The sequence below is a fragment of the Fringilla coelebs genome (genome assembly GCF_963513975.1).
Source record: "Fringilla coelebs genome assembly, chromosome: Z".
Taxonomy (NCBI): Eukaryota; Metazoa; Chordata; class Aves; order Passeriformes; family Fringillidae; genus Fringilla; species Fringilla coelebs.
Genome location: NC_140031.1, coordinates 65,566,083 through 65,637,350, shown reverse-complemented (window position 1 = coordinate 65,637,350; position 71,268 = coordinate 65,566,083). Strand labels below are relative to the sequence as shown.

At 40.2% G+C, this 71,268-nt stretch overlaps 3 protein-coding genes across 3 annotated transcripts in view; 2 read left to right on the top strand and 1 right to left on the bottom strand.

The window, feature by feature from the left end:
• The window catches only part of FUT10 (fucosyltransferase 10), an 11,521-nt gene extending 10,733 nt beyond the window's left edge, over positions 1–788 (bottom strand). Inside the window, exon 1 of the mRNA XM_084224592.1 lies at positions 678–788. The gene's annotated coding sequence lies outside the window, so the exon portion shown is untranslated. The remainder of the gene's footprint in view (positions 1–677) is intronic.
• A 3,805-nt stretch (positions 789–4,593) lies between these two features.
• On the top strand, positions 4,594–13,372 carry FNTA (farnesyltransferase, CAAX box, subunit alpha). The gene is made up of 9 exons (XM_084225027.1): positions 4,594–4,746; positions 5,439–5,524; positions 6,076–6,190; positions 7,018–7,122; positions 7,818–7,944; positions 8,280–8,428; positions 10,450–10,512; positions 11,014–11,185; positions 12,677–13,372. Exons 1-9 carry the CDS (start codon positions 4,598–4,600, stop codon positions 12,806–12,808), a joined length of 1,098 nt encoding a protein of 365 aa, XP_084081153.1. The 5' UTR covers positions 4,594–4,597; the 3' UTR covers positions 12,809–13,372.
• An 11,495-nt stretch (positions 13,373–24,867) lies between these two features.
• On the top strand, positions 24,868–69,985 carry KCMF1 (potassium channel modulatory factor 1). Its single transcript, XM_084225025.1, has 7 exons — positions 24,868–25,398; positions 47,610–47,777; positions 55,207–55,346; positions 61,895–61,996; positions 65,805–65,979; positions 68,072–68,354; positions 69,286–69,985. Exons 1-7 carry the CDS (start codon positions 25,383–25,385, stop codon positions 69,545–69,547), a joined length of 1,146 nt encoding a protein of 381 aa, XP_084081151.1. The 5' UTR covers positions 24,868–25,382; the 3' UTR covers positions 69,548–69,985.
• The last annotated feature ends 1,283 nt before the right edge of the window (positions 69,986–71,268 follow it).

The window sequence follows — 71,268 nt, the reverse complement described above, 5'->3', positions numbered from 1 at the left end:
TGAATTCTACCCACTGCTGTGTTGGCACACCTGGAGCTGGACAGTATTTTTAACACTGTATATCTTACCAGGCCAGTGCATGGCAAAAAGCAAGATTCTGATGATCCACTGAATACCGGCCTAACCCCCGCCCTGGTAAAAGTAGCAGGAATTGTCATATTTTCAGGTTCTAGAGGGGGAACTGACCACAGCATGGGTGTACTCCACCTATTAACCCAGGGTACCACTGAGCCATGCCTTCATTTTTGCATCTGCGGTGCCCAACATGCAATACTTCTGCCCAGCACTGCGGTGTGTACTTGGACTGGGCCAGACAAGGCTCTGTCCCGTCCCAGCACCACTGGCAAGGATGACCTTCCAACGCTTTCCCACCTCTGTCAGGCTGAGCGGAGGCCCTCAGGACTTGAGGGAAAAGGATAAATCACCACGCCAGGCTGCCCTGCGGGAGCAGCAGCTCCCTGCAAAGCCTTCCAAACTTCCTGCCAGCTCTCCCCGCCGCCTCTCCTTCCAGCCCTGTGTCGCCGCAATTCTATGGGCTCAGCATCCCAGCCGGGGGTTTTCCTGCTCTCCGAAACGCTGCCCCTTCCGTTCCCGAGGCTCTGCGCATCCCGCAGCCCCGGCCCTGCTCCCGCCGTGGGTCGGGCATCCTCCGGCCGGGGGCCCGCCGCCGTACTCACCCCGAGAAACTCGCTCCCGCCTCACCGCCGCCGTCCCCGGGTGGCCGGGTCTGAGGGGGTTTGGGGTGTTTTGCTGCTTTTTTTTAACTTTCAGCTACTGCACCCACTTGGAGCGCGGAGGGGCGGCGGGCGCGGGGCGGGGGCGGTGCGGTGCGGTGCGCGCCTCCCTCCGCCCAGCCGCGGGGGCGGGGAAGGGGTCGGCTCTGCCCCGGGTCCCCGAGGCCTGCACAGGGAACGCGGAGCACTACTCGCCGTGAGAGCGCCATCACTTCCACCCCACCCGACTGGTCTTCTGCAAACCCTCACTGCAAGACCTCACCCAGTTCCCAAAAATAAATCCGCCCCTGACACTGATTCCTATAGCTGTTTGCATAATAGCGCGCTTTGCGGTTTTGTGGTTTTTTTTTTTTTAACAGTGCTGGTGCTATCCTTACGGAGACTTTACCTTGACTGCATGAGGCCAGCGGGCAGTCAGAAAGAGAAATGCGTCACGGCAGCTGGGAAGCCCCGAGGCGCTGGGAGTGCCGGCCCGCGCTCGCAAGGGGACGCGTCCCTAGTCCCCCTGGCGCGGAGCTGCGGCAGGCGTCCCGCAGCTGAGACGCTGCCTTGCTTCCAGCCTTGCCGAGGCATCCCTGCCGGGCCGTGTGTACCAACCAGGGAACGGTCCTGTCTGCCCGCTCGGGGCTTCCTGAAGCTGGAAAACATTTTGTGCACTTCCTACTCTTTGTAGATGTTTACTCCAAAAGCCTGGTTCTGTAAGGTCAGCTCAGTACTTACCCACCAGTTACAGACTTAGGAACCATCCATTCTTGTTTATGTCATTCGTATATTGCATACATACACATTTGTATTAACACAGAAATACCTGATACCTATACGCTTCTCCATAGGTACTTATATTTATACAGAAACACTTGAAAGTATCTCGTTTCTAACCCAGACATGGCAGGACCTGAGGGAGTGGAGGGAGGCAGAATTCCAGAGGAGGCAGAGGGTACACTTGCACCTCAATGAAATGCATGACTGATAAAAACTGTAGAAACGTTATGCACACAGCTCATCTCCTTACTCTGGGTGTGTAATGCTGGCAGCCTTCCTGAGAGGACCAGAAGGGCACCCAGGAGGCAATCTGAATCCAGCTCTCTGCAGCAGTGTCCATGAGACCCTAGCCATGCTGGCTCTGCTCCCTTTCCACTACAGCTATTCTTGCCAGTAGCTCTTTTGGAGCAACACCCACCTCTTATTGCACATACTGCACCAGAGAGCTCTGATTTCTCTCTGAGCTATCAGTCTCCTCCTAAGATGAAAACTAGAAACTGACACTCCAACGCTGGGATATACAGATTTACTTATACTCCAGTCTTTGTTTAGTGATCAATCCCAGCTCTTGTCTCATTTGTTGCTTCCCCCCAAAAGGTTTTAGCTGTTGGAGTCATATTTTTAAGTAGAAGCTTTCAGGCTGGGTTTTAATATTATCTTTGAAGTTGAATATTACCTTGAAGTGTTTACAGATATTCGACCTGAACATGAAGGATCTCAACTCATTTTTAGTCATGAGCAATGCAGCAAGAGTCTCCAAGTATTATTTTGCAAAGCAGATTCACACAAAAGCAGAATCCTGCTTTTGCAGGCCTAATTCAGAGTACCTAGAGCATGTGAGGACTGAGGTTAGCATGGCACAATGAGAGTGTAGTTCAGTAAATTAAATTGAGTGGCTGGAAATGGATCAGAGACCTGGTATGTTTTATGGAAGGGCTTCCTGTGATCCCACTGCATTTTTATCTAGTCCATAATCTTAAGTTACATTCCTGCCTTTCACATTTCTTCAGCTGGCAGACTCCTAAATTGCTCTCATGAGGACAAAACTTAATTGTAAAATGCTTCAGCTTCCTTCAACAAGCTTGACTTTTCTCAGTTACTGTCCCTCAAACCTTTTGAAGCAATCCACAGACGCAATAGCCCCCACTTTCAGACTGAAAATACAGAACTGAGTCCTGAGGACAGTCCTGAGGGATAGCTGTATGATCTGCTGTCCTTTCCATGCCATATGCAAGCTGTTCTCGGACCAGCTCAATCCAGCGGCTGGCATCAGAGAGAATCACTTTTGTTTCTTGTCCTGTTATGCCACTCTGAGGAAATAAGCTCTTATTGCAGGATCTGGTTTGTCTGTAATCCATGTTAAATAGCTGGTAAACACGATACCAGCATAAGTAGTGGCAGGGCCAAATCTCACGTAGGAATTCTGGATGAAAATTACCAAAAAACCACAACTGTTGTTCAAATAGCAGAGCTAATAAATCAGATTTCTTAAGGATCTGCATTTCGTGGTGCCCCCTGTACATGGAGAGCTGTTGGTATCTAACAAACTTGCAATGCAACTTGTCTTTCAACGGGTCAGGAACAACAGCTTTTCTTTCTGCTCTGTCTCTTGCAAACAGGATTTACTGCGTTTGAGGTTTCTCTCATTCATATGTACAAATCTCCTCTGATCTGTTTTTAATACACTTTGTTTCTTCTTATGCCCCTCTTTGTTCTTCCTCTCTTTTTTTTTTCTTATTCTGCACTTTAGAACATTTTTCTTTCTCTTAGGTCCTGCTGGGTATCCTCTCCATCTCTAGATATGCCCATTCCCTTTCTGTTGTACTCATACTCCTGTTATTCAAATTAGACTTTCAGTAGATTTCTCTGGGTTTTATCCTCCATTACATTAGTATAGTCTATATTACTGCAACACCCAGAAGCAGCAACCACACTATGCACTCCAAAGAGTCATTGTACGAACATCCTGGAAGGAACAAATTAAGTCCTCAGAATAAAACAGGGTGGAAGAAAAGGCAGGAAGACAAGGAAAGCACAGAAGTGACTTCCCAAAGGAGACAGAGCTGCTCATTGACACAAGAACCACCTGTGGGCCTGATTCTTCCTTGTCCTGGATCTTGTGTCTGAATTTGCAGCTGTGCATTTATACTCCCTCATTGTCACTGTGGCACCATATTCTTTCCATAAAATCACTGTAAAACACGTGAAACACACAGCAGCTCAAAATTAAAGACTTTAACAATTTCCACCACATATGGAATGACTTCCCACCTCCCTGAGAATGCAGTACAGATGCAGATGTATGCACAGCCCTTGCTACTGCACATGCTCCACCTTTCATTCTCTCCATGCTAATGCATCTCAAAATGCTCCAGATTACAAACCCTACACTGCATCAGCTGCTCTCTCTAATGACTGTCCTCAGCTACTTTGTCCTGCTGACCAACAGCACATCAGGAGATCACAGAAACATTTAGGTTGGAAAAGACCTCTGAGATCATCCATCTTGTCAGCTAGACCATGGCCCAGTCTACCCTGGCTAGTCCTTATCAATGTCTAATCACCTTTTCTGGGAAGAATTCTTCCTGACGTCTGCCCTGAACCTCTCCTGCTTCAGTATGAGACTGTCCTGTCACTGCCTGGGAGAAAAGGCTGATTCCCACCTAGCTACAGCCTCCTTTCAGGTAGTTGAAGAGCGATAAGGTCACCCCTGAGCCTCCTTTTCTCCAGGCTAAACACCCCCAGCTCCTGCTGGGTCTGCTGCCTTCTCCAATTTCTCCTACTCGTCAAAGGCCGTTGTTTCAAAACCTTCTCCAGTTTCACCTTTTGCAGCGGCCAAAATCCTCTGCCTTGTCCTGTCAGATTGTCTGAGCCTAAGATGGCGCCAGGCGCTGTTTTCCCTCCCCGGAGTGAACTCTCCGTCAGGAAGCCCGGCGGGCGCTTCCCTGGCGGACGGAAGGCAGGCAGGCAGGGGGCGGGAGGGCGCCTTCCCGGGACGCGCCACACGCGCCCTCCGCGCCAGGGGCGGCGCTGTCGAGCCGCGCCGCCGCTCTGCCCCCGCCTTTGTGGTGCAGCCGGGTCCCGGAAGCGGCGGTGGAGCGATGGCGGCGGACGGGAGGGCGGCGGCGGTGGAGCTGCAGCCGCAGCCAGAGGGGGACGTGGAGGGCGGCAGTAGCGAGCCGGAGGGTGGCTTCGGGCAGCTGCTGGAGGAGGAGGAGGACGGGGAAGATGCCGGCTACGTGCTGTACAGGTACGGCTGCGGCGGCGGGGGCCGGGCCAAACCGGACCCTCGCGTCGCGTCACGGCACCGGGTGGGTGGCGCGGAGTGGCGGAGCTGGGGCCGGAGGAACGGGGAGCTTCTGGGAGGTGTAGGGACACCTTTCACTAGATCGGGTTGCTCAAGGCTTTATCCAGCATGGCTTTGAACACTGCCAGAGCTAGTGCATACGCAGCGTCTCTGGGCAGCCTGGTCCAGTGTTTCACCACCTTTACAGTAAAAGAATTTCTTCCTAATGTCTAACCTAAATTTTCCCTCTCTCAGTTTGTACCCATTACTCCTTGTCCCATCATGACAGTTTGTGACGGAAAATCCCTCTTCCAGCCTCCTTATAGAGCCGCTTTAGATACTTGAAGGCTGCTCTGAGGTCTTCACATGGCCTTCTCTTCTCTAGGCTGCACAGCCCCAGCTTTTTCAGTTTGTCTTTGTAAGGGTGGTCCAGTCCTCTTTTCAACATCGTAGCCCTGCTCTGCTTCCATGCTCTTCTTATGCTGGGGACACCTTTATGTGCTGGTCTGTGTTACAGACAGTAGTCGTGTAGCTAAAATAGTAGGGACTGTTCAGAGTGAGGATGTGTTACTGGACACAGGTTCGTGCATGTCATGGTTTGAGTAGCATTTTGTGCTTTTTAGAAGCATTGAAAACACAAAAATATGTATTTACAGGGACAGGAAGGAATGGGCTGATATTGAACCTGTTCCTCAAAATGATGGGCCAAATCCTGTTGTTCAGATCATCTACAGTGAAAAATGTAAGTCTTAAATATATTCTACCCTTAACCATTGTTGAAACAGGACTTCATGTTTCGGATAACATTTTCTGTAGTGATACTGTGAAGAATTTAATTCATTGTGTTACGGTGCTTGTGTGTGGCATTTTCACCAAGCATCTTTGAAACTGAATTTTCACCTGAGGTGTTAATAGCCAAGGTTCCCCTTCAGAATCCTATGGCTTAAGAGGTAATACAGCAGACAGTGTGGTTCATGTCACAAGGCATTTCCAGCCCACAAGTGGAAGCAAAACATGAAGTTCTTGCAGCTGGTGAAGTAGTGTAAGTAAGTAGCACAGACCTTTCATGATTGCTCTGACTATTATTCTGATGGTGTGCTTCTAACATACTTGTGCAGCTCTGTGGTGTGCTAATATCCTGCACAGGTCTCAGTGGAAAATGTTTTCAGATCGATAGGTATGATTCGTGTTACAGAAATGTATTTAGAGCACAGAAAATAGGAAGCAATTTCAAAGGATTATTAACCTTACCCCCTATTCAGGCCATTGGCTAAGATGTTATTCTCTATTTAGTCCGAGATGTCTATGATTACTTCCGGGCTGTTCTGCAGCGGGATGAGAGAAGTGAAAGAGCTTTCAAGTTAACAGCAGATGCCATTGAGTTAAATGCTGCAAACTACACAGTATGGTACGTAGTAATCTTGGGATTATTTCTGTGCTCATTCGACTGCCTACCTTTTAAGTCTTTAATGTTTTGTTCATTGAATTAGGGCATGCCTAGTTGAATTTACACAGAGGAGTAGCTTTCCAGTGAGCCTCCAAAGAAAGCCTTTGTTCAGTATTTCCCATGCCTCATTTCGCATCAGTGGTTTTCATTCATTTGGCTCTAAGGATATTATCAGTGAAGGTCAGGGTTAGCCACAAAAAGGACTATGCTGTTTAAAATTGTCCATGGCAAAATGCTGAAGATGCCCTCAGTTGACTTTGAGAAGAGGCATAAAAACATGACAGCAAATAATTTATGTACTTACTACTAATAATAAACTACTAATACTTTGTGTGTTTTAAAACATCTGTCAAGTTAGGTAATAAATAAACAGTGAATTTCTGATATTCAGAGTAGGGCCTTTTACTTACAAGCTAACAAGTACCTCTTGTACATCTTTATTGCACTAATTTCTGTAAAATCAGAAAGTTTGTATTGTTTCAAGCACAGAAGTCTTAGTTTCTGTGACAGAAAACTATCATGGGTACAGGTTAACTTGAATATGATTGTTACAATCTTAGATATTACTGTTGCAACCAGTCATAATCTAGTTCTCTGCTGTTCAATAATTGAATGCCCTTTAACAGAACTAGATATGTGGTTAAGGATTTTGCATTAGTTTTAGCTTTTTGCACTGTTTTTAGCTCAGTATCATTTACAAGAACTGTGAACAGAGGTGATTCCATGTTTTTCTCTGTGAATTTTAGAAAAGTCCTTTTGCAGTGTTCAAATGCTTGACTTTTATATAGGCATTTCCGGAGAGTCCTCCTGCAGTCTTTGGGAAAGGATCTCCATGAGGAACTTAAGTACATTACAGCTATCATTGAAGATCAGCCAAAGAACTACCAAGTCTGGTAAAATCACGCTTTCTTTTCTGTTCTTAATATTTTTGCAGATAATATTTGTTTTGTAAATTGTCCAGTTGTGGTGGTGGAGTTACATGGAGTTGCGTCATGTCAAAGCTCCTTTCAGATATTTGTTCTAAGCATACAATTATGACATGCTAGGCAGGTGTTTTTTTCTTGTTAATTTCAATTTGTAGACTGCTAAAATAAGTCTGACAGGTAAAAAAAAAACAAACAAAACAATCTTGTGAAGAGGCAACCAAGAAGACACATAGAAATTCATATTTTTTCTTTTGTTGTGTTTTGGAGTTTGCCTGTCTGTTGTTGGTTTTTTTTCCAAAATTAATGGAAATAGGCAAAAAAGCAGTATTGTTATTGCTAGAGAAATTATGTAGCAGTAGAAAATTCTACTCTGCTGAAGACTTTGACCATGAGTATGGAACTGTGTTGTTTGACACTATGGTCAAAGAGAACATTACTTGTCTAAAATGAGATGATTGGCCATTGTGTATGTGTGGTTAGTATTTTTTATAATATAAATATGCATCATGCATTTCTCAGAGCCAAGTGAAATGTTCTGGTATGCTTAATTTGAAGTATTTAACTAGTGTTTTTTTTCCTAAGTGGTGCACTTGCTATAAGCTGCTGTTATATGGAACACACACTCACCAAAAAAATTTAGACTTTGTTCCTCTTGTCATTAGGCATCACAGACGAGTGCTGGTTGAGTGGCTGCAGGATCCATCCCGAGAGCTTGAGTTCATAGCTGACATTCTTAACCAAGATGCCAAAAATTACCATGCCTGGCAACACAGACAGTGGGTTATTCAGGTATTGTATCTGCAGGACTCTTGATCCTTTAAATAACCTGCATTTTAAATGTGTGGCAGAGGTTAGCTATAAACTTGCCTTTTAGGAAATGAGTTCAAAGAATTGGATTGTTGTCTACTTACTGCTGTGTGTATGAATTTAATGATGTGCTAATACTGCTGTGTGCCACTGAGTAGTGTAGCATGTTCCTAGTTCACCTGTACTCTTTTTTTAAACTTTGTTGATTTCTTCAAAAAAGGCTCTATGTGATGTTCAGGCAACTTCAGAACAAGAATGTATTTTAAAAAAATTAAAACTTTTGATTGTGATACTCTCTCTTTCTTCCCTTTCTGTAGGAGTTCAAATTATGGGACAATGAACTGGACTACGTGGACCAGCTTTTGAGAGAAGATGTGAGAAACAACTCTGTTTGGAACCAACGGCACTTTGTCATTTTCAACACCACTGGCTATGATGACCCAGCAGTCCTAGACAGAGAAGTCCGGTTAGTAATGCTATTCAGGCTCATATTAAACAGTCCATTACATGAAAGCAAAGGAATACTTTCACAGTCCCCATGGGCTTTGTTCCCTGACTTTTATTAACTTCTGGGACTAACATTCACAGTTGGCAGATCAAGTGTCAGACTGAAGCAAGCTCTGCTTATCCTGGGCAAGTTGCTATCATGATTTGGTTTTCCTGGCCTGCTGTTTATTGTGCAAACAAAACTTTGGGGTTTATGGTGAACTAGTTACAGTAGGACAACCTACAGAAGATCTGTGACCCTGCTGTGCTGTTCATTAGTATTCTACTCCTAGAAAGCTTGTAAAGAAGCACTTTTCAGCTCTGATCCCTGGAGCACCTGCCCTTTTCCTGCTTCCCTGACCTTGGAGTCTGCAACAAATAAGACTGTGCAACCACCTTTGTTTTTTCTCTTAAATATATTACCATGAAGGCGTTACTATAATTGCTAATAGGCCCAGCCTTGGCCAATGGCATAGCCATCCTTGGAGCCACCAGGGACTGGTTCTGATGGATATGGAAGAAGCTTCTGGCAGCTTCTCACAGAAGCCACCCCTGTTCCCAGCCTCCACTACCAAAAAACAGGCCATGCAAACCCAATACAGTAACATGGATTGTAGAAAGGTGAGTTAGTTTTTTTGAGGAATTTGATGGAAAAAGAAAGCTTTCAGGAGTATGTGGTTGGCACAAAGAAAACTGCCTCTGTGAGATGGCTTGTTTCCAGGAAAAACAGTTTTGTGCTCACTGTTTCTAGGTTGCATGTTTGTAACTGAAAACAAACTGGGTTTCTAGAGATATTTTACTACCCATGGTGGTAAGAGAAGTCTCTTCATACAGTTTTCACATCTCAGACTGATGATTAGGGTTGATGGTTATGAGAAGACACTTGTCTTCTCATAAAAGTGAAGAAGCAATTAAGGTACTGCGATTTTTATAGAGTTATTTTTCAGAAGAAAGACTGAATCTCTGAATCCTTTGGTACATTATTCATAGAGGATCCCAGCCCTCACCATCTTCCATGGTTGTCTTTGCAACCTTCTGGAAGTTTTGCTTCTCTTCCAGTTTATGACCTTCCTGTAGATCAGTGAATCTGAACCATTTCCATGACTTAGAATTTGATATCTTCAACTTTTTATCTCCAGAGTTTAGATTGGACATCCTCTCCTGATCTTCTCAAGATAATTGGGTGCCATTTTAAGAACCAGACTGGCTAAGATTAAAATTTCCCAGATGTCATTATAGAACTGCTGGTTGGTTTATAAACTCGTTCTTTGTCATAGTGACTGCAGAATCTTTAAAAACAGTTACAGTTGTGGGTATTTGTTTTAGTACTCCTGATATATCAGATACTCCTCTATCTGCAGCCTCTGAAAATCATCAGAATGCCTGGTTATGCTGGGAAAAGCCAGAAGATAAATCTGCTTTGTGTAGATGAAATGTGACTTTGTGGCTGTATTGGAGGTGCCTTTTATTGCTTTGCTTTTACAGCAGTTGCCTCACTGTTGCTTGCACAGAAATTATGCAGAAGGCTGTGTGAGCTGTCTCAAGCTCTGCCTTTCTGTGGGTTTGCTTGAGTGCAGCCTGATGAAAAAAAGTTATGCAAATAGGTACCAAACATACCACTTATAGCCATATTAACAGAGCTCAGTTACTCTGGCTGTTTTCAGCCCCTTGCCATTTCGGAGCGTCAAGATATAAGTTACTCCTTTAGCATACTAGGAGAGTGTATTATGTTGTTTTCTCTGTGTTTTTGCTAATAATTTTGAGAACTGATTCATTATTATAAATTCCAGCAAATTGAACACTTAAAACAGAGTGTCTGCCTCTTTGAGACTCCTGATGATTATATTGTGAGCGATTTTTTATCTACCCAGGTGAGATGATCTGCAACAAGAGTGACATATAGGCTAGAGATATGCATTTGGAAGTTTCTGAGCACTTTCAGGTAATTTCTAACTGCATTGTTATCAGTTGCATTCATGACCTGTTACTTTTTTCTTGCAGGTACACTCTTGAGATGATCACAGCAGTGCCACATAATGAGAGTGCTTGGAACTACTTAAAAGGGTGAGGTGTATTTCTCCATGAGGCAAAGAATCTTTAGAAGGTGTCTGGTGCCTACTTCTTAATTAAAAAGAATTATTTTCTTTTTGTCCTAATGTAGTGTGCTTAAGCAGGCAGGCAAATACTGTCACAAAGGGTTATTATATTCTAACCTAATTTCTCTGTAACTTTTCACTAAGCTTCTGGCCCTGTAGTTCTTGTGGAAGGACTACAAATACTTCTCATGCTTTTAAAAACTTGACCTGTAATATTACTGTGTTAAAAAGCATAGATAGGAAATAACTAACATGCTTTCAGTCTAATTCCTGTGCAGTTGAACAAAAACTACCAGCTTACTACAACGTGAGGCTATACTGGTGCTGCATGTTGCTTACTTTCTGACTTATTTGAGTTTGCAGCCTGATTTCAAACCTAATCTACAAGTAAAGGAATCATAACAAAAATGCGATTATTCACACCAGATTTCCCATCATTATGTGTCAAGCCTATTAACCTCTCTTCTAGGATTCTACAGGATCGTGGTCTTTCTAAATATCCAAATCTGCTGGAGGAACTATTGAATTTACAGCCCAGTCACAGTTCACCCTATCTGATTGCCTTTCTTGTGGACATATATGAGGATATGCTAGAAAACCAGTGCGATAACAAGGAAGAAACACTGAACAAGGCATTGGAGGTACATTTTGAAAGTTTGGTTTTTCTTCTCAGGGATGCTGCCTATTCCTGTCTGGTTTTATAGCTTGACAAAATGAGATTGATTTTCATAAATAGAACAGATTAGTTGTTAATCATGAGAAGTCCATGAAGAGTTTAGCACAAAAGCCAGACAATCACAAGGATCTCATGAATTTAAATAATAACTAGCCAGTTATTAAATTATTCTTAAATTTTCTTCATGTGGTGGTGAAGGAAGGTCTCTAATACTACCTGCAGAAGAAAGATGTTTGAACAATTGAGGAGTTTTCAATGTTTACTTTTTAGCATTAACTCACTCTCTTCTCTGTAGGTTAATGAATTTTTCTCAGAATATCCATGTCCTAACAACCTCAGTTGAGCTCCCTTGGCTCTTTTTAGCTCTTTCTAAGAAAGCTGACAGAATTAGCTTATGGCCAGCAGGCACTGGGGTAAGAAATGTCAGGCACTGCTTCCTACAGAGCATAAATTACTTCTGGCAATGTTGTGTATCTCCCAGAGTTTCATACTTGGCTATTCTTGGTGCAGTTTGTAGTGTAGTTTTTACGAGAACACTTTTCCATTCACTGTGGGACTGACTGGAACTTGATGTTATTAGATCTGCAGTTTCACCTGGAGTCTTTGTGTTCCAACATTGTTCTTTCTCAGCACTTTTCCATTGTTGTGTTCCAGCACCAGATTGTAACCAAGTGCATTTGACCCCTTTATACTATTTCACTGATTTTGACTTCTCTATTTAGACATCAAAGCTCTTAATTTATTAACTCCATTTCACTGAGTAAGGCAATGTCATCTGCATAATAAAATGGAGTGTACTAAAATATTTGTAGTGTTCAGACTGTGTAAAATTTACATAGCTTGTCCTGTCAGTAGTATTGATTTCTGCTGTGCTGCTTATCCAGATCAAATTTTTTTAAAAAACCCAAACATGTAGAAGTATCTTCACCAACTCTTAATGTTGCATGAGAGAGGGTTACTGACTTGCATGGAGAACCGTTTTAGGACAGTCTGCTAAGGAAAAAAATAGAAATAAAAGATCTCCTGTCAGCCCATCAGGAGTAGTGCAGATTCAAGAGCAGGATGATCTTCAAGTGTTTGGATTTAAATGGTTTATAGCCTGTCGGATGACTAAAAGATGTTTGAGGTTCTCAGGAAGTATAGTGTGCTCTACTACAGGGTGCATTAGGCTGGCATGGATGATGAGTGGTTGGCATGGAAATGAGTCAAAGGGAACTCCTACAACTGAAATGGGCCTGGAGGCCCATTTTTGTGCAGTATCAGATTGGTTGGCTACCAACTGGGGTTGTCATCAGTTTGATGTCATTAAACATGTTACAAATCCCATGAATAAAACAAATGTTGCAGAGGAACATATTTCTAACACTATCTGAAATACATGTTGTATGCATTTTATAATTAAGGATTCTCTAAGCTTTTTGGTTTAATACTCCAGTCTCTCATTTTTCTTTCATAGTTGTGTGAAATTCTGGCTAAAGAAAAAGACACCATCCGAAAAGAGTACTGGAGATACATTGGAAGGTCCCTTAAGAGCAAGCACAGTTCAGGCACTGAGCAGAGCAGCACACTGACGGATAAAGAGCAGTAACTGAAGATGAGAGAAAACAGTGTTAAGCTCTCAAGCTGTTCTAAAGCTATACTAAGTAGGGTCATCAACAAGTTCGAAGTCCATTTGTAAGTATTGCAGTGGAAGGGGAATGCAGACTGCTGTGTAGTCCTGAGTTGCTGCTGCTCCTGTTGATGGCTCTAGCTGCAGTCAAGAAATGTATTAAGGCTTAATTATTGAAATCTACCAGGTAAAGGTTTTAATTCCTAACTAAAAATACATAAACGTATACCTATTACATTGACAGTGCTCAGTTAATAGTGGGCCTTGATCTTAGAGGTTTTTGCAACAAAAGTTACTCCACAACTCTGTGAAGCACTAAAACCATGTCTCATGTCGTGGCTTACTCACTGTCTCATGAGTTTGCTGCAGTAGTGACTGCAGGTAACTTAACTATAGGGGATATAGAGTAACCTGATTAGTGCAAGTAGGCACTTCAGCTGTCGCCTTACGTGGGAGCAGCTGTGTGACACTGTCAGCCTATGCTGTTGTATGCAACTAACACCAAGTGTAATTTTGTAATAAAAATAGATCACTTAGAGCATTTGTCTGGCTTTTTTTAATGTGTTTATTTTGGTCCTTGTAAGTGCATAGTTTGTTTATTTCAGATGCTAATAGAGGTAAAATATCCCCTTGTATAAGTATTGGATTCTATTGCATTGAGATGTCTTCTGCACTGGAGTATTCTTATTCCGGAAACTTTCAGTACACCTGATATATTCAGTGGAGCCCTGAATTCTTCCCTGCACAGACAGGAAAAATGCTTTGAGGATCCTGGAGAAGGTGTATACCTGCACCAGAAAAATGCATCTACCCTGTTTTCAGCAAATGGTTATTGTAAACTGTGTTCTTACAGAGTGTTTGTCTGACATGAAATATTTTATTGGAAATGATCATAGAGGGAAGAAACAAATGCTGATATTTATTCCATAATATGCACTCTTTCTGACACTAAACATTAAAAGGCGTTAACTGTGATTACACAATAGTGGAGATTATTTTTTAACACTTGAAATTCTTTATTTCAATGCACTCTTGGAATTCAAAACAACTCAGGGAGTGGAATTGATATACAAAACTATGTGATTTTGTAGTGGTTTTGCTGCTTTCTCAGCAGTAGAGAGAACATTTTTGTGTTTTCTCAAATGAACATTCAAAACAGACATGGACTTCAAACTTTTGGAGATTGGTTAGCCTGGGGGGTTCTTTTTTTTTCCTTTTTTTTTTTTTTTACATGTTTGGGCGTTTTTTTGCTATATTTGAAACTCCAGTACAAAGCAAAAAGGGTGTTTCTACTTCTATGAGTTGTTCCTAATTGAAACTGTACTAAATATGGAGTACTGAACAGCCAGGGTGTTCAAGGTCTTCAGGACAATGTAATGTATTTGCAACTATGAGTCAAGAAAGCTCAAAAAGATGAAACAGTCAAATACAATCCTTTAAATAAACATCATCAATGAAGCGGGAACAGAATTTTTTCTTTGCATATGGTGTTAAGACCTTCCTGTATCTTTCACAAAATTCAGAGGACCCTTGGAATAAAGCAGAGTATTCTTTATAGACACTAGCATAAATTTCAGCAATAAGTCATCAAAAGGTAAGATTGATGAAGTGTCCACAGGGACAGTGTATTTTGGGATGTGATCTCAGTCACTTGTGGGCTGAGGCACAAGCTTGGATTTAGCCATACAGACTTCCTAGTGGCAAGAGTAGGATTCCTCTGACAAAACCTTTTTGGGGATATGGTCAACCTGTGGCCTTCCATTCTTGAAAATTATGTTTATAAGTGATGAATAAGATTCTAAGAGAGTTGGTAAGGTTTTATACTGGTGTGTTGGGTTGACTATCAGATGCTTTTATCCCCAATAATCATCTGTTCTGTTTATGCTGAATAATAAGTTGTGCACCTTTAAGACTTGTTCCAGAGAGTGAAGGGGGAGAGAAGAAGCACGAAGTTTGTTTTCAGACACTGCCCTCACTCCTCCACATTCCTGCTCCTGGACTGTATTGTCTGCAGATGGACGGACAGCGGGACAGAGCTCTCCTTTGTTTTAGTTAGCGTTAGCTAGCTGAGGCAAAGAAGTTCCCTAGACTGTGGTGTTTTTTCCCTTTTCTTTGGACCTGTTTAAACCTGCTCTGGACTGAACACCCAGCAGAGCACCGGCAGCTCGTGCCTGTGGCCCACCGGGCCAGGCCTGGGCCACGGCATTTCCAGCGCCGGAGGGACTGATAAGAGACTGAGTGAGCTGAGCTGCAACCCGGGGAGGGGACGTTCTGAGTTTGTCATCTCTTTTGGAGCAGCAAGGGGTTTTATTGTTTAATATTGTTTAGGTTTTATTGTTTAATAAATAGTTTTTTCCACTTTTCTCCAAGGAGGTATTTTCTCCCAAATCAATTAGGAAGAGAGGCCAATTGAATCTGCTTTTCTAGAGGAACCCCTTTGGGGGTTCTCTCCCAAATTTGCCCTGAACCAGGACAACTGGTTATGCAAGCGTAGTGGTACATGGAAAGATAATAACACTTCAGAGCTTCATTTACCAATAAATAATCAATACATATTTTTAATGGAAAAAATACCTTGTCTCGTATAGAGCAAACTTGTAACCTAACAAAACATGTGAATCCTAGAGAAAAAAATGTGCTGGACCCTGGAGTTCTGCTTAAACAACAGGAATCAAAAAAAGTCGCTGTTGAAACAGAAGTGTTCCGTCTTTCAAATGTTTATATTTTCTGTCACTTGGATTGCAAGGAAGCTCTCAAATTCTCTTCCAAACACACCTCAGTTTTCTGCTGGTCAACCATACACAAAAATACTGAGCTGTCAGAGCTGGAAAAATTATGGCTGCCCAGCCAGGTTGCAAGTGAAGCCACCAAACCTTGAATTTTAATGCATCCAAGACAAAATGTTTCTGGTGGAAGAAGGAGCTTGACAAAATGTATGACCTGTAGAGAAAAGGGTCTTAAGAGTAGGAGGTTAGAGATGACTTTAACTTGTAGGCATTGGTACTGCTACCTTTGATCAGGGCAAACATCACAGTTATTAGTCCCAGTAGGTTCATCTGTACAAGAAAATTTAATGTTGTGTGTAATTATGTGACTCTTGTGTACAATTTTATTATTGAAGAGCTGTGTCTAAATGGAAAACTAAATGATATAACTCTCCCTTGTAAATCAGTGTAACTGGAACATTTAGTGGAGTATGGAGCATTAGTTAAGTGTGAAGACATATCCTATGCTTGCTTTCATCAGAAGCTGATATTCTTGCCTTGGTGTAGCCCTGTCTTAATAAGCCATTATTGACTTCCACCTTTTTGTCTTTGCAACTTAGATGACAAAACAGTGTGAGAGTCCTTCCTAATGCATTCAGTACAAAACCACTGCTAGCATAAAGTGCTTGTATCAGATGCTGTCTGGTTGTGCTGAGGCAGACTAGGAGTGTGCCTTCTGTAGTGGCAATATTCTTCAATAAGGAAGTAGGGAGGTTTCTAATCACTCCCTCCAAATGAAACACTTTCATCAAAGTGCTAGCTCCCTATGCATACAGTGCCATGGTGATGAGGGACTTACAGAGAGATGGGACACCCAAAACTGAGGGTGCACACACTCATTTAGGTTTCTTTAAGTATGTACCATGATGAGCTACCAGAAGCTTCACCAAATTTAGCTAAAAACCCCACCTCAGGATGCCTTGATGCCTACATCATGTGTCTAATGAAACTGCTTTGGAATAGGACTGTGCTCCACGAGGTGTATCACCTTCACTGTCTCTGAAGAAGCACTGAAAACCTGGAGAGGATTTCAGGGATTAGAATCGTAGCTGTATCCTGTCGCCCCGCCGAGTAGGTGGACACCGGCCACTAGATGACACTGTGACACGCAGCCCCAAGCCCGTCGATGCCGCTGATGTGCAGGAAAAGCAGCGGCTTCACCACCTCCACCGTGCAACATCACTACTTTCACACCTGCTAATTAAACACGGAAGAGCAGCTGCTTGGTAATTCAATACATAGCGCCACGTAAGCATCAAGCACAAGTATTCTGGGAGGGGCTAAACGGTCATCTTCGTGTTGGTGTTAATTGGAGAGGAATGTCTCATTAACAGAAATGATGTTTCCTCTGACACTGGACACCTTGTACAGATTTGGATTCTGTTTAGTCCTGGTGTTCTAAAAATAATGCTGTAACTAAACCCCTCTGCTCAGAACTTGGGGTTTGTGGCCCGTTTACATCTTTTGGAGACATGCCTCCAATCAGACTGCTTCACTCATTCACCTTCACAAGCTGGAAAGTTTTGGTCCCCTAGAGCTGGCCTTGTTGTGATAAATTTCTCTTGTCCCTCTGTAATGAAATGCTGGGCATTGCTGTTGTTTCTGGGAATATAGATTGAAGGACTAGATGACCTACTCCTGCTTCTTGGAACTCAGGGGAGGACTTGGGCCAAGCTGAGGAAGCCAAGCATGTTGTTGCAGATCTTGCAGCGGTTTCTATGCTTTCTGTTAAGCAGGACTGAAAACTTTGCTAAAGAAGGTCAAAGACAGACTTCTCTTTCTCATGCGCTGGTTTGTCGAAGCTGAGTCATATGGGTCGTCACCACAGTGCAGGGATTTTAAGTGAATGAAGAGATGCCCTGTGTCACTTTAGGCAAGCCATCTTGCACACTCAGAGTGTCCCACATGCAGCTGCTTGTTCTGTGTGTATGCACTGAGCTCCCAGGACATGCTACCATTACCCCCTCCCATAGGCATTTTACTAGCTCTGGTACTTCTGTCCACACCTGAAACAGCTGGTGACAGGTGTAATGCTGCCATCGCAGTACTGCTCATGGGCAGTGATCTTACAACTGCAGAATAGATCTTCTTGTGTTTGGGCTTCTCATTCTTTTGGGTTTGGGTTGCTTTGGGTAGGTCTATTTCATTATTTGCTTCTTTGGTTTTCTGATGTGCCCTGACTGCTGTCCAAGCCATCTCTCCAACAGATCCAAAACCAGCTGAGTAAGTGCTTGTGCTACTACAAAGAAGCTTCAGAAGAAGGAAAAGGAAAAAAAAGAACTGCTGTGCTCCCTCTTCTGCCAAAGCCCGCTTACCAGGATAAGAATGTGGCAGGTTTCATTGCAGGAAGAAGAGAAAAATGAGGGATGACTGGAAAAGGGCAAGCCAAAATCACTAGTCATGCATCTCTAACAACAGTTAAGAATATTAGAGCAAATTATTTCAGTACAGGTGCCCGCTGCAGAACCAGACAGAGCCACATGGCACACAGAGCAATTTTGTGTATTTCAAGTAAAAGCAGTCTTTTCCCTCCAGGTTAACAGTATTGAGTTTCTCATTTCTTGTTTTTAAGTGCTAATACACTGTGAGATACATGCTTGTCTGAGCCATGCAGGCTAAAATTTCTAGAGAGAGAAGAAGAAGAGAATGATGAGATATAACATGTTTTACTGCAGGATTGCTACTTAGCAGCTATGGCCAAGACAAAACCCACAAAAACCTGGTTTTTGTATCCCACAATGCCAGCTTTTAGCTGTCACTTTATAGTACAGGCTTTTTCCAGCAGAAATTACATGTCCTCATATGTTTGAAAACTTCTGGTGTACTCAGAGATGCCCCTCATTCCAACAAGTGCTAGCAGTCTTTGACACTGTGGGAGTTTCAACCTGCTTTCTGTTCCTCAGCACTGTGCCTGCAAAGCAGGCACAAGCGGTGCAGACAAATGCCTCCCCAGGCATTGCATTGCCATCCTGCACTTAACCTGGATAGTCCTGGAGCTGATGAGATTTTGCATGGAGTTCTAGAGTGCCCCTTTGCTCACAAGGGTCCTCATGGAAAAGGAGCCAGCCATGAAGGCCTCCTCAAGTCTGAGGCGAGTTTTGGAGACTGGCATTGTATCACCTCATCATAGCATCTCACACATACTATGATTTCAGCAAGTGAGTTGCAAAGTCTAGGCATAAGTAACCAATCTTTAATTATACTAAAACAGAGGTGTACAGATCCAAAGATTAATCACCAAGTTTTGCAAAGAGTAGCTTGTCTCCTGTATGTCAGTATCCAGTGCTTATAAAAATAGGCACAGATCTGCACACAAAAAGGTCAAAGACAATCACTCAATGATTTGAATTCCCTTTGAATAAGGAAATTCCTTATGAATAAGTGCAGGTGTTGATTAGAAAGAGAGAGGGATAGGAAGAAAAGGGCTGAAAAAAACCAGAGGGTAATAAAAAACTTAGCTCATAGCCTGAACCAGTATTGCAGCATGCCTCCCAGAAATACGTGCAAAAAACACATCTGGGCAGCAGAGGAGTTTTTATGGTGATGAGCAGATAATTTTTAATTGCTTCCTCCTGTTCACAGAAAAAAGGCTTTGTAAGTACACAGGATACATCCCTGATATCTCCTCCTTGTGGGAACAGTGTTTGGGACGCTGTGTTTCTCATTCATTCACTCACACGAATGGAGTCAAAATGGCAACATTTTTGGTTATCAAGTAGAGGATTATCGTTTTGTTCAGCGCTAACCTCCAAAGAAACAGCAAAAGTAATTTTGAGAAAGGATAACTTCTTTTTTTCTTTGTCCTCTTCTAGAGCTGGAATCTGGAGAATTTTTAAAAACCATTTCTATTTCCTAGTGTGCTGTGACTTTCAGTCCTGTAAGAACACTGTGCCTTACTGAAGCCATGCCATTACAAGGGTATGTAGTCAGTTTGGAGTATTTTTGTAAGAGGACAGAATGATTTGATGAATTTTCAGTGTTTATTTTGGCTCAAATTCTTCATAAAGATTTGGTCAGAAAAGTCGAAGAGAAGGAGTTAGCTGGAGCACTTTAAACTTTATATCAACATCTGATATCTTAACCAGCATCAAAAATTGACTGCGGAGAAGATGAAAGCTCACAGTAGTGAAGGACCAATCTGGGGTAACCTCTGAATGCAGACTCCAAAATGGAGGAGATAAACAAGGCAATTCCTCATTTTGCTGAAGTCCAGACACGCTTGCTGATAGAAGGAGAAGAGCAGCAGTATATTAGAATTCTATGCAGTGCCTGCACCCATATGTTTGGCTGTGTACAAGTACCCATCAGCTTAACTTCTTAATACCACCTCTCCAACTCGCAAAAGGATTCTGGGATCATGCAAAATTTGTTACAGAGGGCTTGGGAGTGGCAATGATTTCAGGGTATGTGCAGGTGAATATGGGGATACCACTTATCCCATGATGATTTTTTACCTTTTCTTTTATATACCTTTCATGTATCCTCAATGCTCTTAACATGTATACTTGTAATTCCTTAAATCTGATAATTTAACATAGTCCTGGTATTGTTAGGCCAGAACATCCTAGAGGCCTTGGAATTGCAGTCCAGAAAGCCCTACACTATCTTGAGGAGCCAAGGTCCTCTCTAAAATACATCCTGTAAACTAGGTTTAAGCCCATCCAGGAAGAAATTCTTCAGGAAGGGATGATATCATGCTATTCATTCAAAGGAAAGGCTAATTTGACTGGAAAGGCTAATTTGCGAAGTCTATAAAATTGTATACACAATCTATTGGGAGTGTACATTTCTGCTCCATCTTGGTGAAGCGTTGTACCATAAAAATCCTTATTAAATAACGAGATAAAAATCCTTTATCCCTTAACTGCATCTGGCTCTCAATTTTAAGATCAAAAAAACCACATGACCACAGCTCAGGAAAGAAGACAGATGTGACATTTACTCTTGGACTGTATGTCTGAAAAAATGAAACCACTTTTGCAACTGCTGGTTGCCAGTAAATTATGGACATAGCAGCATAGCATTTCCATTGCACATCCTAGAGGTGTCCAGCATTCAAAATAAGTACTTCTAATAAAATTTTAAACTGATAATAAGCATTTTATAGTAGATTTAGTTGTGCTTTGCAAGGTATAGTAGAGATTCCATGTGAGGGGAAAAAAATCTGCTGAAATCTACTCTTGTCCCATGAGATGCTTGTATTCCATTGCAAAATTTCTAAATGGGACTCACTAAGCAAAGCTGTCTGATGTTCCTGATTCCTACCGTTTCACTTGTGCAGTTCCAGTGCTTTGGACACTTCAAGGTGGATCGTGAGACAGCATAAGCCTGGGAACATGAAAAAATTCAGTTCATAAGAACTATTTAGGTAGAAATACCATTTCCTACCTAGAATCCTAGAGTCCAGCCATAGGAATCCCAAGGTCCTTATGTTTTCTAGACCGTTATCATGGCAAACCAGGCATCCTTGGTACAGAAAGTAAAACAGAAAGTAAGAATAAGTTACTTGGAGCTTTACTCATAATTTAGAAAGAAGCAAGACTTTATTTCTCTTAAAATCTTTATTTACATATGCTGAACACAGCTGGTAAGCAACTCTGTGTCATGTGGAACCACTACTGAGCAAAAGGAGGCAGAAAAACAGGAAAAAAGAAATTGCAGTGGAAGGCCCTGACATGTACCAGTGTACAATTTGGTATTTGAGTATGTATGCATCACAGTTCCATATGCATCTACTGATGAGCAAGCAACCACACTTGTACCATTCTCGTGTTTTAGTTCCAAGTGTGAGTCTGAACCACCAAACCTGCAAGGAGCTTGTGTGGCATGCAGTGTGTTGCCCAGTCTTGGTAATGACATGTCCAAGAAAAGTAACACACTCCTCAAATGGATGAAGTCTGTTAGCATAGCAGGCACTGAATATATAGCACTGAAACAAGTTAAAAACACAGTCTAAGCAGGCTTTCAGTAGTTTACATAAGAATGAATATTTCTGAGGACATTAATGGCAATTAACAGCAATGTTATTGTTCAATTCAAAGTTCAGTGACCACTGTTCAGTGGTCAAACTTCTCCTGGTCTATTTCAGACACCCTGTTTACAATGACAGAGAAAGGAACTGCATGAGGCCACACAACCATTTCTTCGCCTATTTCAGAGGAATTTATGACTTTCAGAAACAAATTTTACATAGTATTATTATATGTTGGGAAAATTCATCAATTTTTCTGTTTATCACTGTGGCTTATCCAATGGCCTAATTAGCTATGAGAACTGGGTCGCTAGTCCCTTGTCAGGCTCTGACCTTGAATGACTTTGGGTAAGAAAATTTTTATTTCTCAGCTTGCTTTTATCCATTGGGAAGATACTAATGTTGAATTTTTTTCCTCGTGGCTTTAAAGGAACTCTCACCTATGAATTCTTCTGGTGTATGGGAGAGAAAGAGCAAGAAACCCAATTATAGCAGGCTCCTTCCTTAGAGGCAGAGAGATTAATCCACACCAAAACTTTATAAACCTAACTAAATCCTTTCTTTCTCTTTCTGCTTGCAGAATAACAGCATGTGGGTTTGAGAAACAGTATTGCTCAAAACCAGGACAGTATAGGTTGCTATTTTTTTATTATGATAGAAATAATAGAAGAAAATAATATTTTTACTGGTGGCCATGACCTTGTAAAGGACATTCAAATTCTGTTATGTACCTCTTTGCACATACAGAGTTGCCACATCCTCATCACTGAGAGCCTAGTCATCTTACATTTGCAGTATTTGCTATATTTGCAGAAGAGACAATCAGCGAAATTCCCACTGAAGGATATAATGCAGGTGCTGCATATAATGCTGCACATGCAGGCCTATTCTAACATAACTCCAAAAGCACCAAGGCTTTTATCTATACAGTGTCTTTGGGTATAGATACAGGCCTTAAGGCAAGAAAACAGGAAATAATAACAGGACAACAGTTTTAATTTTGGACTTCAAGTCTACAAAGATGGAGAATATGCCACAGAAGAGGCACCATGTGCACTCAAGGGATATCCATCTGAGAAACACTTAATAGAGGAAAGTTTATTGAACTGATTTTTAACTGAATTGTGGAGAAACAAGATGATTAGACCAAGGCCTTCCAAGATTAAGCACAGAGTCTTCCAGGTCCCACTGAAATACCTGGCATGCAGTCTGTATTTTATCAGATGCATGGGGAGAAGCTCTGGTGGCAGGTCAATCTTGTGTAACAGGATAAAACCCAGCACAGCCAACACAGCATTGTAGTGCTCAGAGAGAGAAAAGTTTTCTTCAGGAGCAGCCTCAGTCTCTCACAAAAATGCAATATCTGTAGCCAGCTGGGTTACTAGCTTGCAAACCAGCTTGCTCTTCTAGGGATTGAAAGGGAGAAACTGGTGGTCTGTAATTTGCATCTGGGTGAAACAATTGCCATTTGCACTTAAAATTGTTGGTGACAAAATAGAGAAACACATTTTACTCACTGCTCCAGTCTGTGCACTGTTGCTGTGAAATGCTGGCAGGATAGGTACAGCTTTATCACCAGAACTAGACTGGTGACAAACACTCCAAAGACATGTTTTCATAGTTTGGTAGTGAGTATTATGACAGCAGCAAGGTGCTCTTCAGGTTCTTGTCATCTATGGTGTACTTCTTGCAACCTTTTTGCATGGTCATTGACTGTCCACCTGTCTTCATAAGCAGTGAAGTCATTGGCTCCCATCAAAATGGTCCTCAAAATTATCTCCATTTTCCCCTACAGCTTATCAAATTCACCGGTATTGCTTGCTGCCACTGAAAATGCCCACAACCCACTGGAATTTTAGACTTTTAAATCCAAGCTATCTTCTCAGTAGGCACTGTTTATGAAACTGCATGTAGATAAAGGAAAGCTGGAAGTGAACCAGGCGCTCAGAAACCAGGAACACCTTTGTACCAGGAACAAAGAGTGCACATGCATGTAAGGATGTATAATGCAACTGGCATGGGAGTGAGGTGGTGCCAGGAATGTGGTTGGCACTTCCTCCTTTCAACACCTTCTGGTTCACTCCTGCCTTTCTGAGCACCTTGATGCTTAAGCTGCACTGGTGTTGGCCCTCATGGTCTTTGAAACAGACTGAGAAGATATTTCACCAACATAAATGCTTTGTAGGGCTGAGGCAGACATATGGGAGCTGTGGTGTAAGAGTGGAGAAGACAGAGGTGTTGGATTGGCAAAAGGGAAAGATGAAGGAATGCCATGAGCACAGTAGGTGGAAAACTTTGAGAAAATGAAAGCAGGTGGGAGAAGGTAAAAAAGATGGTGCTATTATCATGGATTGAATCTAGGGAAAGGCCAGAAAGTTACAGTAAGAAAGGCAAAAACAAAATGCATGAAATATGTGCCCTGTGCATGTGAACCAGAGAAGAAACACGACCCTGTTGCAGGTCTTTCACTTGTTTCAAGACCAGCCTGCTTCCATGAAGTGGCAGGAAGCCAACAATGAAAAGTCCTCATGGTGTGGACAGACTTGTCTGGAGTAGAGGGCCTTGAGGGGAAGCCATATGAGAAGTGGCCAAAGTCCCTTGATCTGTTCAGCCTGGACGAGACTGAGGGGAGACCTCATTGCAGACAACAACTTCCTCTTGAGAGGAAGAGGAGGGGCAGACACTGATCTCTTTATCTATCATGAGAAGTGACAAGAGCTGAAGGCACAGCATGAAGTGTCAGGGGAGGTTTAGGCCGGACATTAAAAAGAGGTTCTTAACCCAGAGGGTGGTTGGGTACTGGAACGGGCTCTCCAGGGAAGTGATCACAACACCAAGCCCGAAAGAATTCAAGAAGCATTGCAAAACGCTCTCTGGCACATGGTGTTATTCATGGGGCTGGTCCTATGCAGGGCCAGGAGTTTGACCTCACGATCCTTTTGAGTCCCTTCCAAGTCAAGCTATTCTGTGATTCTGTGAGTTGAACAACACACGGCACACCGTAGGCATCCTCTTTACAGAGCTGGAGTTTAACTGAAGGACATTTCTGGCAGTCCTCTGCAGGCCTGAAAAAGGCGGAACCCGGAAAAAAAAAAACAAAAAACCAAAACAAAACCAAACACAAAAAAACAACCACGAAGGTAAGACTCCAGCCCTCTGCCTGGAGTCGCAGCTCCCCAAATCTGGCAGAATGAGTAACGCGATCAGTGACGGAACGCCGGCTCAGGGCATGCTGTTCTCTGCTGCTCTTTCTTCGCTCCTTTTACATAAAAAAAGCTGATTAGTGCGTGTCCTTCGGGTCAGGCCGGTGCTGAGTTCCGTTACCTCGATCGCTTCCTTGCCCCGGGCGGAGCCCGCCCTGGCCCGGCAGCCCGCGCGGGAGGGCCGCCGCCCTGCCGGGGAGTTTCCTCTTCCTCCAGCAGCGCGGCCGGGGCGGGAGGAGGAAGGGGAAGGGGCAGGGGCCGGGGCCGGGAAGGCTCCAGCGCGGCCGCCGCCGTCGCTGGTGCGGCAGGGGCGGAGCGGCGCGGGAGGCGGCGCCAGCGGCCGGCGGGGCCCGGAGTCACCGTGTCACGGCGCCCGGGAAGCCGTTGCCGCCGGATCCGCCCCCCGCAGGGCAAGCGAGGAGGCAGGAGGAGGAGGAGAAGGAGGAGGAGGGAGGCCGGCTCCTCGCCGCCTCTTGTGTTTTCGCCCCCTTCCCGGCCCAGCCCCGGCCCCTCTCCTCTCGCACCGGGGCGGCGGCGGGGGGCGAGGCCGCAGCGGCGCCCGAGCTGCCCGCGGGAGCCCCGAGACGGGCCTGGGCCGCCGTCTCTGGACTAGGATGTCCCGACATGAAGGTGAGCGGCGCGGGGCGCCCAGGCCGCTGCCGGCGGCGGCGGTGGGGCCCGGCCCGGCGGCCTTGGGGGCCGATCATCATCATGGCGCCGCCGGGAGCGGGGCCCGGGGCCCGGCGGCGGAAGGAAGGAGAGGCCCGGGCGGGCGGGCCGCGCTCTGCAGTGTCATAGCGGGGGAGGCCGGTACGGCCCGTTCGCCGCGCGGCCTCCGCCGGGCGGGGCCGGGGGGCCGCAGGTACGGGCGGCGGGGGGGGGTGCCCAGCCGCCCCGCTCCTCCGCCCGAAGGACGGGCGGAGCGAGGTGCGGCGTCCCCGGCGGGCCCGGCCGCCGTGGGTGGGCGGTGGCGCGGGGCGGCCCTGCCGACGTGTCGGCCGCGGCCGGTCCCTCCGGGCTCCGCGCTCCAGGCCCCCCCTGGGTGCCGGGGAAGCGAGGCCCTGGGCAGAAGTGTGCGGGCAGCTTGTCTGGCCCTGACTAGGGGTGGCTTGTGTTCTGGCGGCCCCAGGATCTACCCGTTTTCCCTCGGTTTTTCCTTGCGGCCGAGGAGGCCGGTGCTGGTGTAGTAGTGGCATGTTTTGAGGCCGCCGGAGAAACGTGTTCTCTGTGTGCTGCTTGCCTCTGGTCTCGTTGTGTTTACCGCCGTGCAGGAGTTCAGTGGGTAGTCAGAAGGAGCAGGGTGGAGGAAGAGATGGAAGCTAAGAAAGGAATTTCTTCAGGAAGAAGATGGGAGCATGAGGCCAGGAGAGAAAGTTGCTCGGTTTTTCTGCACTTGTTTACCAGTGGGTAAAGTGTTTGAACTAGTATTTTATAAAACCAGGCTATGTCGTCTGAAAAGATAACTTTCTGCCATGTTAGGAACATAATATAGTATTGTCTTCATTTTCTCTTATCTCATTTATCATTTCTCCATTTCATCTAATCTTAAAACATTTTGACAGAAGCATTATAGGAGAATTTGATATTTGTGGCTCGTACTGGTGGCTTCTAGTTAGTAGCTTGATTTTAGGCAGTGTGATTTTAGGCAGGGTTTTTGGTGTGTGTCGCAGTATTTTGCACACTTCTTGTTTGTGCAAGTAGGTGTTCATCTCTATCAAAGAGTTGTCTTCCCTAAATCAACTAACTTTTTTTGGTTGTTTGTTGTTAAAGTTAAAGCTTAGTAAAATTGCTGCTTTTTCTCCCCTTCTCTCCCTGCCTTCATGTTTTCCCTGGAGGGTGGAGATGGATTTTTTTTATTGTTAAAGATGCAGTTTTTAACTGGAATGAAATGATCGTTGATCACAAAGTTGCTGTTGGTGGTGGTGTAGTAGGATTATGCAGCCTGCAAGTATCTGCTGTTATGCATGTGTCCATAATACTTTTATGTACAGTAGTGGACTACAGGCATTCCTAACTTGAACAGGTTAAAATTATGCAAGTTTTATCGTAATGATAAGGATATCATGTGGTGTTCTTTAGTGATTTTCAGTGACAAGTGCATGGACTATTATAAGAAGTGGTGATATGTTAAAAAGACATTCCAGCCCTGTCTTTTTGTTAAAATAGAATTTGAAAGTAGGTTTTCTTGTGTGTTTCTTATAGAGACTATAGCATGAATTTTCCTTTCAGTTGTTAGGTGTTTGTAGCAGGAAAAATTACATTTCCTGTCTTTGATATTTGTTGGTGTTTTAAAAAGGAGTGACTGTGTATGAAATTGGGCTTAATATTCTCTTTCCAAAGCAGATTCATTTAGACACACCTAGTTAGAAAAAAAAAGAGATAATTGCCTAATTAATTACCTAATTGGTAAGCGAGAGTGAGTTTTGGATCGTGGACATGGACTTCTCAGGTGTGTGTGTGAACAAACAATGCATTCCTGAAACCATGAGAACACTGTCAGATTACAAATGACATCTACCGCTGTATCCTTGTGATTTTTTTTTTTTTTTAAAGCTAGCCTGTCTCTTAATTTCTCAATGATTCTCCTCTTACTTCACACTTCAGATATGTTCTTTTGGGCAACTTTTGTTACAGGGATAGAATAACATATATTAGTATGGCAGGTATGGCTTTCCAGCTTTATGGAGAAGAGGTTTGGGGGCTTGATTTTGGTAGAACTCTGGAAATCCATAGAAATTATATACTCAAAAAGAAAGGTGATTCTTGCTTCAGAACTATGCAAGGTTATTCACAGCTGACAGTTTTTGATCCAGTATGACTAGTCTGGAGATGGCTGTCTTGGAAGAGTATGGGAAAAAGCAAGTTTCAATCATGTTTATGTTAATTTTTTCTGTGTATTTTTCTTTTAAATGGACCGTACACAAAGTTACAAACAAGATTTATTGATATTTCTTGACAGAATCAGGATGCTGTACCAGTTTTATGGTGGAAATGTATGCGTATGTATTTGGATGTGTAAATGCTGGGGAAGTTAGAATTCGAAAGGCTTGGGACTTGAAGTAGGCTGTAAAGCATCTGATAGAGATTTACTCTTACTTTCCATTGGGCTTTTTTGATTGCTTCTTTGGCAAAATAATCTGTAGAAAACAATTGTTTGGGGTATTTTGGTTAGTTGGCTTTTTTTGTTGTTTTTTCAAATGTGAGATTTTGTTATCCGTCACAAAAAGTTTCACCACAGCCTGCCTTTTCACTGTGCTCATATTTCACACATCAGGTCCAGACTCCTGTTTCTCCCAAATCCAGGAAAATGGACCCCAACTAGAATTTGAATTGGTGTTGCTTTTTTTAATGTGTTTGTTCAGTGTTCAAGAGACTTCCTTGGTAATGCTGTCAAGAGTTAAGTACTTATCTCTCGGCATTGCTAGGCTCTTCTAATTTTTCAAAACCATTTTTGTTCTGTGATTTGGTGTTAGGAGGCTAGCCTTTGGTTTTGTAGAATGCAACATGAGGTCATTCCCTGGTCTTGGTATTCATGTTGTTCCCCTTTATAGGAGCAATATGCTGTGTTTCTCTGGGTTAGCCCTTCTGTGGAGGAGTAGGTGGTGGTGTAATATTTGGCAGCCTACAAGGAACAGGTAGGTAATTTTCTTTTTTTTTATGCTGTGGAAAGTTTATGAGGAGCTATTTTGCTTATTACAGGTTCTGTCTTTTTGTGAACATGTGGCACTGATTCTCTTATTTGGCAGTAGATGCCACCCAGGACAGTAGAAAAATCGAGAATTGAGACTTCCAAGACTATCATTACAGGATGATTTTTGAAACTTGTTTTGTGGAACTAGGTCGCAACAGCATTAACTGGCCTGGGTTCAAATTCCCTACAGCTGGCATCTCCAGAGGGCTCCCAGTTCCATATCACCTGTATCACTTAGTTCTCCATCTCTCATGCTCTGTTCCTTACTCCCAGACCCAGTTCCATCCTTTTCTGCTTGTTCTCACTAAAGGAGGTAGTCTTTAAGCTTCAAAGAGCTGTCAGCAATGCTGGTTCTGGTTTTTTTTTGCAGGTTCCCATCTGTATTCTTACAAAATCAGTAAAGATCTGTAGGTAATCCTAGTCCCACATGAAATAAATTGTGAATAGATGGTGGTAACACAGTAGGAAGGGAGAGCAGTGACTGTCAGGACCACATGGCCTTTCCAAATATTCTCCTCTGGCTTTGAGATCCTTTTAGTGTAGGGAGCCAATGTTTCTGTGCCCCTTTTCTTTGTGTATACATAAATGTGTTGCTTAGAGATATTGAAATCAAGTGCTTATTTGTAGTGGAAGAGTAAATAAGTAAATTTTTTAAAAGAAATGCATGTAATTTGATCTTTGAAATTCAAGAAATCATAGTTAGAGTTGAATATATACCAACCACTTGAAAACCATTAGTATAAGGGTAATGTTAGTTCCAGTCCTCTGGCTGTACAGTGAAAAGATTGGGAGTCTGGGTTGATGGTGTTTTCTTTAAGGTCACAATACAAAACATAAAACTTAATCTGAAACAAACTTTTTGAAAACATTAGCAAGAGTAATTTCTACCCTTTGTAGTGACGCAATAATTGTGTCATACTTGAGCTGCAGAAGGATACTACAAACTCCAGTGCTCAACCAGTTGATGCATAACTTAATACTTCATATAGTGTCTGTTAGAAAGGTGCCACACAAAATGCAGAATTGATATATTTTTGCATGTAAAATTTCAAATTCACTTAAAAGGCTACATCTTTTTCGTACAAAGTACCCAAGGTACGGTGTTGGTGAAGTATGGCATGTAGTAATGAAATGTGCCTGTGTGAGACCAGTTACAACTTGCTGCTTTCCAGTGCTTACTTTGCTTGCATCTCCTCCAAACAAGGAGTTTGTTGTATTTCACAATACAGAATAAGCATAAATTCTTTCATATGTTCCTGCCACTGAGATCTCTTTTGTAGAATGTAAGTCCAGATTAAGTTGTACATACAACATAAAATGGTTAGGTTTTTTTGAATTTGCAGTAATATTTGAGTCTTCAAAAGCATTTTCTAAATGCATATGCAAAGTGTTTCGTACTTTTGTTAGTTTTACTCTATGGTAGCATATTAATGCATCTAATTACAGATGTAGTGCAGTATCTGAAAATGAGTTTGTGTGACAATTTGACTAGCGACAGCCGTGTTTAGGCACAAAAAATGTCAACATAAAATGTAAACAGCTGCAAATATGATTGGAAATATCTGAATACAGTAATTTGCTTTTTTATTAAACTTGTTTAAGAGAAGTGAATCATTTAATGATAAAAAGAGCTGGAAACAGAATTCATATTTTAACTGGTAAGATACTTACTGGCTTTATGGAGGTTAGGTTTTAATAAAAGGGTTCTGGCTCTGGTTTAGGAAACTGTGTGAACTAAGCTGCTGCTGTTCCTGCAGAGTCTGAACAAGGTCCTCCAAAAATGTTTGTTAAGGGAGCTTTTTCTCTCAGGTCTTTATAAAAAATAATTGCACCATCATAGGAAAAGGGAGAAAAAGATCTGATATAAATTACTGATGTTGAAAGGCTGATAGCCTGTATCTTAAGCAGGAAAACTGGAACAGAACTGTGATACTTTAACATTATTGGGTGGGGGTGAAGAGAGAAAAACGGTGAAAAAGCTCTCTTCCAAATGTTGATTTGAACATGGAACAGATTTGGGGGAAATTTATAGAGCCATGAAAATTGCTTGAGTGGTACTAGACAAATAAAATTCAGACAATTTAATAAAAAGAGGAAAGCTTTTCAAATACTTTTGCATGTTTACATTACTGCTAACATTTGAGGGAGAGTTGTTGGTATCACTGTTCATTGTTGTGTCTTTATTGTTACGTTACTTCTGTTATTGTTAAATACAAAACCAAATCAGTGACTAATACAAAAAGTGTTAATACACTCAAGAAGCTGCTGGACACAGCAGTATATTTGAAGAATGTCACTCAGGAATTGGGAGGTACCAGAGACAGGTTGCAAAGACAGCAATAATTCAACCTTGTTTGAGTATCCTTATTTTGTACACAGCTGCATGTTATCTACTCCACACCACCCTGCATTCTTTAGGGTATGCAGGATGGTTCTCTATGTTAGACCATTGCTCAGTGTTTGGGAGTGTACAGCAGATGAGCAGATAGAGATACCACAGAAAGAAAGGATGGCCAAGGTGTTGACAGTGGAGCTTTGTTGTGGGAAGCTGGATCAGCTGTCCCGTCCTCTGTTGCAGTTCATATGAACTGCTAGGTAAGTTACTTTGCCAAGAATTTATGGGTAGCTGTTAGCTCTTTGTTCCTTATGAAGACCTGGTTTGGGATTATGGGATCTGAATATTCACACCTACAGCTGTATTAACTGAGCAGTGAGCTTTGAAAAAAGCTCACTTAGTCATAGAAAATCAAGAATTCTTAAAAATCCATCCTTTAGCATCTCAGATTGGGTGACTGAATTCAGCAGACTTAGAGTTTTGTTCTTTACATGCTGTGTTTTCCCTCTATTTCAAGAGAAGTGAAATCTTGCTTAGAAGTTGTTGTTGAAGTTAATTCATTGATGTTTGGGCTACACTGAAATGCTGTAGATAAAATGTTTGCAGAGAGAAGGCAGTGAGAAAATTCCTAGTCAGTGCAGATTTCTTTGAACTCTGTGATAACTGAGGGCTCTGGCTGACCAACTCAAACTGGGACTTTTCTCTTTGTTTACTGAACATCGTACACATTGCTGCCCTGAGTAAGGTGGTATTTTTTAAGAAAGGAGTATAATTGTGTTAGATGACAGCTGATAGGTTCTGACCATAGATTGATACTTTGGATCCGTATATTCTAGTGTGAGTAAAGTAGTGAATTTCCATGGTTTTTGTTCCTGGAATCATTTGGGTTAAATCTTCCACATACAATGTGTTCTTCCCCTCTACAGGATTTACAGCAGATGAGCAATTTGGTAGCTGTAGGTTCTGAAAGTGGAGACATAATGGAGAAGGGTATGCAGAACTTTGGCTATAGGCCGAAGCATTGCTTTCTCCTACAGAAACAACGTTATTAACATTATAAGGTACTGTGAGCAGTTCAGAAAACTCAAGCAGCATGCTGTTAGTGACTCAGGAGGTAAGGCTGTGTGAGGGGGAATTATTGCATGGACAGAAATCAAAAAGGTGTTTGCTTCAGAAAGGCATCGCTGCATAAAAGACAATCTGTGATCCCCCTTTTCAAATACAAGAAGAAATTTCATTAATTCAAGGGAAGGAATAAAATGGAACTGCTTTTTCGTACACTGTGTGATAAGATTATGGAGAATTTTTTTATTGATTGTTCTTGAAGCTACTTCACATCCAGATTTAACAGTTAAAGCTTTGAATTTTATCTTAAACTTTCTGCTCTAGTATTTTAACTACTTCTGATTCAAATGTGGCTGTCAAGGATCTTAAATCTTAGCTCTCTTTCCTTTAAGCATCACTTGAGTTTCTGATTTGAACTTGTTCAACAGTTTTCTGTATATCTATTCCTAATGATTATCCACATTTTTTTCTCAGTGTAGCATTTTGACACAGTAAGGTAAGCATTTGGAATTCAGTGTGAGGCATAGAGACAAGCTCATTAGTTTCACTGATTCAGAAAATATGTATAAACCAAACGTTTCAGTTCAGATCTACTTGAAAAGTTTCGTGTGGCTTATCGTCATATACTAAGTTTAGAAGTTAGATCTGTGCCAAGTAAAAATTGTGAGGCAGCATCACAGAAGACTTGGAGATGTGTATCAGAGATGTGTGCAGGTAATGGCTTTATTTCTACTACTTCAAGTTATAGTTACTTGTTATAGTTTGGAATTAATTTTTAAGTATGACTAGAAGTCACTAGAGCCTCTGACATTTTACAAAGAAATTACTCCGCCCCACCTGCCAGAGAATGAAATTTGAATAAGTTGATAGGGGGAGGATGAATGGATTCACTTGATGGAATTTTTATTTTCTTTGGTTTTTAATGTTTAAATATTTGTAAAAAAATTTAGGCGTAGTCTACGGTCTGCTTTTTAAGAGCGTTCCTTTTTATTGCTCATTTGTCACCCTGCAGTGAATTTCATGTTTGTGTTAGTTCTTTCTGTTGTGATTGCTTTATTTGGAGCTTCTAGGAGACTGTCTCTGTAAGTCACCCCATTCTCAGTTGGAGACCTGAGTGCAACTTTTTTGTTGCAATAAACTTGGAACCTGCACACAAGAGACTGTGATGTTTCTCCCATGTCCACATGGGATATCAGGTGTAGATTTTATCTTGCCAACAGGTAGTAGGCAGTCAGGCAGTCAGGTAGAAATTAGTGGTCTTGTACTCTGTTGCAGTGAGTTTTATACATGTAAGTCCATTCTTCCAAATTTTTTACTCATTGGGACATTTCACTATCATATATTGTTGGCAGCTGTCACTTCATATTATGCCCCCACATTACTTAAAATTTGTCTTTAATTTCTCATTTTTATCAAAATACTGCTGATCGTGTTCCACATTTGATTTGTATCATCCCACTGTCATAACTGACAAAAATACAGATGAAGAAAAATATTAATTAAAAAAATGTTTTTAAAAAATATGCTGCAAAAGTAAGATGAAACAACAAATTTCTAAAAAAAAATATATAACTGCATTTCTTTTTCTCACCTCAGGTCAGATTGGTCTTTCCCCCTTCTGCCACTTCCTGGTGCCAGATTCTTTTTGGGAGGCAATGTTTCTTGTCTTGTCTGACAAGAGGTGCTGTCTCTGGTAGGATAAATTATCTTTGCTTTCTTTCTTTTTGTCTTTGATCTCTTATCCTTTACCCTCTTATTTTGTTGTCGCTATTCTTTCTTCCCCTTGCTGTGCTCTCCCTCTCCTACTTTCCTCCTTTGAGTGCTCTGGGGTGGGATTTTCAACAACCCCTTGGGAAGATGTAGACCCCTGTTGAGTGCCAGTGCAATAGAAATTTAATGCCTGCCTGTGTAAGCCGCTTTGAAAAGCAGAGCTCTGGTGCACAACTTGCCCTCACTTATTTCAGAAAAAAAAGCTGTTGCTGGAAGGGTTTTTAAGCAGCCAGATACAGAGATGGATTTGTGTTTTGGTTTTGTTGGTTGGCTGATGTGATGAGGTGCTTTTATAGTGAAAGCTTTACTAGGTTATGACTGATGTATTCTTAAATTATTTCTTGAGCAAAGTCATTGTTTACAAAACTCTTCAGTAACAGCTGATTCCTAGTGTAAATGCTATTTACTAAAGCTCATTGATACAAAAGCAGCTAGTATTCTTAACTGGAGGTTATTTCTACTGGCTCTTTCTATGTATTTACTATAAAAATTTGAAGGGATGAAGTGAAATCTATGTATAGACAGTGTAGAAATCAGCATAAATTATTGTGACAGATAAAAATATCAATATCCATATTAGGGTTGTAATTTTAAACAAATTTCCGGACCAGTTTTCAGACCAACAGAGTTGTTTCTGGATGCTTGATGGTATGGGAGGAACTTCATGGCAGCTTCTAGAAATAAACACCTGCTTGTGTGCCTAGAACAATATGAGAATAACTTAGCAGATGAATAGCGGTGTCCTGGAGGTGCCTGGTGGGAGAGCAGTGCTGTGAGCTGTTAAACAGGTGATACTCTGGGTACTTGATAGGTATCTCAAGTATCCTAGCTCCGGCAGCAATAGATCATACATGATTTTCAAGGTCACAAATGCATTAGTATGTAGTCATGTAAGGACCTCTTGTATGATCATCAATAACTTCTGTCTTTATCTCCAAATAAATGATTCTGGTAAGAACCGACATTCAGTTTTACTGGAAATATATTTTTGCATATTTATGTGTGTGTGTGCATGTGTGTGTATTAGCTGTGCATGCTGAGAAATTGTTGTTCACCTGGAATGAATTTTAAACTGCTGTGAGTTTTGATTATAAACCCTTGTCTGAAAGAAAGTTGGATTTTCTTTCATGACAGAATGAAGTTAACTTTGAAGAAATCTGTGGTTTGGGTACAAAGGCTTTTCTGTGCTCAAGATACCATCACATCACTTCTGCTCAACAAGCAAATGTTTGAATTATTGCATATTTGCATATGCTTTTAATGTAGGCAGGCATGCTGAGATGGTGTTTAGCTGTTACGTGTATTTCAGCATGCAAGCTGAGGTGGGTTATCTCTGCTAGTGGAAAATCTCTGTAGTGAGAAGCAGCTTATGATCAACCGATGAAGTGAGAGCAACTTTACCAAGAGTAATAGTGCTGGAACGAAGGTCACATCTGGACAGACATAATTGTGCCTCTGAAGCTTCCTCTGTCTTTACTTCCTGAGAGTAAATAAGGCCACTAACTTCACCCCCTGAATTATTGCTGGTATACTTTTCACATGTCTAAAGTAGACTCTTTGAAAATAGTTGTGGAAAAGGAGGTATGTTTGGGAAAGTGATTTCAGGAATGCCCTTGAAGAAAGATATCTAAGCTTCACAAAACTGTAGAAAATTCAGAGCTTTATATGTAATGACTAAGCTTTTTTCAGTCTAGATGTGCATAAAGTAACTCAGATTATTTTAATTCCATACCTGTTTCCTGCTATCATTTGTACTGTTCTGGTAAGATGAAGATGTCAGTAAGTATAGTTTGATCTATGTCTGTGCAGATGAAAGTCAGTTATTTCTGCTGTTAACCGTGACCTGTTGATTATATTAATTAGATACCTCACAGGTTTAAGAAGATGAAGTAGAAACTGCAGAATGTCTTGACTTAGGAGTAGGTCAGAAACGTTTTCCAGCTCTGTTCTCCCTTGGTTATCTTCAATTTTAGAAAATTCCAAAGACAAATAAAAGCCTATTTGCCATCCTGAATTCAGAAAGAACGCATACTGTGATCTGCAGGTATTTTTTCCAAGGTTGTTTGTCATAAGGCCTGTGAAATGCCATGCAGGATCTGACAACATATGTGTTCCTTATTCTGAAAGATATTTGTGATGAGCAGAGAAAACAGGTAGAGATTTTGCGGTAGAAGAATGGCTTTGTAAATCAAGATGCACAAGTAAAGATCAATTAGAATATAAACTTGTCTGTATAGTGTAGATAATGGAATAATTTACTGTTATTGGTGAAATTTGTACTGGTCGAGGTTGCTGCTGATAATGTGCTGTGGCAGATTGCTGTCTGAAGTTTATTTAGAAGCAAAGAATCTGCAAGATACAAACTCAATTTTAACTCATGTCACATTAAAAAAAAATAAGGTATAAATGGCGGATGTTAATAAGTTTTGGGATATCTCGTAGTTTGTTAGAATATTACCCAGCTTTTATGTATTGGAGCCAGTTACTGTGAGGTATCATTCTTATTGTGCCTGAAAGCTCAGTTAATGATGTTAATATGGAATTAAAGGGAAATGACCAGAAAGTGAAGGAATGGATTGTTGGGAATTACATTCCAAATACATTTATTTAGCCAAGACTGAAGAACGTCAAGGTGATAGTTGAATGAGGTGCAGGATTCCAGGCTCAAACCTTTAGAAGTATTGTGATGTATCTCTTCAAGGGAAGTATTTCAAGTCATCTGCTGATGAACACTCTTGTCATGCTTGCATTAAATGTTGTGTTGAGCTTCTTCCAAACCTATTATTCCTTCCTTCTAAATGTCCTTCGTCCAAAATTATCGCTTTCCAAGAAAGCAGACACTTTCCTAGTTTGTGCAATAGGGCATGGCATTAAATGTCCCTAATCAGTAGGATGACATTGCCTGCATGTTCTTTCACAGGGCTGAGCATTTGGAGATCTTGGCAGTGTATAGCAAATTTAAAAGTCTACACTGTAGTTTGTTCTAGTTAATTGAAAAACTCTAGAGAAGCTGCTGGACTCAGGGATATCTCAGAAATTAGAAACTGCTGAGGAAATCTGATAGCCTATATTCAGGATTGAGCGAGCCTTAGGGTTAAAGAAGATGAAACAAGTTGTGTGTAAATAATTGGGTCCTTTAGTTTTCCTCGTGCAATAATCATAGGCATCCTGTAATTGTACCCAAGAAAAATGGACTCACTATTGACTGTGCCATAGGCTCTAAGTTACAACATTTGGGTCTGTTACTGTACTGAAAAATGCCTGCAAATCAAAAAACCCTTACAAACCTATTAGCTGTATAATATGTTTTATGTGTACGGCCTTTCAGGTGCACTGGTATACCTCCTTCATCCTGAAAAAGCTTATAGTTCTGACAGAGCCATAAGCTTTGTGAAGGTAAGAAGTGCTGAGTTGCTGCTGAGTTTAACTGCTCTGCTTAAATGTATGTCAGTGAAGTAAGGTAGCTGGCAACTCTAGCACATGCAGAAGAACCTGGAAGGAAAGGAACTAATGTTTACTGTCTTGTGATAGCTGGTGTGTTGCAACAGTCAGTGGAGAGCTCAGAAAATCTGTTAAAATAACAGCTGTCTTGAAGCTGTACCAGGATTGTAGACATCCTGTTCAGCTGAATGAGCTGAAGGTGTCTCTTCATCCCTACATCCCAGTGACATCAACTGGAAGACTGTAAGGGAAATTGAAGGGATATCAGCCCTTCATACCCAGCCATAGTTTACAGTTATGTGTGGACTAGCAGAGTTGCTATGTTTGTGGTTGCATGTTGGACACATAATCGAACTTTAGAGTCCAACACAGTGTGCAATGAGGCAGTCTTAAAAACCAGTGTACATGTACAGTAATTGCAGAAGATACAAGTTTGAGGATGAGTGATTTTGCTCATCATCAGCATTTGAGAACTTGAAGAAGCTCAGCTGTTCAGTGGGTGAAAACCACCTTTCTGTGTGGAATTCAAGCAGTGGGCAGTGGAGAATAGAGCTTCTAAGTTAGTCTGAAAATGTAAAGGAAAACCTTGTGCTTTCAAGAGGCAGATATTGAGGTAAAACAGTTAAAATATCTCTCATATGTCCACCCTCCCCTGCTTCATTATCTAGGTTTTCCTCACTAATATCTTTGTATTACAGGTTTTTTCCCCTAATAGATTGTTTAAAAGCTTTTCAATGGAGATCTGTCAGATTTGTTTGTTACACTTAATTTTTTTTTATCCTTAAAATACTGTTTCATGCATGTTGTAGCTGTGGCATGGCAGCTGAGCCTGTAGTAAGTAGTAAGACGTAGAGGGTATTTGACCATTCCTCTCCTTTTTTCTTAAATCATGAAGTGAGGTATGTTTTATCTGTTTTGATAAAATGCTTTATTATTGACACCTGGTTTATCTTGTAGTTCATCAAATAAAGTAAAACATCTGAGTCTTGTTTTAGAAGATGAGCTAATTACATTAAAAATACTTAAATACAGAAGACTTTTGAGCTATGGTCTACAAATTAATGATGGATTTTAGTGTTCAGGGATAGACTGGAAGCTCTTTAGAAAAATTGTGACATATTGTTTTCAAATAGTGTGGTTGGTAAATTATTCTTAAAAGTAAGTTGGATACATATGAGATGGTCAGGACTATCACGGAAGCATTCCAGGACATAATACTTTGGTTGTATTTGGTTCTTTATGCATGTACAGTTTAAGGTGACAAGAAAAATGAAACTATAGGTAATAAAGCTCAGTGAACCTCATGAGAAGAACGAGAGGAAAGGTAAGGCATTTGTTATGGCTGACAAATGGTTGTGTTGCCAATACAGGGACCATATGAAAAACATAAAAGGAGCCCTGCTGAGAAGAACTTGAGGATGCTGGTGGTTGAGAGGCTGGACATGATCTGAGAGCCCAGAAAGGCAGATGTGTCCTGGGCTGCATCCAAAGCAAGGGGAGGGAGGGGATTGTGTCCCTCTGCTTCCCTCTGGTGAGACCCCACCTGGAACCCTGCATCCAGCTCTGGGTCCCAGGGAGGACATGGAACTAACTGTTGGAGTGAGTTTAGAGGATGCCACCAGGTTGATTAGGTGGTTGGAACACCTCTCCTGTGAGGAAAGGCTGAGAGAACTGGAATTGTTCAGCCTGGAAAAGAGAAAGCTTTAGGGATACCCTAAATGTGGCCTTCCAGTACCTGAAGGGAGCCTACAAGAAAGCTGGGGAGGGACTTTTTACCGGGGAGAATGGTTTCAAACTGAAAGAGGATGGGTTTAGATTAGATGTTAAAAAAAAATTCTTTTGAATATGATGAGGCACTAGAACAGGTCCCCCAGAGAAGCTATGGATGTCCAATCCCTGGAATTGTTTAATGTCAGTTTAGATGGGGCTTGGAGCAACTTGGTTTAGGTGAAAGCACTGATGTTGGATCTAGGTGATCTTTAAGGCCCCTTCCTATGCTGACCATTCTGTGGTTGTTGGAATGAGGAAAGAAGTCTGCTGTGAAAAATTGGAAGGAAGAAGAGGGAGGAACAGGAACAAACTCAAAGCCTGATGGAAGTAGATATGAATAATTTTTGCTTTATGTTACTCTATTTCCCACAGTGCACTTCTGGTATAGCCTTCCTATCATAAGCAATTGTAGTTTCTGGAGACATGTCATCAACCTGAGAAGCAGTTCTGTGTAATGGAGTGTAGGAAGAAAAGTTGCCAAGGCACTCTGTTTATGTTCAGAGTAAGAAAAATGCTTTGAGAAAGCCCAGGATAGAATATTGAAACTACTTAAATGAAGACATTGTAGGGCTTTAACTTCCTACTTCCCCTCTGTGTTGTGAGAGACAATTATTTTGACAAGGTACTAGACCTCTTGTGGTGTTAAGGAAAGATAAATTCCTTTTATGACAATGTGATGCCATTCAAAATGGTGATTTTTGAAGATAGTCTTTAAGTTTGAAGGTGTTTTTATGCTCCTTTCTATGGCCTGAGTTTGTTGGGAGGAATCTAGGTGTGACTACTTTGTAGTAGGAATTACTGCTTTCTTTAATGATGAGAAGAACCACTTCCCTCTTCCAGCTGCTTTCTATATGTGTTTTCATGATCTGAAAAGTATGTATTTCCAGACCATTTGCTGCAAGTCTTTTTAAGTCTGAGTTTTTACAAGACGTGCAATCACAAAGCATTATTACTAAAGCTGGAGCACTTGCTGCATGCAGACTTCTTCTGTCTTTCACTTCCAGCTCTTTGGTTTCCCAGCCAGTATTGTCTACTTTCTGCACTGTTACCTGTGATAAATCTTGCCTTTTCCTCATTCCGCAGGGTTGGAAAAGGTTGCCATGTTTGCCTATTTGGATGATGTTTAAAATGATCAGGAGTGAGTTTAATAGTGCAAAAGGACTAAAGTTGAGTGTGTATTCCTTACGCCAGAGCTATGTCTAAGGTGTACCTAAATAGTTAATTTTGGCTAAGCTTCTCTTTGCCTCTACCAGGTGTTGTGGGCTTTGTGCTTTTTTCTTATCTGCCTGGAACAGTGGCTCATAGAAAAAGCATTCTTCAAGTATGTTTACTTTTCTCTCTTTAACTGGTCTGTATTACTTAGTTGTCTCCCAAGCCTGATGGGACATGTGTCTTATTATCCTTGTGTGTTTTTCCCTTTTTATGCCACTCTTCCTAAATAATAGCAGTCCAGAATGCAGAAAGGTTTATTTTTGGAGAACACTGTATCTTAATTTTTTTAGGAGACTACAGAGAAGTATCAGTTATTTTATTTAATTTCTTTTTAGGATTTTAGTTTTCTTCATGTCTCTTACACCTGTAAAACTCATTTGCGTGTGATATACTTTCTCTTGCCCCAATTCTCTTTTAGCTGGTGCTTGCCTGAGCTGTGTATTTCTGTTGTCTCATCCTGAAACAAACTCAGAACATGGTCCTGTCCTATTGAGTGAGAAACTTTGCCATTGATTTTACTAGATAGAGGATGTAGCTTAGTGCTTTTACTGTTATTTTCTTGCCCTGCAGCTCTTGGTAGCTTTCTCAGTGTAAGTATTTTTCTGCTAATAGAGTTCACATGCTCTTAGCCATCTTCCAGATTAACAGAGCTGTTACATGAAATCATGTCTGGTGCCAGTTCCTTTGCTGCCCCACTACAAACTTCTGTGCTGTATTGCAATCTGTTTATTTTTAATGTATTTACAGTACTTCAGCAGGTTTTTGTGTTGTGATGGTTTTGATGGCCAAATTAAATTATATTGAGTGATAAGAGACATGTGAGATGGTATTAAATATTAAATTGGAAATCCAGATTGGCTTGACCAGAAATTCTGCATGATTCCTGCATGGAGTTGAGCATGTTCCAGAAGTGCTTGCTAATCACTTGTTCTTGATCCCCAAGATGACTGAAATTGTTGTGTGTTTAACTTCCACAACCTGGGATGTGAAAGCAAAAATGGAAAAACTTCTTTTTGCAGCAGGCTGGCTGATGTTCATGGATTAAGGCTGAAACTTGCTGGGCTGGCTGTACTGTTAGATTCTTTGTTTTTACACCAGGGAAATGGTTGTCCCCCTGTCCTCAGCACTGCTGAGGCCATGCCTCGAGTACTGTGTTCATTTGTCTTTTCACTTTAAAAAGGACATTGAGGTGCTGGGATGTGTCCAGAGGAGGGCCATAAGGCTTTGAAAAGTCCAGAAAAATTGAATCGCTAAAGGAACTGGGTTTGTTTAGTCTTGAGGAAGCTCAGGGGGACCTCGTCACTCTCTACAATTACCTGAAAGGATGTTGTAGTGAGATGGGGGTCTGTCTCTTCCAGAGACATGCAGTGAGAGGACAAGAGGAAATGGACTGCTGCTGAAACAGGGAAGATTTGGACTAGATATTAGAAAAAAAATAATATGATAGTCAAGAATTGGAATTGTTTGCTCAGGGGGTAGGGGAGCCAGATATCCAAGATGCATCTGGATCTGATGCTGCACGATACGGTTTAGTTGTTATGGGATTACAGTGGTATTGCTGGGCAGACAGTTGGATTTTGTGACTGTAAAGGTCTTTTCTAAACCTGATGATTCAGTGATTCTAAGTATCAGGCACTATGCAAGTGGGCTTCATGAAGATTGTTGAAAACAGAGAGGTGAGCAGATTCAGGCATCTGTTTCTACTCCAGACTCCAGAGAAGGAGTGCGGTGAAGGCCCACTTCCCTCCCTTTCCTCTCCCTTTTTTTTCCCCATTTCCAAGTCAACAGCATCTCTGCCTGCAACTTTGGTCCTACATGTTCTTTTTAGTCTGGTTGCTTCTTCCACTTTGCTGTAAGAAGATCCTGCGCATTCAGCCATGTTGCACACAGGCTATGTGAGGGAACAGAGAGTTTTTGATTATTTCAGGGGTATCATGTGTGAATTTTCTGTTCAGTACTTGTAGCTGCAATGGTGATGAAGTAGGTCCTATGTTGTAAGTGTCTTTAATGTTTCTTTTCACAGTTTGCTTTAGTAAACATGAGGAAAGGTAAACAAAAATGAACATTCTATTTGGTTGATTTTTCTAGTGAAATGCTCACAGTAGTAGTTCTTAGATTTTGACCTCTCAAACTAGGCAGTAGTCTGCATTGAGAAATTAATCTATTAAAGTAAGAAACAATTGGCTTTTTTTTAAATTAAGTATCGAATGGCATATATTTTCCTTTCTTCAGTCTTGGAAACGAATTTCTTGAGTAGAATATCTTAAGGTTTGGACTTTTTGTGTGTCATGTAGACTGCAGATGAGATAGTTAATCTCAAACAAATTTATTTAAAACTGAACAAACTCAGAGCAATCCTTTAAAAGGACACCTTGCACTAAAGCATATCAGATGCATTTTAAAAGTAGTGTTATGTATGATCTTTTTAATATATAAATAAAATGCAGTATACAGATTGCCGACTTTTGTACCACAAAAGCGGCAGCACAACTTTTCAATTTTCACTTGCATGCTTAAGTTGGTGCTTCTAAAAGGTAGAAACCTTAACATTTGTCTAGTCCCTTGAAACTGAGTGGTACTCTTCCATGTAATACTTTTAGTCTTTAGAAGGGTGAACCCTTCAGTACTTCATGTAAGTAGTAGCTGGCATTTTCTTTCTGGAGAAGAAACCCTTGATTGCCTAATTTTGTATTTGTGTTGTACATTAAAGAAATACAGTGATTCTCACTCTGAGCACTGATGAACAAAAACCAGATTAATTTGGAAGGTTGGGTTTTGGATATTCAGCTGCTGACAGGAATGCTAGATACTGATAACTACCCATGAAACTAGTGTCTTCTTGTGTATTTGCTAAGAGAGAGGAATTTAATTCTCAGGAACAGCAGAATGACTAAATATTCTTATCTGGAGCTAATTGTTGTTTTCATGGTTTGAATACTTCAGATGCTGGCTTTATATGTGTTTAAAATGTTTCCTAATGACTGGTATTTTCTTGGAAATTTCTAAAAATTTAACAATACATTCAAAATATTGATAAAGTTGAAGGCCTCATGTTGAGGCTGGAACTTATTTCAGTATCTCTGTATTACTCGTCTTTGACCATACACTCTTTACAAGAAAAAAAGTGATGAGTTTTCTACAATTTCTCAAGTAACTTTTTGTCTGGGTCTAATTATTGGGCTTTAAATGTCATTGTTATTATTTTGACTGCCCTTAGTTCTCAAGGACACTAAGTGGGGGGAAAACCTTTGCTTTTTTTACAAATGTGTGTCTATCCAAGGCAGTAATGGCTTGTGACATTACAAGACACTTTCACTGATGTTACCTTATAGCTTTGCTTGTAATTGTAAATACAAATTGATCCTGGTGTGTATAGTACTTGAACCATATTTTCTCCATTATGAAAATAACAATTATGTGCTCTCTTTGGTATATCTAAACCTAGGACCAATTATATTAATTTTAGGTAATTTCTAGTAAAAACAGTTCTGTGTCATAAGATCAAAGTATGTTTGGCTGTTGGGATTAAAATATGAAAGGTGTTGGGAAAGAACAGTTTTGTTTACCTTTTTTTTTCCTAGAATCACTCAACAAACCATTCAACATGTAAAAAGTAATTGACCTGGATGAAAAGAAGATGTGGGCTTCATAAAAATGTAGTAAGACTTCTGTAGTGAAGGGTTAGAGCATACTTTATTGATGGGACTGTTAGGTATGTCTGGACTCACTTCACTCAGAGTCAAACTAGAGAGACTGAGAGTTGATATTGCAAGGGAATACTTCTGAAGGAACTTTTAGAATCTGATGCTTGATAGTTAAAGGTGAATCAAAGTTCCTTAGATTTTTAGCACAATGCTGTCCTCTGCTGGAACAGTGTTGCATTAAAAGAGCATTTTTATGCTGATCAGAAAGGTTTTAATTAGATGTGAACTGTTGTGCAGTGTCTATTGGTACTTGTATAGTAGTAACAAAGTAGAACAAAATTTGAGGATGCCTCCAATATCATGTATGATGTAATGTAATCTTTAACTTAAATGGATATTTCTTACTCTTACCATTCCAAGCCAATATTTTCCATAAGGTGAATCAGAAGTTCTCATTGAACAGCAAGTTTTTTGGAGTCAATAGGATTTCATTCTCTGAGTCTTTTGAAGTCAGTAGTAACTGTTCTTGCAAGTCAGAAGTGTATCTTATTACTTTCCACAGAGTATTCATGCTTTTCCTTAGGGTGCTTCTTTGCTCTTGTTCCCTGCTTTAAAGTGAACTTCTTCAGAATGTGGGGGTGGGGGGATTTCACAAAACCCATGACCAATGTGGATGCATCCTGTTTAATCTCACAGTCTTGAATCTGTTACATACCTTGGAAACGTAAGGTAAATGCAGGGAAATGTTGGATAGACACATACTGCTGAAAGACATGCTATGCTAAATAAATTGTTATCTTTGGGGGTTTGAGGTTTGAGGTGGAATGAACTTTTGGAATTTAAGTTGATATAAAGATGAAAGTTAAAAAATTAAAATCAAAAGCTTTTGTTATAGTAGAAAGAATAAGGTGGGAGGAAATTATTTGGTTATTTCAGTTTCTGGATCACATGTTGGGTAGGTAGTCAAGATTTTGGCAGCCAAGAAATAGGCCTAAAAAGGAACAGGAAGAACTGTCAGGCCTGACTTTGCTGACTATTATATAAAGGGAAAAATAAGTAATATAATTTCTAGAAAAGAGATTCTGCTGGATTTGAGAAGAGGTCTGGGGATTTAAACATGTATTTACCTCATATGTTTACCTTATTTCAATTTCATAATTTTCCCTTTTGCCATTTTCATTCTCTGCTACAGATAAGAATATAAGCGTAACTTGGTACGCTTGCTGCCAGCCTGTTCCTCAGAGCAGAAGATGTGGTGATTGTTGTAAAATACCAACTTTGAGAGATGTAGAAATAATGCTGTCTCTAGACCATTGCAATTCTCTTGGTCTGACTTCACCAGCCATAGGGATGTGTTATGTTAATATTAGTTTTTCTCTTTGCAACAGATTATAGATGTTCTAATAATTGATGATAAGTCACAAAGTTAATCTGTTATTTGAAGACCCAGTAGATTCTCACTGCAAATGTTCTAAAGTTTTAAATACAAACATTACGTAGTTTACGTTTATGGCTGAATTTCCCTGAAGTTAGTATCACATCATATATGGAGACTGCAGTTTGGAATAATGTGGAGGTGTGGTATTCACATTCTCTGAAGGGAGAGATATCATTCTTTCCCCCAGGATTTTTCCTGGGGAAGGCAGTGAGAAGCACAGCGAAGAAGAAAAAGCAATTTTTATCTCTACTTGCTGCTCCTGTTGTTTGGCACTTATGGAATGTGTTATGGAGATTGTTTACCGAAAGTGATTTGTTAGTTGGACTCTGGTGATGGTTGTTTGGATTGATTGGCCATTTAGGTCAAAGCTGTGTCGTGACTGTCTGATAAGAGTCACAGGTTTTTCTTTAGTATCTCTTTAGTATACTTATAATATAGTATTAGTGTAATATAGTATAGCTTAATAAAGCATTTGTTCAGCCTTCTGAAGTCATGGAGTCAGAGCACATTATTCCCTACACTGGCGTCATCCTGCATCGATAGAAAAGTATTGATGTGAAGAAAACCTGTAAATGAGAGCTTCTTAAAAATGTCTGTCTTAAGTAGGAATGATGTAAATGCTTGAGAGAATACATGACAGGAGTTTGTTGCAAAGAGGTTTACATCTGCATTAAATCAGTTGTTCCAAGCTTAAATGAAAAGAGTGGGAGAAATGCTACTTTCTGGAGAAGCATGGGTTAGTACATCAGTTGGAAAACTGTTAGGGTCTGACAAAAACTCTAGGTTAAACTAGTCTGCTTATTTCAATGGGACGTCTAACTTGCTGATCAACTGTTTTCTAGAAAGTTTAGTAGGCAACAAAGAGACTCACAGTGCTGCCAGTAGCTGCTAAGTGTTGTATGTACAGCATCCATTGTTGGGGGCATCTGTGTGCTGCATAGGTAGAATTTTGTGGGTCTCTGTGTGAGAGGAAAAAAAGCAAACAAACCAACTGAAGCAGTGAAATTCAGACTACAAATTTAGCAAGCAAGTGCTCCCAGAAACTAGCCTGCTGTCAATGTCCAAATCATCAGATTGTTAAAAATCCTTCAGAGTTGATAGATGAAAGTTCAGGGGGAAGGACCTTTTTTCTTCTTTTTTAAGCCAACCAAACCAACTTTGAAGATGGTAATATGCCATCCTCAAAACATAGTTCAGCTATTAACAAAGATTCTGAAGATACTTTCTTTTAACATGTTATTCCATGTAGAGTGATGCTTGCAGAATATATAAGCAGTGAGATAAAAAAAATTAGATTCAGTATTCACGTAAGCACCATGCTTAGACATTAGAAGCGATTAGTGCCTGAAGCTGTCCTGGTAGGCGGAAAAACTAAAGGCAAAAGTGATAAAATAATTTTGCTCACTGCTCCTCTGAATGTCATATTGCAATTGTTTAAACAAGTTGGGGAGATTCAAAAGAAATTGCTTATTAATGTGTTTCTGAATTACTTGTGGTAAAGCTTATATTAGATGCTACCTCGGGGAGTAGTAGAAACAAAGGCAAAAAAAAATTCTGTAACTCGCACCAGTCCTCTGACAACTAGCCTAAAATAAAAAAGGGATATGGCTAATGTGACTGTTTTGTTCTGGCATTTTGCTCTTAAATTGTCTGTGCTTTTGCCAAACTGTGAAGAAGAAGTCTTAAGTGATGCTGAAAGAGGGTGTTGATCCAAATCCTGCCTTGGTTGTACACAGTAGTTTGTTTTGTGAAGGCCCTTAATTTGCTGCTGCAGTTGAAAGACATTTGTGCTAGCCTTTTGCAGGTTACAAGATGATGCCACTTCTGAACTGAAACCATACAGAGAGAAATGAAAACTTCTTGAAGCTATAAAACCTTTCTCAGATACACGCAAGTGTGACAACTTTACATTGCAAAGAATGAGTTTAAGGGAGAAATAGAATGGAGAGAACTGATGCAGCCTAAATTAAAAGAACGTGGGAAAAGGTCCTTATTTCTACACCACATGAAATGTCTATTCAGAACTAAAATATTAGGAAGTGTTGAATTAAAAGTTGAAAAACTAGTAAGTTTTTAGCAGTGATTGATTTAGTTGTTGTTTTTCTTTCCTCTCGGTCAGTCATTATACAATTTGGCTTTTAAAAGGGGCACAATTCCTGACTGAACATTCAAAATACCAATTGAAATTATGAGGTAAAGGTGTGTGTAGGAAGATGTAGCCAAAGAGCTTTTATAACTTAACCTGTTATTCTTTCAGTGCTTGAGTGTGCTTTACTTCAAGAATTCAAGATCCTAATTTTGGGAGAATGGTGTCTTTCAAAGATACAAATACATTTAAAAATTTGAGTCTTGTGTCAGCTGCACATGTCAGACATGTTGGTTCTTATTAGTTATTGAGAGGCAGTAGCAACAAATCTTTCTCATGAAAAATAAATGCCTTTGTTGTTGTCTTAAAGCAATTTTATTTGTTTACAGGTGTCAGCTGTGATGCATGTTTAAAAGGAAATTTTCGAGGCCGCCGGTACAAGTGTTTAATTTGCTACGATTACGATCTGTGTGCAACTTGTTATGAAAGTGGTGCAACGACAACAAGGCATACAACTGACCATCCAATGCAGTGCATACTAACAAGAGTAGATTTTGGTAAGTGATCATTTTAAACTCCAGTAATTTGTTGCTGTATTGTGTCCATAAACATTATGCTGATTTTCCTGTTTCTAACTATTAATCACTTCCCCCGTTAGTGCACTAAAAATATGGGCTAAGTTCTTCAGTTCCAATAGGCAGGCATGTTTTCTTTGATAGAAGAACTACATTTTTTTTTTTTAACTGCTGAATATGTATATCTGATTTTTTTTATTTTGGTCTGATTACAGCAGATTATGAGACTAATAAATACAATTAATAACAGTGACTACTGTTAAAAGTGCCACAATCTAAAAGTAGAAAAAAAATTCTGGTGAGATTTTTGTAGGAAGGTAGTTCATTTGTGGTTTTTGTGAGACTGTAAGTATAGGAAAGCTGTAGTGATGGGCTGCAATGAGTATGAGAGATTAGTGGTAAGGACTAGAATGTAGTCTTTTTGGAATTCCTTTGTTGATCTCCTAATCCAAGAATTATTTCTAACTATAAAGCCTTGTCAGTATTTAAAATAAACAATAATTGTTCTTGTGTCTTTGAGAAATGACCGCTCACTTTAAAGATTTCAAAGGTTTACTAAACCTTAACAAAATACAGCAAAGGACTGAATAAGGGAAAAGGACAGTGCTGGGGGCATGGAACTAGACTGCCATGTGCTCACCCACAAAATGGCTGCTCCTGGCCCCTCCCAAAGGCTGTCAGTCAACTCTACTTCACTTTCCTGCAAGGTGATTGGAGGTCAGGTGTTGTCATGCAGCGCGCCCCTACCAGCAGGCCATGCAAGGGGCACATGTACATGCCTTCTCTCCACATGTCCTGGACAGCCCAGGCTGTCTGGGCAGCCACACAGAGCGGGGCAACGGTGGGCATCAAAACAACAAACCACAATAACATCAATCAAACTTCTCTGAACATACACACAATATTCATCCCCTAATTCCTGGAGCCAATTATCATTGTACCTATCTCTCTTATGTCTTATCCAGTTTGTTGTTTGTGTTGCATTGTAGTTGAAATAAGTTGTAACTTGTGAGAAATTTTTTGTGACAGTCCACCGCTCCATGATGTTGCTGATGCTGGACGTGTATTTTCTTTGGATGTCCAACACATGGGACTAGCATTTCAGTATTTTTTCCTAGCGCTTGCAGCTGTAATCTTCATTTTTTGAATCCATTAAATATGATGGCTTCTCAAAAGTCCTAGCTTCTTTGCCTTTTTGATTAGAACTGAGGTAAAATTTATACTTTATTGGTCTCAAGTTTTGAGAATAGCTACATATAGAAACATGCAGTTTCTTAAAACAACCTTTATATGAAGCTGTCTTCAGTTTTCTTTTATTTCTCAGGTCTCCTCTTGCCCTGAGATTGCCTGGTCATGACTTCAGAAGTCCAGATCATGGGAGTCGGTAGTTCGAAAGGAAATAATTTATTGCATTATCAAAAATACATGCCCCTATTTTAACATAAATATTTCTTGTCTGGCTTTTCTTTTTTCCTCTCTGTACAGTATTAGCAATTGAGGTCACTGTTTCAAATGCACAGTTGAAACTTCTTAACTTTGTTAGCAGCAGTTATTTTTGGATATTAGTAAGTACTAAATACTAATCACGGCAGTAAGAAGACTGAAACATACTAACAGTAAATATCTCAGATTTCAGTGTGCTGCAATGAGAGCTTGTTCTAAACTATACTTTTTTCAAAAAATGCCTCTAATGAGAATGACTAAGAATTATGTTTTGTTTCTTGCAACTTGAGTACTTCTCTTTCAGTAGTTTTTGATAAATGTACTTTTGACTTAATGCCTTTTATGTGTGTGCATTGTACAGACAGAGAGGGGTTATTTTTTACTATTTAAGTATGCATAAAGAAGGTTCACGGTGAAGTATTGAGATGGGTAATAGGATTTGAAGGGCAACTTCTATTTGGCTTGGTGTTTATGCTGTTTATTCTCTAAATGAGAATAAGAAAACATGGTCTATAAATTTTATATGGCTAGATTTCCAAGCCTTGCTCCCATAGAACTAGTATCAGAAAAGAAAATACTGCAGCTCAGCTCTAGTAAGACTTCTGGTTTGATTAACTCTGCAGAACAATTAATATCACCAGATTGTGAGCCACAGCAAAGTCTGATGGCGTAGAATTACTACCAACCTTATAAGCTTATAGAATGAAGAATTAATTGGAAAAATTGATAAATGACATATTCCTTAGAGTTCAGAAAGATCTGTGACATCATTCAGAAAATGTTTTGATTTTAGAGTTCTAGAATACTCTAGATTAGAATAGAATATACCTAAAGGTGTGTACATTACAGTATTGTACAGATGCTTAAAGAAACTGGTGACTTTTCAAAGGGCCTTGTGTTTGAGGAGGTCATGTGACTTTGAGGAACATGCCAAAAATTAGGCACTAAGAAATGTTAAATATAATCGGAAAATCAATAGTAACTGGTAGAAGTAATCTAAAATTATCTGATTTGGGGTTGTTAGGATAGTTGTATTAGTGGATATTAAAAATCACGAAGGTTAGATATTAATGTCTGCGAAGAAAATAATCTCAAGGGTGAAATTGGCAACTAAGTGGTTTATTCCCAGCCAGCAGCAAAGCCCCACACAGCTACTTGCTCATTCTCCACCAGCAAAATCAGATAGAGAATTGGAAGGGTAAAAGCTGAAAAGTCTTGTCTTGAGCCAGACAGTTTTAATAGGGAAAGAAGAAATGGTGCACGTAAGCAAAGCAAAACAAGGAATTTATTCAGTACTTCCCCCAGGCAGGCAGGTAGTCAGAAATCTAGAGAACAGGGTCCCATCATGCCTCATGGTGACTTGGGAGGACGAACAACATCACTTCAAGTATGGTCCTCTTCCTCCTTCTTCCCCCCTTCATATACTTTATATCCTGAGCATTGGTGTCATTATGGTCCAGAATCTCCCTTTGGTCAGTTGCGGTTACCTGTCCTGACTGACCTGTCTCCTCCCAGTCTCCCATGCATCCCAGCTTCCTCATTATTGTAGCAGTGCAAAAAGCAGAAAAAGCCCTGGCTCTGTGTAAGCCCTGCTCAGCAGTAACAAAAACATCTTGATTTATCAGCCCTGTGTTCAACACAAATCCAGAAGATAGCCCCATACTTCACGCTGTGAAGAAAAATAACTCTATCCCAGCTGAAACCAGCACAAGCACAAAACTAATAAAGTGTTTCGTAGTTTCCCGTGATGTGGGAAGTCAAATGAAAGGAGGGTGTTTGTAATGATGACAGTTATGAGTAGGGAATGTTCTTAAGTAAGGAAGATGTTACTAGAAACACAAACTGGAAGGCTGTTAGTGTAACTGGGTGTGTGAATTGTAGTTCACTTGGCTATTGACAAACTTCAATACTGTTATCTGTAGACAGGTTTGCTTCAATATGAAAATACTTTAATAGCAGTAAACTTACAGTTTTTGCTTATGATATGCAGGAAGGTGGACAGCTAGTGGAAAAGGAGTATTTTATCAAGGGAAAGGAAGCAGAATGGGGAATCCTTCTGTTGCAAAACTGATGCAACGACTTCAGAGGAGGTCACTGTTATTCTTCTGATTTTAGAAGTGCACATGGATCTCAGTGAGTCATTTGCCCAACATCCATCTGCTGTGATGCTAAGGCCCCTGTACCATTAAATCCCACCACCACTCTGGGCAGCACTGTCTAGGTGCAGGTATTGGTGGAGTTCACTAAAGTACTCTGCCTGAAGCTGCAACCAAATTGTTTGTGGTGGACAGCTGACAGCATGGATGATCCTTTCAGCGTAGAAAAAGTCACATACTGTTTACCTCTGTGAAAGTTGAGATCAGTTCTTTGAGTTCATAGGTACTGTAATAATGTTGCAGAATATACTGCAAGAAGATGGACTTCTTCAGGTATGCTGAAAGAGCTTTTGTTTTCAGCTTGACAAATTTTGATTTTTTTTCTCTGAGATTCAGACTATTCTAGGAGCCAGTATGAGAACACTGAAAACAATTTAAAAACTCTAGTGTTTTCTGTGCATGTTCACTCTTGCACCATCTGGTTGCTGTAATTATCTTTCAGGAGTCAGTATATAACCTATATATATTCATTTTTAAGCAAGATGGGATCCAGAAAATGGCAATGCTGTTGTTCCTCAGCCCCCTCAAGAGATACTGGAAAAAATTATACGCTGAATGATACGCTGCTGTAAGAGGGACAGAGCTTAAAATAAAGTATCAAGTCTAATATTTAATGAGAAGTAGCCTTTAAAGCACAAATCCAGTTAGTTTATTTCAGAGTGGTCAAAGAGTAGAATTGTAATAGGCCTGTGTAAAGAACAGGCATGTGCTTACCAGGCAGACACAGTACTTCTATGGTCTTCTTAGGTCAATTTTTCAGGACAATGGAAAAGTTCACAGCAAATTTCCTAGTTTCCTTTTTCCTAAAAAAACATTTTAACATGTTAGAATGCTTTAGGGTCTAAGCATGTGGCTTGCCCATTACCACATCATATTAAAGTGGCTATACTGACAAGCAAAGTAATACAAATTGTTAGTAGGATTCTCTGACAGTCATATTGTGTTATTTCATCTAAGTACAGAACCTACCATGGTTCAGAAGTGCCTTCACTTGTCAGCTAAGGGGCATGTGTGTCAGAAGATCCTGCCACCTTTTGTTCCCTAGGCAGAGGGAACTGATTAAATAATGGGCACCATAATAATGTGTAGTGTGGGATTGACTGGATTCTCCAGAAGTCAGCTTGAGACTTTTGTGGGTTTTTTGGTTTGGGTTTTTTTTTCACACACTGAAACAAGGTAATTTGTGCTAAATGTGTATCATGCTAAGTCTGAGCGTTGTAGTTTGTTTGCAACAAGACTGAAGCAGCTTTGAGGGTAATACGGCTGCTTGATAAATGATACAAGAACATACATACTTTGTTTTGTCAGGTGGTGTGTTGCCACCATTTGGTTTCTTCAAATTTTGAAGAAGATTAAATAAGTACGCTATACTTGTGTCATACCAGCATTTTTATCTATATGTATATATCACATTGAAATTACATTACTTATATGAAGAAAGCTGAAACTATAATTCCATACTGCTGTGTAGTCTTGTAAAGAGTTGTCTTAACCAAAAATACGAGCTGTTAGAAAATGTAATCCTGAATCAGATGTCTCTTTGAAAGATTAACTTTTATCTAAGGGATTCTGTGAGACTGTTTTTTTCACTAACCTCCTACCAATTTTATGAATGTGCTTGTTAGATTTTAATATTAAGTATACATTTAACTTTTGTAGCTATAGATCGATAGAAAAGCAAAACTGCTGATATTTTTGGTTGTATTTTCACCTTTAATTCAGGTTGTTTCTTGGAGTTTTTTCCCCACCAAGGAAAAGCTATAATGTCTAAACACTGCTGTGCTTGAAAACTGACTTCATAAACTATTATTGGGTCCTCAACAGACAGTGTTGTGATCCTTATACTCCTTTGTGTTCTTCCCCTAATTGATGAGGAATATGGGTCATGAATCTTAGCCTAGAGGGATGCGACTGAATCTGATTTTACTTCTTTGCTAAATACTTTTACTTGTCTTCCTAGACATCTTGAACAGAGGGCTTTAGAGGTCTAGAGGAGTTTGAAGAATTATGGACTCCTGCTTTTATCTTTGAAATGAACTAAAATTTCGGAATCTGAAAGATTTCTTTGTGGTCAAAAGAAACAATTCTTCAATCATGGAGACATTGCATTCTAAACTGATAGATTTGTGAATGAAAAATGGTAACACAGTTGTAGGTTGCTTCATTTCTGCAGCCAGGGAGGCATGGTGTTTCTGTTTCTTCCCATATTGCCTCTAATTCTTAGTTAACTTCATTAGCAAAGGACCTCTTGGTAGTCAGGGACATGACTGTTCGTAATTGTAGGATTTTTTATGTGCTTGTAGAAACAAAACATATGGAGAAATACCCATTCAGTGCTAAAAATCAGACACCATCATGAGACCACTTGATAACCAACCTTATTTTTTTTTAACTTAGATTTTAATTTAAAGGAAAATTTATCTGGTGATCTCTATTTCACATTAGAAAAGAGATTTTGGTTGTAAGAGAGATTAAAGTTGAAGAGGAAAAAAGAAGGGAGGTGTATACTTAAAAGGAAAAATAGCTAGATTTGCCAGCTTTAACTTCAACACACTTCTTAATATTTCTTTTTCCAGACAAAGTCACATTTGTTTGGCATTCTCATGTATGTTTGATGTATATTACAAGAAGGATGTGGAAGGAGGTATGAGTGGGAGTACATGCCAGAGGTATAATCAGGAGACTGCAAAGTACTCGGGTTTTTATTTTGTTAGTGAATAAATGGGGTTTTTTTTGTAATCTTTGAAAACAAGGAACAACACAGGCTTTGACAGTCTTGTCAGACCTCCCCCCTCTGTGATAGAACTGTGTGTACTGCTAAAATTTTTGATATCTGGATTGAGCTAACAGTGTATTCAAGGAAAAGATACCTCTATGTGCACGCTCATCTATTTACAACTCTCTCCAGATGGGTTGTGGCCCTGGGCCTTTTGCTCAGCTGTGAAGCTGGAGTTGGTACCATTGCCTTACTTGAAAATACATTTATTCATTCTCAGTGAGTTTCATAGGTAGAGGTCTTTTGATATTTAAGAGATTTTCTTGTTTGGTTGGTTTTTTTAGGATTTGTTTTTCATATTGATGTGAATGAGAAGCTTGTTATTCATGTTTCCTCTAAAATATAAAATATTTTAATACCCTGCAGAGGGTGAGAGAGAATAATGTTCTCTTCTTGCATGCTTTAATAAAATTTCATCTGAAGTTTGGGGAACTTCTGTGTTAGCAACTTAAAAGTGCCTACTTTTCATCAGTAATGTACAAGTGCTCACATTCAGTGCATGTAAAAGTTGAAGCCAGTGTGTAACAGATACTAAGATTCCTTTTCCACTGTCAAACTTCCATGTTATATATTTGAGACATTTCTGAAACTACTTACTGCAAAGTAGTCGTTCAACTATGGCATAAATGGTGTCACTGAGACCTTCTAAATTTTGATCTGAATTGAGGTTTTGTCAAGAAATCAGCTTCTAAAATTTCATCATTAAAAATATCATACCATCGTTGACCCTGTGTGTGGGATAAGAAAAGTAGTGGAAAAGTGAAAGTTTGGCAGTATCAGCAGCATCACGATGTAAGTCTTTTTTCCTAGTAAATATTAGAAAACTAAGTTATGTGTGCTAATCAAAATTAAAATGTAGTCTCTGGTTTTTCTCATCAGTGACTAAAGCACTCCTGAATACAGTCATTTCAATGAAAAAACAGATTAATTTAGTACAGCCTGCAGTGAAGTACGTGTATAAATTGAGGTTGATGTGAACAAAATTAATGGTGATACTGCTTTAAAGTAACCTCTATTTAATTTCTTCCTGTTTCAGATTTGTACTATGGTGGAGAAGCTTTCTCTGTAGAGCAGCCACAGTCTTTCACTTGTCCTTATTGTGGGAAAATGGGTTATACGGAAACATCTCTTCAAGAACATGTTACTTCTGAGCATGCAGAAACATCAACAGAAGTGGTGAGAAGCCTCAGAACTTGCTTTAATGGTGGAAATATATTTTAAACAGCCTCATTTCTGAAATACTGTCTTTCTGTTCTTTCTTGAAGCATGTATTCATTTAAATGCCTTGTCTGAAGAGAAAATACCTACATTTGAGAATGACATCAAAATTCGTCTATGATTTATGGGTATCATGATATACTGAGCTTGCTTCCTTCTTTTAGAGTTTTTGTTTGTTATCCTGATGCAGAGGCTGCCATGTTTAGAAGATTGTTTTACTGAAAGACAAAATTTAGGAAGTCATCATAGCCTGTCTAGCTGTGTCTCCCTTTTCATAATTAGTGTGTAATTGTTCTGCTAGCTTACAGCTATGCCGGTCTTCTGTAACTGTAAGAGAGAGAAAGACATGCGGATAGTTTGTTATATTTTCTAATAGCTTTTTTAATAGACCTCCTATTTTATGCAGTGGAATTCTATAATTGTTTTAAAACTACTCTTGTTAAAAGAGGTGGATTTCCCCTATCCCTAACCATTAGTGGTTTAAAGTGCTCTTCTTAAACAAGTTTCAACAGAAATACTTTAATTGGAGATGTTAACTCTCACTATCTTGATTGACCTTGGGAATAGGAGAAACTGGGTTAGCAGCTTAGCAGAACGACATGGAGTGTGCTGTTCTGTGCTTAACTGTTTTACCCTAGACCCTTAGGTAGAAAGTGATGCTTGAAGTGGATTACTCATCAGTAATACATTGTGTGAAATTAGTTATAAATAGGTTCTCTATTCTAATCTTCTAGTTTTCTTAATTTTCAAAGAATTCTGTGGAAGAAAATGAATGACTCTTCAAACCTAATAAGGAATTTGGGTGAAGAGGTGATGTGGGTGTTTGTTCACCTTTTTGGGGATTCAAAGGTGTTAGGATCTTTCTTAAAAACACGGGAACTGTTTACTTCACAATCAGTTGCACTGTGATGTATTATTTCACTCAGTCACATGCTGCAATTTTTACAGTCTCTCTGAGTTTTCCTTAAACTTTGCAACTTTCAAACATAGTATCAACCGTTGAAAGTTCTGCATTTGGATGACTTTCATTTTTTTGGTGGCTTGGTATTGCAGTTCTGATTTGCACCACTTGATGTCAGTGATATGTTCCAAACATTGAGTATTTGCAGATCCCAGGTTTTTAAACTTGACATGCCCTTGTTTGCAGTTCTGACTTCTAGAACCCCACACATAAAGCCTAAATTTGTGATTCTTGACAGCTGCTACTCTGGTAAATCCTGAAAGAGTTATATGTGTGAAAAAAAAGACACCACAAAACTTTTCTTTTTATGCATCAGTCTGCAACATGCTGTATTGTTGTTCCAAACAGTGATAAAGGACAATATTTTAATAATTGAATATGGTTGTTACTGTTTGTGCTAAGTTTTGAATCTGGAATGTGGTAAATATTTAGTGTGCAAGCACATAAAATTGTTAGGGTGCCGTACCCTTATTGGGATAGTGAAGGGCTACAAGACTAGTAAAGAGGAAAATATTTAGGATTTTAAATGTTTGTGGTTATAGGCTTTCAGACAATTACTTAGGTTTGGATACTGAGCTTGTAGTCCTTTGGGTATCACCTTTTGAAGATGTGTTTTATTTTAGACATGTATTTTTAGGGATGTAAGGGAACTTCACAGGGACAGAATTATTTGTATTTTAAAGGCTTTTTGCCCCCAGTTTTTCAAAGAATAAGCAAAATAATTTTTCATCTGGTAAATTTTGCCATTTTTCTGTTCAGAGCGATGTAGATAAGTTTACTTTTCTGCTGATTTTTCTCAGGTGTAGGCATTGATAAGTACAACAGTGGTAGGTATCTGCAGACAGGAATCACAGTCTGAATGAGGTTGAAAGGGATCTCTGGAGGTCATCTTGAGCAGGACTATGTACAGCTGGTTGCGCAGGACCATGTCCACACAGTTCTTTAATAGTGACTCCACAACAGTTATCTCTGGGTAACTTGTGCCAGTGGTTGGTGATCCTCACAGTGAAAAATGTTTCAGTGGTTCCTGATGTTTATGAGGAAGCTCCTGTGTTTGAATTTATGCCCACTGTCTCTCATCCTGTCACTGCGTGGCTCCATCATCCTTTCAGGCTCCCCTCAGGTATTCGTGGACTAAGATCTGTCCTCTGTTACCCTAGCCTTCTTCAGGCTGAACAGTTCCATCTTTCTCAGCCTTTCCTCCCTTCTTCCTTTTACTGAGCTTTTCAGTGTGTGCATGTGTGGAGCTGAAAACTGGACACTGGTGCTGGGTTAAGGTGAAAGATCACAATCCTTGACCTGCTGGCAGCTCTCTCTCTGTTCAGTGTAGCCCAAAACACCACTGGCTTTCTTTGCCACAAGAGCACACTGCTGGCCCATGGTCCACCAGGACCCCAGATCCTTTGCTGAAAAGCTGTGTTCTATATGACTGGCCTTCAGTGTGTGGTGATTCCTGGGGCTATTCCTGCCCAGGTGCAAGACATGGTACTTACCCTTCATGAAGTTCCTTTTGTCCCATTTCTTCAGTTTTTTAAGGTCACTCTATATGGCAGCGCAGCACCCTAGCGTATCAGCCAGTTGTAGCCAACTTCTAGTGTTGTGTAATTACCAGAATTCCCACTGATCACCACCCTCTGAGCCCATCCACTGATACAGTTTGCACTCCACCTCACTCTGCTTATCCAGCCTGATCATCAACAACTCATCTTTGAGCGTTCTGAGAGGCAATGTCAGTGGTCTTACTTGAAGTCCAGGTAGGCAATTTCCCCTCTCTTCAGTCATGTACCAGGCCAGACACTTCAGCATTGAAGTTTATGAAGTTGGTGAAGCGTGTTTTCCCCTTTGTGAAGCCAGTGCTGACTGCTCTTGATGATTTTCTTGTGTTTAATAGTGCCTAAAAATAGTTAGCAATAGTTTCCTCACTTTCCCAGGGATCAGGGCAAGATGACCAGCCTGTAGTTCCCTAGGTCCTCCTCTTACTTGCCTGTCTTTAAGATAGTAGTGAAATTTGCTTTGCTCCAGTCCTCAGGCACCTCACCCAGCTACCATGATAGTTCAGAAACTGAGAAGAGGCTCACAGTCGCATCTGGCAGCTCCATCCACACCTCTTGGTGCATCACACCCATTGCAGATGGTGGGTTTAAGTATTCCAGTTCACAAGTATTCTGCAGAGTAATCCTCTTCCGTCAGGGGAATTTCTTCAGTACTCCAGACTTTAGCCCTGCTCTCTGGGGCCTGGAGTTGCTAAAGACCAGTCTTGCCTGTAAAGACCATAGCAAAGGTGGTATTCAGTACTTCATCCTCTACCGTGTCATGTGTAACTAGGCCTCACATCTTTTGAGCAATGGGCCCATATTTTCCCTAGTTATCTTTTTATTTCCTATGCACTTCTAGAAGACTTGTTACCTTGGATGTTACTTGCCTGATTCAGTTCCATTTGGGCTTTTGCTTTGCTTGCATTGCCCTGTGATGTTCAGATAATGTTTATGGTAAGCTATGCTTTGGCTTACCCTAGGAGGGTGACCTCTGTATGTTTTCTTTTTGTGTTTGAATTTGTCCAGGAGTATCTTGGATTATCCACATAGGCCTCCTGGCATTTTTGCCTAACTTTATGTTCAGTGGGATGGAGAGCTCTTGAGTTAGGGGGGGAATGATCTTTGAATATTAACAGGCTTTCTTGGGCCCATTTACTCTCCTGATTCATACACCATGGGACTCCTCTGAGCATATATTTTAAGAGGCTGAAGTTTGCTTTGCTGAGGTCCAGGGTCATGAGCTTGTTTTTGATCTTCTCCCTGCCCTCAGGATCTCAAACTGCACTATGTCAAGGTCACTGCAGCCAAGGCTTTCTTTGACCCTCACATCCCAACTGAGCCTCTCCTTGTTGGTAATTATGAAGTCCCATATAACACCTCTCCTCATGTGCTCCTTTGTCACTTGGAGGAGGAAGTTACCCTGAGAGCACTCCAGGAGCCTCTTGGATTGCAGTCGCTCTGTGCTGTCCTTCCAACGGATGCTGGAGTGGTTGAAGACCTCCACGAGGATCAGGTCCTGCAAGTGTGAGGCAGCTGCTCTGTGTCTCTAGAGGGTCTGATCTGTTTGTTCCTCATGGTCAGGTGGCCTGTAGTAGACATGCCCTGTAGCATCCCCTTTGTGTGTTCTCTTCTTAATTCCAAGATGTAAGATCTGCATCGATCATCTTCCATCTAGACAGTGCTTTTAATGCACTGCAGCTGCTCTCTCCCTTGAAGGGCAAAGTGAGAGAGCAGCTGGGGTGCAGCTCTTCCTGTTCAAAGAGCCCCCTTCCTCTTCTATAGAACCAGTATTTCTTCACCCATATAATATCTAGGGACAATGGTTTACAGTTGTAAGGCAGAGCAATCTGGGAATAGAGTTGTGAGGGAGAGGAATCTGGAAATCAGTATGATGATTATTTTTGTTGGTCTTGGAAGTTTCAGGTTAGTTTGACTGGTCAAGATGAAATGCAGGGCTCAACCAGAAGTCTGCTAGCATTGTAAATAAAAAGAGATTTAGTAGACTTCATAAAATGCCATCTCTTCAGTCTTGTTTCATAACAGAGATGCTAATTTTTAGCTATTACTTTGCACTGCAGCAGCTTTCTCACCCTCGGGAAGGCATTACTAAGCTCCTTGAAGATGAATTGTAAGCACTCTGTTGTTGATACTTCAGTGGTAAAAGTGGGGAGAGCTTTTTCTTGCAGTAATGAAATGGACAGTCTGAGTCAGTCTCAGTGTCCCTGTTCATCCTCTTAAGATCTCAGTCATTCTTGTTGAGGTTACAGAAGTGTTGTCACTTAAAGTGGTTACTTTGTATGTAAACGGGGAAGTAGTGCTAATACAAGCACAGTTCTGGAAACTGGCAGATGTTCTGTAAGGGGGATTGACTTAGGCTTTTAGAGTCATTATGCAGGGTTGCATGATGATTTCTTAATACAAATACTCATAAATTCAAGAGAAAATTCTGACATTTGCCTTTCATCTGCACCATTTGTTCATGCATGTTATAATTAACAATGACTTTTAGCTCTGTGTCGCGCTTAATCAGTGATCCAGCAGTCTTTGTTGTGGCTGTGTTAGAGCTTATGCCTAACTAAATTGTTGTTTGTGCATAACAGTATTTGAGTAACTTTCCTTAGTCAAGAGTTCTTGAAAGTTTAGTTGATTTTTAGAATTAGGGTTGGGACACTTTGATTCCTTCTTACTCAGTATTCATTATGACCTTTTCTTAACTGATGTTTTTCTGAGGTATGAGTATATGCACAAATTTTTGTCATGTTAACAAAGAACTTTCTGGTGATTTCCTGTTTTCAGGAGTGGGTTGTTCTTCTTGTGTTGGGTTTCTGCTTCCTCAGAGTAGCTTAAATAAAAGAAGATTGCTTTGAAGGTCTTGCATTCTTTTGATATGAGAAGATTAGGCAGCTGTAATAAAGTTTAGGGAATTTAAAACTATCTGTCCAATGTACACCCATCTCTAAATGGTAGCTTTGATATGTTGGCATAGCTGAATATTTATTATATTATGTTGTGATGAGATATGCCATGTAGCGCACTTGGTGAAAAATCTTTGGAGAGAAAGCTGAACATTGAAAATAAAAGGGGAGGAGTTGTAGCAAAAAGCTTTTAAAATGCCTGATTTTCTTTTCAGACTGGTCACTAAAATTAAAGTGGAATTAGACGCAGCAGTTCCTGTCAAAAGCAGCTGAGATTTTACAGTAAACTTATTTCAAGACCTTGTTCTCACCTCCATGAGACTACAGTAGATGTGTGCTCTTTTATACAGGTGTTCTTAATGCTTATGGTCTTTTGAGGTCTACATTCAACAGATTAAGTATACACATGAAAAACGAAAGAAAAATGGAAGATGCTGTTTGTGGAGTCATTCAAAGAATAAGTCATAATTATGACAGTAGTAGTGGTGATATTTGCCTTATTTGTTTATTTAACTGTACTTCAGTTTAAAAAACAAAACAAGTAAAACCTGCCAGCCAAATACTAAGTGGGGGGGAAAAACCCACAAAACTGAAGAGAGACCTCAGTACCTGCTCTCAAAATACTGTTGCAGAGAGGGATATGGAGACCAGCCCTTCTCTGCCAAACCTACACTGCCTGAATGTGGAATGGTCTCAGCTTGATACTTAGCAAATATGGGCAGTTTCATTCTGATTCCTCTGCTGGGATGTGTGTCAAGCAGGCAAATAGCATTCCTGTATGATTCAACTCTGCTGTTTGTGGCAGAATTGGCATGCAAAAATACTAACTTTCAAGACATTGCAAATTGATTTGAGAATCCTAGCTCTGGTTTTCTGAAGTTCATAGTATTCTGAAATTCATAAAGTAATGACTAAATTAATGTCTGTACTTTTGTAATTTTTCAGAGGTTATTGATTCTGTTGATATCCAGGTGTTTGTGAATATCAAAATGTTATTTTAAAGCATAAGAGCAAATGTCTAATGGTTGACTTGATACAAGTTCTTTTCTTGTAATATTTATAAAGCTGGGTTTTTTCCTTGCTTTGTCATTTCAGATTTGTCCAATATGTGCAGCATTGCCTGGAGGGGATCCGAATCACGTAACAGATGACTTTGCAGCTCATCTTACACTGGAACACAGAGCTCCTAGAGATTTAATATCCTTTCCAATTTGAGGCAAAGAGGCTAGACTATTTCACCTAGTAGTCACGGTGAATTGGTTTGATTTTTATAGTCGAAGGGTCATATTTTTGATTTCCTGGAACTTAGGTTGCTAAAGATATGTGTGTCAAAAATAAAAAAAGTGTTTGAAAGTGTTTAAAGTCCTAGTTTAAAAAAGTGTAGCTGTCAGACTAACAGCAGAAGCATATAAAGGATTTTGACATACAGAGGTTTTTTCCTACTGGCACTGTGTTTTATCCTGCCTCATGATTACTCTTGGTGCTGTTTTACGTATCAGATTCAGTGCTGTAGATATTTATGACATAAAGATGATTCAAGCATAACTGCTTGTAACAAAAGATTGTAAAGTTGTTCAGCTACTTTCAACACAAAGTCTTAATAATTTAGTTTTGTAGTTTTAAAAATTTAGTTTTGTAGTTTTGTAATACAACTCAGAAAACCTTCAGATTTTCTGGGAAATAGGATGTTGTCCTTCAGTTACCTTGGCAGCCAGTTACAGGCATTTATCTGTGCTTGATATCAGCTGTAACTGTTGGGATTTTTTCATCAGTGTTATAGGAAAATTTGTCTCCTTTTAAATTTTTTTTGTTCCCTCAGATTAACTGATAAAATATCTTTTAGTTTGGGCTTCTATTTAATGACATGCAAGCTATGTAGCATCCCTACAGTAAGTAATCTCTGAATTATTCATTTGTGTCTCATTTAAACAAACAGAAAAAAAGACTGCATTATAACTTTGATAGTGGCTTTTTTGTTCAGAGATTTTTAAAAAGGAACAAAGAATAATGTAAGCTCAAGCAGTTGGGGGAAAAAAAATCCAAACCCTATCAAACAGACTTAATTATAGTAATAGAAGGGAAACAGCATTTGAGTGATGGCTCCACTTCAGTTATGATTGTATTTGAGTGCATTTAAGTTTGTTAGTATTAGCATGGTTTAAGATCAGGACAGACTAAATGTGCAGGTTAATTAATGTGCAATAATTGGATCAGTATAACGGAGTTTGGGGTGGATTGGCTCTGTGAAAGGTGAATGATGAAAAAGTGATGCAGAAACAGATACAAAGTCAGATGAAAGCAGTTACCTGTACTTGCCTTTCTCTGGGGCAGGAGTAGAGCTCTCAGCACTGGGGAGGAGCAGGGTGCTGAACATGGTGGCTCTGGCCATGGGAGCTTGATCCCAATCATCCCTGTGGTCTTTAGCAGCCAGGAGTCATGTCATCCTCCTTTTCTGGAGGAGGTAGGATAAGATTGATGAGGGGAGAATATCTTCCAGACCACTGGATCTTCCCTGGTCTTTGGACAGCCTTGGTATGTTGCTTGATGGCTGATATAGTTTGTGTCATTTTAATTCTCCTCATTGTACCAACTCTGAGATTTTCATAGCACCTGCCTAATTAGACTTTTTCTAACCAGAATTACATAACTACAGAGCAGTGTGCCAGAATTCTAAGTGTGGGCTTCAAATATTAACCGTAAGGCAGGAAGCTTAAATTTCCCAGCTACAGAATTAAATTAATTTCCTACTGAAATGCACAAGATACTTAATTAGAATTCAGGCTACTGCTGTGTTTTCTCCCCCCTAGTACCAGAGATACCACCAGATGACTTTTACTTGGGGAATGTTTGAGCCAGAAAAGACAATCTTTTTTCAAATACAGAGTAAGGTTTTCAGTATCAGTCATCCCAAAATGGATCTGTTTTGGGAGTACATTGCCCATGATTAAAGATTATGCCTGTAGAATTTCCTGCTTGTACTCTGTTGTGTTGGTGTCCAGTGTTGTCAAATTTCCAAAACCTGATAAGAAGTATCTTGAAGCGACTATTTGACATTGGGCTCTACATTGTATCTAGCAGCAGGGAGATCTAAGGAAGGAAGAAAGGAAGAGAAGATGCTCTTTTTCACTCAGGTTCTGGTACTGTAGGAAATAAGAACCATGACTCTCTGATACCCCATTATATTGCTGAATATGAAGGTGAAGCTGTACAGAACAATTCTTTGTGCCCTGTAATTGCCTTTATGTACAAAAAGGAGATAGAGAAGGCTCTTGAGTTGCACTTTTTCTAGAGTAAAAGTTTATTTTGCACTTTGAAGTAAGATTTTGTTGGATTTGCTACAGTTCTGAGAGGTGGCCTTGTCCACCAGCTGTTAATTAGATGTGTTTGTTTAATTCTGATTTTGGGTTGTTTTCCCCTAAAGTTGTCCCAAAACACTGCATGTGTTTCTTACTACAAATGTTGTGCAGCTATTGCAAGGTGTGTCATTTATTCCTACAGTCTGTGACAACTCTTTAAAACTCAGTTTCTTTCTTTAGCAGGAAAATATTTGAAAATTCATTAAATACATCTTTTCAGCATTAATCATACAAATAGTTCTCACATGAGCATTCAGTTTAAATGTTTTCTCACAAGATAATGTTTGCAAAGTCTTTTCTTACTCTAGCATAGCTGGTAAGACTCAAGTGCATGCTTAGCTGATATTTGAAGAATGACATTTATCTCAAAACACTTATAAAGCTGCGATTGGGAAACTTACCCTAGAGTCCTGTGTGTGCTCGAAAAATCCCCAGATACTGTCCTGTTTTAACATGTTTAGTTATGAAAAGCTTGCAAAACTACATAGGGTCTATAGTCCATCTCATTTAGCAATTCCAGCAGCACCCAGAATTGGCACACTCAGAGGTGCAAGATGCTCTGTACTAAGCAGAGTGTGTTCTGTGCTGGGGAAGTTTTTCTTTTACACCCTAGATGTTAAGTTTTACACTGTAGCATAACTAACAGTTCTGTAAAGTCTTCTTGTAATGGCCAGAAGCTCTCTCTTGCCATGGGAAGTCAAGTCATTCCTTTCAGTCTTAAGTTCTTGATCTCCATGAAATCATGAGGTTCTGTTCTATAACTGTGATTTGTGAAGAATACATTGGACGCTACCCTTACACAGAAATTGATACCATATGAGAGGTAATCATACTATTACAAAAATAAAAAGCGTAAGAGATGGAGATCTAAGCTAAATAATAATAGCACTAAAACAAAATATTAAAGTCTATGCTATTTCATTTCTCACTAGTGAGTAATACTAGGGATTTTTAGGAAGAAGCCTTAGCCTTATCTGGACTGTCTTGGAGGAATGAATGTTAACAAATTTTTGACAAAAATAGTCTTTATTTAAAGTTTGTTAATTACATCAAAATTTATATGAGAACCTATTTTAAAAGTGACACAAAATACAAGCATGTGATAGGGGGAAGTGGGGGGAAAAGGCAAAATGAAAAGCATCATTATGATACTTTATCATACTGGAATTAGTGATATTTCTTTGGCTGTAAGAAGAAAGGTGAAACAAAGAGATAGTATGGATGTGCTGAATACTCCAGAAACCTACAGTTTCCTAAAGACTGAAATTTCTTGGATAAAAGCATGAAGTACAGAAGTCAAAAGGAATTTGGTAATTATTCTGATAGGAATTGTAGTAAGTGTTTTTATTAGTTTTGATACTTACTGTAAGAATTGGGAAGGGAGAACTAAAATCCCTGTCTCAGAGTAAGCTTGGCTGAACATGGATGTGTGTGGGTTTTCATAGAAAAGTTTGATAAAAAAAAAATTATCAGCTCAGTAAGTCTGACCTGTAGCAGAGCTACAGTGTACTTTAGTTTTGCCTCAGAAGTTGAATTATTACTTTATGAATCAAGAACAGTATACCTGAGTATTTGACCTATCAAAGGTCCTTTAATGGTCGTTTAACACTCAATGCCAAACAGTTCTGTTACCTTAACTTCTTGTCTACGATGAATCCAGTGGCGTTCGGCATGTACGTAGGATGTTCCACCCAGGCCGGGGTTTGGGAGGCCCCCGTGCTCGTAGATCAAACATGCACTTTACTACCAGTTCCCCTGGTGGGCTTTCGTCTTCTCAGAGTTCGTATTCTCCAAGCAATAGAGAAGCCATGGATCCTATAGCTGGTAAGAGCTGTAACCACAAATTTTACTCCACTGTCCTTCTTCCACCGGGGAAGGAGAATGCAAGGTGTCAGTGCTTGCCCTGCTCTTTGTTGCTGTGAAGCTGCATGTACAGGCACAGCATCCCACAGAGCAGGTGAAGAGGGAAAGGGTGTTCTTACTGTCAGCCTCAGAAAATAATTAGGCCATGTCTTTAGGATTCCCAGGAATAACTTGTTTGTTCTATTTCTACCTTTGATATGAAAATAGCTTTTTTTTTTTACAATGAAGAAAAAATAGAGAATCAAGACAATTCTGAAAACAAATACAATTTCGTCTATGGGGAAGTCTAGACCTTTTAATGCCATGGTCTTTGACCATACCAATATGTCAGGGAAACCTCAGAATGTCTGCCACAAATCCACCTTTACTTCAGATGCAGAGGAGACACAATGCTCAAACTGGAGCTTGCTGCTATTAGGCTGTGACTTCTTCAGGGGGAGGTAGCCAGCCACCTGGCTTAATGAGGCATTGCCCCTGAAGGGGAGCTGTGGATCCACTGCCTCCCTTAATCATGGTCCCCTCTGCCCACCTTCTGCTGGCTCTGGTGCTCTGCTGGCCTGGTGTGCCCTGATGTAACTCATTAAATTAGCTGTGAAGAAGTAGCCCAGAAAGAGGAAAAAAAAACAAGTTAAGTGAGGTTAGAGGTGAGTTTGTTCAAAGAGGGAGGACGTTCTTGAAGTTTCCAGTGCAAGACATCCTCTTTCTTTCACCAGAGCAGCTGCTTCAGTTCATTTAAAATGTGAGGTGACTGCTGAAGTTTGTTTTCAGCCTTGCAGGACCTTCCCACTTAGCAGCATTAAATGTGGGATAAAATGTCATTCTGCTGCATCTATTCTTTGTTCGTGGAAGACGCGTTTCTACATTTAGAGTGCACTGAGCTATGTGTCCATCTTGTTCCTGGACTGTTTTGAGTTCACACCTCTTTCCAAAATGCTGCTTCCTTATATTCCAAGCTCTAGATTACAGTGAGAATAAATATATCTTAATCTTGCCTCTGAGTTTTAACATATCTGCCTTTTTACTGGAGTAATAAATAGGAAAAATCACAGTGATTTTTCTATTTAAATTTATAGCATCAGTTACTTTTCTTAAACAGTATTTTCCTCCCTGTGGCATTCTCTAGTAATTAAAATTTACTTTATTTTGGTGCTGCTATCAGTGTTGTTGAAAATTACTCTACCTCTCTAGTTTGTATTTTGCTTTGTTCCTTCAAAAACAGCTTGTTTTAGTATGATTACATTTTGTTAGTGCAATGGAAAAAAAATTGTCATGACCTGTACAGTAAGTTTGTAATGTAGAGGAGAGGGACAGGAGCAGGAATGTCCCATGTTTCATCTATCATTGCATCAACTGCAGCAGGTATCTGAGATACAAAGTACCTTCTGCACAGGGCATAGAAGAGGTTCTGGAGTAATGCACTATGCAGTAACTCACTGCTAATATTTATTAAAAAAAAACTTTGTGGACAAAGTTTGCAAGGAGAATTCCATCCTTCTGAATTGAAAGACTTAGAGTTTTTAATTGCTACGCCTTCTGCATACTTCTGGCAGAAATAAGAATTCTTACAGAATGCTTTTGAAGTGAAGCAGTAATTGACTATATTTTCTTAACTAAATTTCTTTTATTGAATTTGCTGCAGCACAGCCTCCCTCTGAGATAATTGGGAAGATGAAGCTTGTGTTTTGAGGGAACACTTGTTAAAAGGAAAAAAAAGTCACCATCCAAAGCCAAAATAAAGAAGTTTCTTAGTCAGTGGCTATTTTGGCTTGAAGCTTCAAAGGGTGGCTGCAGAGAACTCTCTTTTGCCAGGCTCTACCTGGCAAAAGACTGGCTCAGCTGTCGTCAAGACTTTAAACCTCATCTTGTTATTTGGACTACATCTGCATAAGTTAGTCTTTATGGGCATTAATCTTCACAGTCTTGTCTGAGCGTTGTTGGGTTTTGATGTTAGTTGAGAATGGAATTGATGCACTGGAATTTGGAGTGTTATTTATTGTGCTCTGTAATGCTCATTTAAGATCTTAAGTCATAAAAGCTTTCTCTTCTCTGGCAGAGCTTTTATCCCAGCTATCAGGTGTGAGGCGTTCTGCAGGAGGACAGCTGAACTCCTCTGGCCCCTCTGCTTCTCAGTTACAGCAGCTGCAGATGCAACTGCAGTTGGAACGACAACATGCACAGGCAGCAAGACAGCAACTGGAGACTGCACGCAATGCAACCAGACGCACCAACACGATCAATGTCAACACCACTATGACACAATCTACAACAACAACCAACACATCTAACACAGAAAACAGTCAGCAGACTATCCAGAATTCCCAGTTCCTTCTGACAAGGTAATTCATTCTGTGTATTTACTAGTATTTACCTCTTATAATTTCTGTTTACCTTAGTACTAGTAGAGATACAGAGCTTGATGAAGCTTATATGTTAAAACTCAGGCACATGCAGAGGATGGCATTAAGAGAATATTTACCTAGTTTAGAAATTATACTTGGACCCCAGGATTATTTAAAAGAGGATTCACTTCCTGTGTCATTCCAGTTCTTCTAGAACACTGACCACTGATCTGAAATAAAAATACTTTCTACATCTCCCCTGCCACACCCTCTGCAAGCATACTTCTGTTTGTCTGGGATTGTGGAAGAGTGTGGTAATTTTAACAGCTCCTGAGCCTGAATTTTAATCAAGTGGATTTTTTATATAAGTTCAAAATAATGTTATGTGACATCTTTCAATCAGAAGTTTACTTGAGAACCTTAATTAAAGGACCTGCAGGTGTCACAGACTGTGACTTTCAGAGGTGGAGTGAGCAGTTTCTTTGCCACTATCAGGTCATGCAGTGTACCTTAGGAGAAGTGGCATTACATTCAGTAATCCATGCATAGTAGGCTTTACACGTGCAGGGATGTGTTTTGTAGCCAATGTGAACTTACAAGTTGATGTGGAAACAAAGGAGGTATATAATTGCATGTCCAGGAAATGGCACCAGCCCTCCCTAAAAGACTCCTTGAATAGCAGGAAACCTCACAAACAGTTTTTGATGTTCCTCTAACTTTGGGTTCCACTGCAAATGCTGTTGCAGCAGCAGAGAAGGGGTGGGTTATTAAAGGCATGCCTGTTGTACTGAAGTGCTGGATGTGTTGAAGGGCAGGTAGGACTGTCCTGAAGGAGCACTTTCTGAGCACATCTCAGCCTGTCCCTGGTGTCATCAGTGAAATGGGCTTTCAGCAACTCTCTGTCTTCTCTTCCCTTGCTGCTGCCCAGGTTGAATGATCCGAAGATGTCAGAAGCAGAGCGTCAGTCAATGGAGAGCGAACGGGCAGACTGCAGCCTGTTTGTTCAGGAGCTTCTACTGTCCACCTTGATGCAGGAAGAAAGTTCCTCCTCAGATGAGGATGAGCGGGGGGAGATTGCAGATTTTGGTGCTATGGGCTGTGTAGATATTATGCCTCTAGATGTTGCTTTAGAAAACCTAAATTTAAAAGAGAGTAATAAAGGAAATGAGCCTCCTCCACCTCCTCTTTGATGACATCCCACTTTGCAGACAATGTCCTCTGTGCTGTATTTGCCAATGAAAGTGGACAACAACTATCTTGGGTTTGTTTTGGTGATTGTAATTTCAGGTCTGTCACTCTTGTTACATTGTGTACATTCAAAAGAAAGAGAGAAAAGATATATATGATAATCATTTCCACTTAACTAATTTTTACTTCTAGCAGGTAAATGTAGGTTGCAGTGCAGAGCCGAGGGCTCTGTGTCCTGTACCTTGACATGCAAAAGGCTCTCCTAATACTCCACATTCAAACTGAAGAGGAAAAAAAATGAAAAATCTCTAATGAAGCTGCTGTGTGTATTTATGAATATTAATGAATAAAAACTGCTTGGATGGTTTACCTTAACTACTGCATGACGTTTTTTGCAGCGTGCATGAGTTCTAGTGACCTTGTCATTTAAAAACTTAAATACAAGGAGTAAAGCTATAAAACACAAAGCTTTCCCATTCTTCAAAGGTTGTGATGAAAAAGGTTAGCGCTGAGTAGCAGTTTGTGGCCACAAACTAGCTTTTTGATAATATGTGACAGAATGACATCTTCATGTGCTGTTCCTGCACAAGATGGAAACTCTGCAGTGGGATACATTGTCGTGACCAGGGTGTGGCATTTTGCTGAATGTGACCCTTATGTTGCCATCTCAGCTGTCACCTCAATGTGGAGTTAAACTTCATTTTATGCATCTGTAGGAGACACAACAGTAAGGCCACTGCTGGAAGCTACTGCAAGGGGGTTTTGTGTGCCCTAAAATCTAATGATGTTCACTTTCGTTTAAAGTTTTTCTTTGTTGTGGTTGTTAAAATTTTTAATTGTTAAATATGTTTTATTCAGGTGTAGACAATTCATATATTCACTGTGTTTCTTAAAAAGAAAAAAAGTTAACCTGGATCCTATTGTCTTAGTTTAAAAGCCTTTCACAGCCTCAATCATATTTTGAGTTATTTATGTATTTGCTTCATAGTTTGCAGAGACCTGACAGTATCAGGAGAGCTTGAGGATTTGGATTCCCAGACTGTCAGTATATTACAAGAAATTCTTAATGCTAACTTTAGCACCTTTTATTTATTGTTTCCTTTGGTTATTTTTGCTGGTATAAAAAAAGTTGGGGAAAAAAAAAAAGCCTTTTAGTTGAATCATGCCACCTACCTACATGCCTATACTGTTAATCCTACTGGTTTGGAAAAAAAAGAGTATGGTGTTCTTGTGCATAGAAATTTATAATAGCCCTAAAGCAAGGACAGAAGGGGTATGTTTGGTCTTGGTTTTCTTTTTTTTTTTTTTTTTTTTGGGGGGGGGGGGTTTGTTTGTTTGGGGTTTTTTGTTGTTGATTGGGGTTTTTTTGGTTGGTTGGTTGGTTGGCTGGGTTTTTTGATGTGTTTTTTTGAATGTAAAGTTAGATTATAAAAACAAAAGTGCACACAGCTTCTGATGAAAATTTAAACTAGGCTTATATCATAATGATGTCTTTCCAGATCTCTCACCTCACCCCCTCTCTCTTTCTCTGTATCCTCTCATCTCAGCAGCATTGTAGACTAAACGTAATGACTTAGACACCATGTGGTGTTCTCAGCAGAACTGTGACATGTATGCTAATACAAAATAACAGCAGGAAAAAAAGTCCCTATAGACTGAGTTTAAGTTCCTTTCCCTCTTTTTTTTTTAATCACCAAATCTTGATTGTTTTCATGTAGAGCAG

What these genes read in the sequence shown, in the direction of transcription:
- FNTA (XM_084225027.1), top strand. Translation starts at nt 4,598, where the DNA reads ATGGCGGCGGACGGGAGGGCGGCGGCGGTGGAGCTGCAGCCGCAGCCA. An exon ending in CCAAAGAACTACCAAGTCTG is followed by an intron (nt 7,123 to 7,817) that starts GTAAAATCACGC and finishes TCTTGTCATTAG; the next exon opens with GCATCACAGACGAGTGCTGG. An exon ending in GCTTGGAACTACTTAAAAGG is followed by an intron (nt 10,513 to 11,013) that starts GTGAGGTGTATT and finishes CCTCTCTTCTAG; the next exon opens with GATTCTACAGGATCGTGGTC.
- KCMF1 (XM_084225025.1), top strand. An exon ending in ACTAACAAGAGTAGATTTTG is followed by an intron (nt 47,778 to 55,206) that starts GTAAGTGATCAT and finishes TTCCTGTTTCAG; the next exon opens with ATTTGTACTATGGTGGAGAA. An exon ending in ACAGAGCTCCTAGAGATTTA is followed by an intron (nt 61,997 to 65,804) that starts ATATCCTTTCCA and finishes CTTCTTGTCTAC; the next exon opens with GATGAATCCAGTGGCGTTCG.